The sequence below is a fragment of the Eublepharis macularius genome, chromosome 4 (assembly GCF_028583425.1).
Source record: "Eublepharis macularius isolate TG4126 chromosome 4, MPM_Emac_v1.0, whole genome shotgun sequence".
Classification (NCBI taxonomy): Eukaryota; Metazoa; Chordata; class Lepidosauria; order Squamata; family Eublepharidae; genus Eublepharis; species Eublepharis macularius.
Window position 1 is genome coordinate 119,873,914 of NC_072793.1, and position 61,872 is coordinate 119,935,785.

General features: G+C 42.5%; 2 protein-coding genes across 2 annotated transcripts in view; both read left to right on the forward strand.

The window, feature by feature from the left end:
* Positions 1-7,095, forward strand: part of CELSR3 (cadherin EGF LAG seven-pass G-type receptor 3) — an 89,833-nt gene extending 82,738 nt beyond the window's left edge. Inside the window, exons 32-36 of the mRNA XM_054978760.1 lie at positions 270-376; positions 738-911; positions 1,598-1,798; positions 4,077-5,199; positions 7,065-7,095. Of these exons, the coding sequence (XP_054834735.1) occupies positions 270-376; positions 738-911; positions 1,598-1,798; positions 4,077-5,199; positions 7,065-7,095 (1,636 nt within the window). The remainder of the gene's footprint in view (positions 1-269; positions 377-737; positions 912-1,597; positions 1,799-4,076; positions 5,200-7,064) is intronic.
* Positions 7,096-23,674: 16,579 nt separating this feature from the next.
* SLC26A6 (solute carrier family 26 member 6) lies at positions 23,675-53,277 on the forward strand. Its single transcript, XM_054978761.1, has 21 exons — positions 23,675-23,728; positions 26,926-27,094; positions 30,460-30,599; positions 32,353-32,463; positions 32,793-32,974; positions 34,260-34,424; positions 35,226-35,378; positions 37,380-37,462; positions 37,723-37,870; positions 38,069-38,182; positions 38,602-38,679; positions 38,994-39,089; positions 40,056-40,162; positions 41,108-41,177; positions 42,767-42,859; positions 43,941-44,033; positions 45,705-45,791; positions 47,129-47,344; positions 48,159-48,213; positions 48,696-48,821; positions 50,289-53,277. The coding sequence occupies exons 2-21, from the start codon at positions 26,958-26,960 to the stop codon at positions 50,303-50,305; spliced, it is 2,271 nt and encodes a 756-aa protein (XP_054834736.1). The 5' UTR covers positions 23,675-23,728; positions 26,926-26,957; the 3' UTR covers positions 50,306-53,277.
* The last annotated feature ends 8,595 nt before the right edge of the window (positions 53,278-61,872 follow it).

Genomic DNA, 61,872 nt, shown 5'->3' on the forward strand with positions numbered 1-61,872 from the left:
TGCTGTTCCAATACTGTACTGCTAAGTTATCTCTATGTGTGACTAATATGTATTACTGATGCTGATATGTTTAATACAAAGGTTATATGAATCACATATTTTATAAGGCGTGTCTTATTGAAGGAGACAACAGTCCATTCATCTGGTACTTAGATACATCAACAGAAAATGCCAGAGACTAAACCTGGGAACATGTGCTTCATCACTGATCCATTGTCTCTCTCTATCTCGGTATAATGGATGCACATTTCATATATCTGTTATTGCAGAGAGAACATGATGGCGCATCAAGGCTCAGCTCTGGATCATAACTTGCTCAATCATGCTGGCCCCACAGACCTTGATGTGGCTATATTTCACCGTGACGCAGGGCAAGGTAAGGTTAAAACCCAAGATGTAGATTCAGAAAACTAGTAGCCCTTCAGATTTTGATTAGTATCTTGCTACATGTTTATACATTACCAAGTGCTTGCCAATCCTGTAACACAAGCTTTTTGACTATTGAGCATGCTCAAATTTGCCCAGATAGGTATCTAGCATTGTACAGCAATGTCTTCCTAAATCAAACAACATAGCTGGACTTACTGAGGAAATGATGGGATCTGACAGAAGGCTAATTCATTGGAATCATCTGTGATGGGTGATTATACACTGGAAGCTATTAACCATCAAATCCCTGAATGTAAGAGTCTCTCCCTCAATCCTCATCTCTTTAGAACTTTGCTTCTCTTGCATAGATCAAGACTCTGACTCAGACAGCGACCTCTCTCTCGATGAAGAACGCAGCCTCTCAATTCCATCATCAGAGAGTGAGGAGAATGTGCATCTCCGGGGCAGGTTCCAGCGCCAGTTCAAAAGGGCAGCGCACAGCGAGAGGCTTCTCACCAACCCTTCCAACACCACACCCAAAGGTAAGTACCATTCGGACTGCTGTAAGGATATGGGCAAAACACTGGGAGTACCGAGATTGGGCCAAGCTAAGAAGGACAGGCAAGAACAAACAGTGGTCTCTACATCTTTAAAACGCCGTTGTGGTTACACCATAAAGCATGTTATAAAACAAAAGCATCCCAGGGACAAAATGGTATGCCGAAATGGTTTGCAAAGCTAAGAAGAGAGCGTTGTAAAAATCATGTTTGCTAAGCAGCTAATTTAAATAAACAGGATGGCTCCTTTTGATCAGGAATCCTCCATTTCATTGCAAAAAAGAAAAGAAAAATCACTGTGCATGCAAATTAATCAGTCAATAGCTGTTTTTAGCTTCTGCAGATATGCATGAACTTTTCCAATTTATGTAGGAATACTAGGATCCTGCAGACTGCCAGGTGGGTCAACTGATGACCAACATACTGCCTTCAAGACAAGTACAATCCAGGCAGTGAGCAGTTGTTATCAATTTAATAGTATGCTGTATGTGGTGTAGTAGCATATCAATGGAATCCAGCATTGCCAGTAATTTTATACCACCCATTAAAAAGGGTGAGAATCTGAAAACTGCTCCCAGACAGTTATCAAATGTCATGGCAAACCTTGCATTAATGAGTGAAATTATTTTGATTCATCCTGTATCTGGCATTGTCCAATGCTCTTCCCTTAGATGTAGATGGCAATGACCTGATGTCTTATTGGCCAGCACTGGGTGAATGTGAAGTTCACCCCTGTTCCCTCCAGAAATGGGGCTCAGAGCGGAAACTTGGATTTGATGTCAACAAAGATGCTGCCAACAATAACCAGCCAGACTTGGCCTTAACTAGTGGAGATGAGAACTCCCTCACTCAGACCCAACGACAGAGGAAAGGTGAGGAGATCAAAGCAGAGCCCATGGGTGAGGGGAGTATTGTGGAAGGACTATCAGACCCAGATTTGGGCGGGGGGAGTAACCTGGCCTCAAATCCCACTCAGCCATAAATTTCACTGGGTAACTTCCTCACAGTGGGGAGCTTTGGGGCCCTGGGACAATTCATGATTGCCCTCTCTATCATCCACACTTCGTGTGCATATGAAGCAAATATATTATTGTGCAATTGTGTCCTTATTTAATTATATAACAATTTCCCCCTTTCCTCCATTTTCTGTTGCACCCTTCCTCAATTTTCTTTCATGGTACCCACTTTTCGGTCAAGTAGAGCCTGACATTGTGTAAATGACAAAAAAAATTATAAAAACCAACAGATGCAGAGCCTCCTCTATAAAGTTTTACTGTATTATGCAGTGCAAAGGAGAAATTATACTTTCCAGTTCAGACTGATGTAACTAAACACTCTTCCAATACATTAAGTACACAAAATAGAACAGCTTTATCATTTTTTGGCAAGCTACTGTGCCCTCTTGCAGCCCAGGCTAACTCTTGTGCTAGAATCAGATGAGGGGCTATGGGCATGGATGGGACATAGGTGCGTGTTACCTGCTGCCAGGAGCTGCTGCAACCAGTCTACCGAGCCTAGCTGTGGCTGAGTCTCTCCAGCCAGGGCTGGAGCCACAGCACCCCAGCGGTGCGGAAGAGCTATAGAACAAATGCATTACTAGGTTGTTGCTGCTACTCTAGTAAATAATAAGCCTGGTAGCAAAAACCTCTACCTAGGGCAGGCAGCCAGAAGCCCTAGGGCCACATTTCACTCTAAGGATGCTCTGTAATTGCCTCATGTTGTTGTGAGGTTAAAAGTCTATATGGGTGTGTGTGTGTCTCAGATGCTCACATGATAAAATACAGCAAGCTGATGAGAACAGATCTGTGACTGCTAGTGTGTGCAAGAGAGTCAGTATGGTGTTCAAGCGACAGACTAGGAGCTAGGAGACACAGGTTTGAATCCCCACTCTGCCATAAAAGCTAAGTGGATGACATTGAGCCTCTCTCTGTCTAGCCTACCTCACAGGTTGTTTGTGAGGATAAAATGGAAGAGGAGAGAATGATGCTGTAAGCGGCTTTGGATCCCCATGGGGAGAAAAATCAGGTTACAAATATCTAGAAATAGTTTTCTATGAGCCTGCCTTACTCAGAGCCTGAATGTGCATCTGTCCAGCATACAAGAGCCTAGGAATTTGCAAAGGAAAGAAGTTATTTTCTAGCTGAAATCAAGCCCCTTTCTGTATATCCATTATGCGCTATGTACTCTGGGCAACATTAACTCTATCGATGTATTGTCGAAGGCTTTCACGGCTGGAGAACGATGGTTGTTGTGGGTTTTCCGGGCTGTATTGCCGTGGTCTTGGCATTGTAGTTCCGGACGTTTCGCCAGCAGCTGTGGCTGGCATCTTCAGAGGTGTAGCACCAAAAGACAGAGATCTCTCAGTGTCACAGTGTGGAAAAGATGTTGGCAGGTCATTTGTATCTACTCAGGAGGGGTGGGGTTGAGCTGAGTCAGCCCCACCCCTCCTGAGTCAGCCCCACCCCTCCTGAGTAGATACAAATGACCTGCCAACATCTTTTCCACACTGTGACACTGAGAGATCTCTGTCTTTTGGTGCTACACCTCTGAAGATGCCAGCCACAGCTGCTGGCGAAACATCAGGAACTACAATGCCAAGACCACGGCAATACAGCCCGGAAAACCCACAACAACCATTAACTCTATCGTTTGCAGTCTTCTTGTTGGGGAGGATGAAGACCCTTGAAAAAGGGCTCACTCACTTTAGTTCCAGAAGGTGCTTTAAAAGCCTATCTCAGTCCTGGAAAAGATGAAATGATAATCAAGGTTGCCTCTAAACATGTGCAGATTGCCTTCCACCCAGCCTTTCCTTATTTATCTGTGGATAGAGAAACAGTGTCAAAAGGTGTGGTTTCTAAGTGATTTGGAGCCTTGACATACCTCCTTTTAGAAATCAGTCTTTCCCTTCTGCATGCCTGTTTGACTGAGCTGTGCAACAGTGGTGAAATCAACATGGCAGTAGGTTGCTACTGCTATGCCCGGTGGCTTTGCAATTTGCATCAGTTTGCATACCTTTGAACCCATTTCGTCTCATGAGAATTACAACTAAATAGATATTATTAAACAATCCATTTATAAATAGCAAGTAATCCAATGGAAGAGTGGCCAGTTCTTCTCATTTCATGTTTTCCCTTCCTCAATGTTGTATAGGCATCCTGAAGAATCGCCTCCAGTACCCTCCAGCTTTGCAAGGTCTGCCATCCATGGGCAGAATGACCAGTGAGCTTTCCTGGTACAAAACATCCACTCTGGGCCACAGGGCTGTTCCTGCTGCATCTTATGGCAGGATTTATTCTGGTACAGGAAGCCTCTCTCAGCCAGCAAGCCGATATTCTTCACGGGAACAACTTGACATGCTGATGAGAAGGCAGATGTCCAGAGAACAACTGAGCCGGAATAATTCTGGGGAGTGCCTGGAAGCTGTACCAAGCAGGCATGGGTCTCGGGAGCAACTGGACACCATTCTGAACAGGCCTGGGTCAAGGGAGCATCTGGACACAATCCTCAGCCAACATGGGTCTAGAGAGCACCTTGCAAGCATACCCAGTAGGCATGGTTCTAGAGAAAACTTGGGTGACGTAGCTACTGGACATGATCAAAGAGTCCACGGAAACACTCTGCCTAGGAGGCAGGGATCGAGAGACCACCTAGATACCTTGCCCTGTAGATTTGGGTCACGAGAACAGCTAGACTGTGGTGGGACTGTACGAGAGATCTCTAGAGAATGGCTAAACACCATGCCGAATAGGCAAATATCAAGAGACCGAATGGAGACTTTGCCAAGTCGAGACACTTCTCGAGAACAGTTGGATTTGCTTTCTAGAAGGCAGCCTTCAAGGGACCAACTAGCATCAGCTAGACAAATATCAAGAGAACAGCTGGACTTCTTATCTAGAAGGTCTAATTCCAGAGAACATCTGGACACAGTGCCTAGCAGGCAGGCTTCTCGGGAAAATCTAGAACCCCTTTCTAGACAGCAACCTTCTAGAGAAAATATTGAACTCCTCTCCAGAAGGCTTCCTTCTAGAGAAAATCTTGAAGTAATCCCCAGCCGCCACCCCTCCACAGAGCAATTAGACATCCTTTCTTCTATTCTGGCCTCTTTTAACTCCTCTGCCTTGTCATCTGTGCAATCATCCAGTACGCCCTCAGGCCCACAGACCACACCCACACCTTCTGCAGCACAGACATCCTCTACTCCCTCCATGCTGTGCCCTTCACCTCCTCAATCTGCTACATCTCACAGTATTTCCGAGCTGTCACCAGACTCAGAGTAAGTGGCCCCCTTTCCACTGGAGACTTTTCTCCCCTTTGCTCAATTCAGGCTGTGACCTATCAAGTAAAGTGAGAGCCACTTTGGTGTAGTGGCTAAGAGTGGTGGGACTCTAATCTGGAGAACCAGGTTTGATTCCCCACTCCTCCACTTGAAGCCAGCTGGGTGACCTTTGGTCAGTCACAGCTTTTAGGAACTCTCTCAGCCCCACACACCTCACAGGGTGATTGTTGTGTGGATAATAACAACATACTTTGTAAACTGATCTGAGTGGGTATTAAGTTGTCCTGAAGGGCAGTATATAAATTATTATTATTATTATTATTATATTTTAATGTCAACCTTTTTGTTTAAAAAAAGAAGCTAATTGAGAAAGAATTCAGGGATGGTTGTAGTTTAAAAATATTTCAGAGAAGTGATTTCTCATAGATCATAGATTATTCCATATTTGCGTATGCTGTCAGTAATTGTTTTGGGTGCTCCACCATTCAGCATGATCTAAGACCCTAGTACTTTGCAAATATGTATAACTTTTCTACCTGTTCATGTCATGGCTCCCCACAAAGGACTTTGGGAATTATGGTCAGTGAGTTGCTGAAAATTCTTTGTTAGAAATTCTCCACCCCAGCTTTCATTTGCCAAGTTTTCCTAGGAAAGGAGAGTGATTGTTAAACTAGTTTAAGTCTGTGGTATGATTGTGCCCAAGACAATAGTTTAACTCAGCATCAAAATGATGGAAGTATCATCATTCCTTAATAACATGCTGTACAAAGGCAGTATGGATTAAAATGGCTGGCTCCACCTATGTACATTTTGCTGAGTGGAAGGAAAAAGTCGACAAGTGCTCATTCATAGAATCATAGAGTTGGAAAGGGCCATACAGACCATCTAGTCCAACCCCCTGCCCAGTGCAGGATCAGCCTAAAGCATTCTTCTGTTGAGTATGCAATCCTATAAAATAAACAAAGAACAGGGACATACTTAGAATCATAGAGTAGGAAGGTACCTACAGGGTCATCTAGTCCAACTACCTGCACAATGCAGGAAATGAACAACTACCCTGTCCCTCACCCCTACACCCCCAGTGACCCCTGCACCATGCCCAGAAGATGGCAAAACACCTCCAGGATCCCTGGCCAAACTGACCTGGAGAAAATTGCTTCCTGACCCCAAAGTGGTGATCAGCATTACCCTGGGCATGTGAGAAAGGGCCACAAGAACTAAGCACTGATACAACCCTTCCTGCCCTCCCCCTCATGGCCACATAGTTCCTGAAACATCACTTTATTGGGAGATACTTTGCTTTATAGATTTGTTATCAGTTCTACTTGGGAATGTCCAACAACTCTACCTTGTTGCAGACTAAGCCTGCTTTGGGTACTTTAATCATCTCGTAATACCTTTGTTTTTGCTTCCTCTACCAAGACATGTGTTGCTTTGGCAATTTGTATTTCATATGTGTAGTGTGTCAGAGTACAGAACTGGCCTCCTGAGAAAACATTTCTGAAAAGTTCCTAGTTACACATAATATTTCAAAAATCTCAACTCACTTACATTTTCATGGTTCTTGGAGCATGATCATATACATGTTTAGTAAGAAGTGACCATGAAATTCAATAGGACATGCCCAAACAAGTGTAGCTATGATGACTGCAGTCTCTCATTCAACTGCAGTTCATTCTGTACAGTTCCTCACTCTAACCTTTAAAAAAAATTACTATGATCAAAATGTCATGTAGACACATTTCCACAAACTGGCTAATATAGAACTGATCCTGCATGAGTTGTTTTTGTTTTTAAGATTCTGGGGAATGTAAAGGCTGAGAGGCAGTTTCTTTAACTATTATTTTTCTTTTTTCCTTGAGAAGAGTAACAAGAAGTGAAGGTCATTCCTGAGGGGCCAAGTGCTGAGAGATCAAAGGAAGAAGCAGGAAAGATTGCCAGACCAAACTCTTCCAGCAGAGGTTGTGGATCCTTCAGGCACCTTCAAGGAAAGAACTGAGGCTGATGTGGAGGCCCGAATCAACTGTGACCTCCCCCAGCACTCAGAGGTGAAGAACTTATGGGGTGAGGGCCAGGCAAAATGCACAGACCTGGCTATGGAAGAAAGGTGTCTTGGGTACCTCTGCACCACACTGGTCACCCTCCCTGCTCAAAGGGACACTCCAGGTGGGAGGGGGGAAGTAACCATAACATGAGCTAGCACCGTTTGTTACATGTCAGAAGCAGACCTATGGAAATCTTCCTTTCCAAAACATTTCTATACTCTGTGCAAAGGTGAAAGGGTGGGGTGGCTGCAGTGGGGAGGGGCAGGGAAGGGTTTTTATACATTTTTGTATCTTTGTAATCAGAGAGAAGAGAAATTTCTATGGTTATTTTTACGGTTCTTCTGTTCCTGTTGCTGTAATGCTGATCTCATTTGTCTTGATAGTGATAACGTCTGAACTGTGGCATGACGCTATGCAGGCTTCTCCCCAGCAGTGTTCCACAAAGGGCCTGGGGAGGGAGAACAGGGCGACAAATTCTTTGCAGTTTCTCTTCAGCCTACCCTCTGTGTGGTGTCCTGTTGGGTGCCTCTCCTATGTTCTCATGATGGCAGTAATGTGGCAGACAGCTTGTTGGGAGCTGGTGCAGGATCTACCCACCCATCCATCCACACATACACCCTCCACTAACTCAAGCCACCAGAACATGAAATCTCATTTGCTTTGCCAGGATCCCCATTTTATGCAAAACTGAAACCACATCTGCATTTTAAAGTTCTGAAAGGTTAGAATGTGATTGCAAATCCATCCTTTGATGGCCTTCAATCAATTCAGAAACCTGATACAAGCTAATTCAAAACTGCCTGTTTTCACATGTATACACCTACATCAGGTTAGTGGCTAGAAAACAAATGTTAGTGCCAGCTATTAATCTGGACTTGGCCTGAGCACATGCTTCAGCTCTGTGGATGTTTCCTTATATGAGCACACTTTATTGTTGCAATTTTGGGGGCCGTGTCTATTTACATCCGCTAACACACAGGCAAACACACTCTTGCCCTGACCTGGATAGCCCAGGTGAGCCTGATCTCATTAGGTCTCAGAAGCTCAGCAGAGTCAGCCTTGGTTAGTAATTGGATGGGAGACCTCTAACAAAGACCAAGGTTGCAGAGGCAGGCAATAGCATAGCACCGCCGATAGTCTCTTGCCATGAAAACTCCACCAGTGGTCGCCATAAGTCATCTATTACTTGAGGGCACCACAGAAACACTTATGTTCTGCAGTCAGCATGCTTAGAGGGAAGTTTCTGTTACATTAGGCTGAACTGAGCTTTCACACATGCTGAATAATGCACTTACAATGCTCTTTGCAACTGGATTTTACTGAGTAAAACAGGAAAATTGACTTGCAAACAATCGCAAAAATGCATTAAAAGAGGATTGAAAGTTACATTGAAAGAGGATTCAGTATGTATGAAAGCTCAGTCTAGCCTGATGTAACAAAAACCTCCCCAGAAACAGTATCTGTTCTAGTACATTTTTGCCAGGCCTTCCTCCAAGGAGCTCAGGGTGGCTGCATAATTCACCTTCCCCCACAACAACCCTGGGTTAGGCTGAGCCAGAACAACTGGCTGACATCATCCAATGAGATTCATGGCAGACTGGGAATTTGAACCTTGGGTCTCCAAGATCCTAGCCTGGCAATCTAACCATTGCACTACAGCAGGCACGTGGCAAGCACAGACTCAGCTGATAAAGCTTTCCCAGTGGATGCATCTATGTGCTGAATATCTTTGTGTTAAAGAAGACTCAAGAGCATTTTTCCTGAGGAGGTGGGTGGGGAAGGAGGCCACTTGCTCTAGTTAAAACTTAAAGGGCAATGAGAGAATTCTTAGTTTGCTTTTTTTGAATGCCTCCTTCAGAAATGTTTGAAAAGAAATTCCGGACTGAGAATACTGTTTCTTCCTCCCACTCCCTGGATTGTAATCCCATTTTTAAAAGGATCATCCAACTGCTTTTCTACCCTGCCTGCCCCCTCCATAGCATATAGCATTGTTTGACATGTTTTGTTCCACTGATGTAAGGTCAAACCATACGAGACAAAATACACTTGAATGACACTCGAATTACACTCACATACACTTGAATTACAAAATACACTCGAATTACCCGTGTAATTCAAGGGTATTTTGTCTGGTTTGGTGAGACCCGTAGTCTACATCAAGAGTCACTCAGGAAATGCTGCTGTCAATCTGGTGCTTATCCAATATGGGCATCCAAAACTTATTTCAGAGAGATGCCTGACTCCCTGCTAGCACCAGATCCCTAACCAGTATCCAGCGCTCCCCTGGGTCCTGACACTCAGCTTGGGAAGTTACTGCTAAGCAAAAACTAGCCTACCAGAAGCACTGACTGAGCAACAAACACTTGCAACTCTGCAAGATGTATGTGTACAGAACAATGGAATGTGAACTATACTCCATAGTCCAGTAAGCAAGGGGGCAGATTCTCCATTCACTCCTTTCACTGAACAGTTTGAGTGCATACGCCTACTGCCCACTGTCTGGGAGCAATTGAATGAAAGTTAGTTGTAGCTGAGTCCCTTTCAAAATCAATAGTACTTAAAAGCATTTAACTGTGCACTTTAGTCCCAATGATTTCAAATGGACCTAGCTGTGGTTAACTTTTGCTTGCTTTTTCACAGAGAGTAGTGTATCTGGTGCCCTATACTGAAAGCACTCATCTCTTGTCTGCCACAAACTAAGTATGTTCAATCACGCATGCACACACTCTCACACACATGCATAGAAATCTGTTCAGCGCCAAACCCGATGCATTGCTATGTACTTAGTTATACCCTATTAAAACCATCAGTAGTCCAAGTTTTTTAAAAAAGAGGAAAGATGATTTGCCATCGAAGCCACCTTAACTCTTCCTTGTCTTCAAGAAGTAGAAGAAATCAGTGTCATGACTGTACTGGCGCTTGTGCTAGTTAAAACTGAAGTCATAATATTATAAAAACATCAGCCATCTACAATTTAAAGTTTGGTTATCCAACTTCCTTTCCCCTACTGACTAAGTAGAAATTTCTGCTACATCAAGGGTGTGCTGCAGCCCAGTCCACTCTCAAGCAGATAAAGCTAACTCACACAACTATTTGTTTTTAACAATGTTTTCAGCAGTGCTGGTCTGTGGCCCTTAATCATACAGAATGGCTGCTTGATTTTGAAATCTTCTCCCCATACCTTTTCCCAACACTTCACTAGATTCAGATGTTCATACAGCCTTTCACAGCCCAGTATTACTTCAGAATTCTCATGAAGAATTGCTTGTTTGACAGGAAAATAAAAAAGAGTCCAGTAGCACCTCTAAGACTAACCAATTTTATTGTAGCATAAGCTTTTGAGAATCACATTCTCTTCATCAGATGCATGGAGGGCAGAAGGAAACTGGTCAAATATAGAGGAGGGGAGGGGAGGGGGAGGAGGAGAGGGGGGATGTAAACAACTCCTTTGATATGGAGATGCAGACAGCTCCTTTTATTATAACTCCCACACACACACACACTGCATTGAAATCTCTGGTCATATGAAAAGCTAATAGATCAAAGAGAAGGCAGTCTTTTCCAGGACATGTTAATTTTCTACCTATAAAGAGACTTTTTTGACATAGGGTTGCTTTCCAGCAAGTGATCCCCCATGTGCATTCTGATTCTATCCAACACAGCAGTTCTGACTGTCAAGAGAGTTCTGTTTACTTTAGAAATAATGGGGTGCCATGTGTTAGCTCTTCATGCACAGGCTCCCTCAGGTGTCTTGTCTCTTGCTCATGTACAGCAAGTATCAATGCTTCAATTACTGCCTTATTGCCACAAAACACTCGCTTAATTGTTAAACAAAAAAGACTTAATGTTTACACTGGGAAATGTTTTTCCTGTTGTTGTCAAAGGTGGGTGGCAGCTGGCTTGCAGCATCCTTTTCCACTGCTCACGCCAGAAGTCTTTCCCTTTGGTCCAACTGTGACTAAGAAAAAAGAAAAAAAATTAATGATTCTCTAATACATTCCACAGTGTGTAGCTCTGAGGAGAGAAGGGCTCAATTAAGCCTTCTGACCTTTCACACTTGAGGCCTGAGCAAAGGTGGGGGAGGGCCTTTGTTCAGAGCTGCCTTTTCCTGCACCTTTCATAAACAAAGTGTTGAGGAGTAAACCATTATGTGCCAAGCCCAGAAAGGGTGGCCATCTACCTCTGTTGCCTGATAGTGGCAAAAGATACAAGTTTTTCACAAGCAGAAGATGGGCAGCTGGGCCAAGAAAACAATCTGTTTACAAGAAATCAAGATAAGAGAGAACGAGGTTGAGAAGCAAGCACTGGCTATGGCATGATTTTGTGCAAAAAAAATATTTTTTTTAACATTTTCTTTTGTGATGTGGTGAATGCAAAATTCCTTTGTATGTTCATCATTCCTGAATGTTACTTATTGGGCTCCAACTGCTTTTTACACTATTTTTTTCAGTTTATATATATATATTACTATAGTCAAACCAGGATCCTGGATTTTTGTTTGTTTCATTAATTTCTTGAAAGATGATCTCTGACTTTCTTTGGCTACTGTTTATATTTTTCAACCTCTCTGTGATTCAATGGATGTCTGTGGTATTTATTAATCACCAAAAATGCTGGTTGGTTGATGGATTGCTGGGGGTGGGGGTTGAAGCTGGTTTATATTTGAATGACTTTTTTTTTCCTGAAAGGGCTTGATCAACAGATTGGCTTTTCTTGTGGGTTTAGTTTAAACTAGAAAATAGTGTGCTGTCAAAGGAAACCCCCTTTTTTAATAAAAACAAAAAAGTGCCAGTACTCATATAAAAGGAAGTTGCACCCATATCCACCAATTTACACTCAGAACCTGGGATACGCCCCCAAAAGTACCAGTACTCCGTACCAATGAGTACCATTGCAAAAAAAAAAAGCCTTGAAGGAAACACACACACACGTCAGAGGTTTAAGACTGAATATTGCTTATAATGGAGATTTCCAGAACCTCTCACTGTTAACAAAGGTATTTGCCAGCGTGTCAGAATGCTGATGTCCTCCCCAAAGAGTGTAGATCCTTCTAGTCTGGGGAGTCCATCTGAACAGCTTTTTAATAACCAGTTGTGAGAGGAGGCAAATGACTTGCCCAGAGGTACCACTCCTGTCTAACAGGTTTGTATCCCTTATTACTGCCTTTGTGGAGGAGGGAAGAATCCACAGATCTCCCAAATACTTAGCTAGGGATGTGTGCCAAAAAGAAGAAAGGTATCAAGCAACTGGCTGTAGCGTCAGTCTCTCTCATGCCTTCTTAGTGTTGGCTGTTTTGCTGCTACCAGCCAGCACTCTTAGCGCTGCCTTGAAGCTCAGAATGTTTCTTGAAAGGGGTGTCCTCCATCTCTTTCCTGGGAGAAGTAGTTAGTTTGCCAATCTAAAAAGCAGTTCTTTGATTGTATATGTGGTGGCCTAGGCTCTGGAGAGCTTCTTTCTTTCTTTCTTTCTTTCTTTCTTTCTTTCTTTCTTTCTTTCTTTCTTTCTTTCTTTCTTTCTTTCTTTCTTTCTTTCTTTCTTTCTTTCTTTCTTTCTTTTTTCCCTTCCCACCTGATTTGTTGGCAGAAGGTAAAGAGGCCTGTGGGCTTCCTCTGTGGCCATGTAAAATTGTTCCATGAAAGCGACAGATTTGGAAATAAAATATAAAACACACAGTTTTGCCTGCCTTGGTGTGTGTGTGTGTGTGTGTCTGCCTTCCCATCTCTCTGTTTTTGACTGACATGTTTTTGGTTTATAATACAGTAGAGAAACCTATATAATGAGTCACATTATATGACAAAAAGAAAGAAGAATGCTTCATAAAGACTATGAGGGAATGAAAAGATTAGCCCTCTCCACAGGAGGGCTTTATGCCCTCAAAGCAGACCTAGAATTCTAGTCAACAATAGAATATTTAGGGATTGGGGAGAACCACGTTCAGGCTTCTGTTCAGTCATGGAACTCAGTTGGTAGGTTTATATAGTTGTGAGAGAATGAATTCTTTCACCTGAAATCTTGAGATGCTACTAATACTGTAGTCTACCCTGAACCTTGAAATACAATAGCAAAGAAACCTAGAGTAGATCCTATTTCATAAATCTATCCTTTAAGAAGAACTTGAAATCTAACTAACCTCCTTGAAGCTCCAATATCCTCAGTATTCCATCCCACCAGTACCACAGATTTGATAGTCCCAGCAGATCATTTATATCAGTTGTGGGCTTTGTGTGGAGAAAGAACTAGATTTGTTGGCTACTATGGCTATGGGACTTGGCTTGTGTGTGTGTGTGTTTACTGTTGTGTAAGATCAAGAACTAATGGGAGGACAAAGGAGCAGGGGCTATGTGAACAACAGACTTATATGAATGGAAAGTGGAGACAATAAAGTGCTCTACAAGAGAGTGATATTTAGGACTGGCTTTCAAAACGAGGAGTGTGCCTTGAAAGAATAAGTCATCTGACTACACTTGTGTTGATGTGTATTATAATAGTAACAACGGCTGACATGGAAATTCACAGTCAGCTGATAAAATGATACAATAGTCTCTTCAACATTATAATTTTGGAATATAGCCTTAAGCATATTTTGGAAACATGGTGTATTTATTTATTTTATTTATTCAATTTATATACCGCCCATCCCCAGGGGCTCTGGGCGGTATGTGGAGGGGAGGAAGCTTTTGCCATCTATATTCAACCCTGTCAATGGAAGTTAAATGGCAAAGTATATAAAGAGGTTATTGATCCATATTATGAATCTTGAAATGTGAAATAGCGGCTTCTGCTTAGTTAATGATTATGAGAACTGCTGTGTATTTAAACATGAACCAAATAAATGGATTGCCAATATTTTTATTAGTAACAATATCTTAGTAGGTATAAAATAGCTTTTTGAAAATGATAGCTCAAATACAACCTCTCCCCGAACTTTGCCCAACATTGGAATAGCCAAGAGAACAACAAATGTTCTCCACTGGAATTTAGCATACTGGAATTTTATCTTTCTTTTGATAATCAGAAAGTGATGTTTACAGCAAGCCCCAGACTTCATTCCTCTTCAACTTTACTTGACCCTCTTAGCCTCTGAAGTTTCCTTTTTCCTTCAACATCTGCGCTGTCTCCAAAATGTTAACTTTATTAAAAACTTAAGGATGACTTGAGTTTCAACAGTGTGTAGACTAGTGCCTCTAGGTGTTCACAAGCAAAGCATGAAGGGAACAATTTTCTCCTGTTGTTTGTACTCCTGTGTCTGGCATTCTGAGGTATGAATTCTCTCTCCACATTCATTCATTCAAGAAGATATCATTGCTAATAGCTACTGGCAAACATAAGCACCAGAATCAAAAAGAGTCCAGCAGCACCTTTAAGACTAACCAATTTTATTGTAGCATAAGCTTTCGAGAATCACAGTTCTCTTCGTCAGATGCATGGAGGGCAGAAAGAAACTGGTCAAATATAGAGGAGGTTTCTTTCTGCCCTCCATGCATCTGACGAAGAGAACTGTGATTCTCGAAAGCTTATGCTACAATAAAGTTGGTTAGTCTTAAAGGTGCTGCTGGACTCTTTTTGATTTTGCTACTACAGACTAACACGGCTAACTCCTCTGGATCTATAAGCACCAGAGTAAGAGTAATTTTCAGGGGGGGGGCGTTACTAAGGAGGGTATAGAAAACTTCGTTACAGCAAATTGCTGGGTTAGAGTGAAGTTTCTAGGAGGCTGATAGGGCACTCATTTAATAAAAATAATAATATTTGATTTATATACCACCCTTCAGGACAACTTTATAAACAGCAGTTTATAAAGTGTGCTGTTATCTGCACGATGATCACCCTGTGAAGTGAGTGGAACTGAGAGAGCTCTGAGAAGCTGTGACTGACCCAAGGTCACCCAGCTGGCTTCAAGCGGAGGACTGGGGAATCAAACCCAGTTCTCCAGATGACAGTCCTGCCGGTCTTAACTAGACATGGGCATGAACAGCAGTATGAACAAAAAAACACACAAACAGCCCGTTCATCTTTTTCGCAAATGGGCCGTTCATGAGTCCCCATTCCAAACGAACAGGTGGTCATCACAAGCCTCGTTTGTTGCGTTTGGCAGCTGTTCGGGAAGCCAGACACTCAGGTACCTTCAATCAATTCCCCTGGCAATGACAAGGACTGAACTCTGTCTGAACTCCTTCTGGCTTTCCTTCTGGCTTTAACCCTTCAGCTTCCAGCAGACAGTCCAGTCTTTGCCACTCAGAAGAGAAATAGTCAGAAAAGGGGGGGGGGACTCATGGATCATACCTTTCCTGGGCTGCAATCTCTCTGAAACTTGGGGGGTCTTCAGAGGACAGTGAGGAATATGTCCCCTTCAAATTTGGTGGGTATTGGACATTGGGAAGGTCAGTTTTGTAACCCCTCAAAGGAGCTTCCAACAGGCAGTACAGTTTTTGCAACTGTGAAGAGAAAATGACAGCAAAGGGTGCGGCGCTGGCTCTCCTGGTGTGAGAGGGACGGAGAGATTCTCTCCGTCCCTCTCACACCAGGAGAGCCAGCGCCGCACCCTTTGCTGTCATTTTCTCTTCACAGTTGCAAAAACTGGCAACGGGAAGGAGCAGAACCACGGTGCTGGCTCTGCCAGCTGTCAGAGGGATGAGGAGATTCTCCTTGTCTCTCTGACACCCGGCAGAAGCGGCCCCACAGTGGCACCAGCTCTGCCTGCTGTCAGAGGGACCAGGGGAGTCTCTCGCTCTGCCCGCTGTCAGAGGGACGAGATGAGCCTCCTCGTCCCTCTGACAGCGAGCAGAAGTGGCCCGTGGCACCGGCTCTGCCCACAGCAGCAGCCCAGCAGCACTGGGGTGGGGCAGGGACTGGGGGCTGGGGTTGTGGGGTGTTTAAAGGGCCCTGGCCCTTGCACGTGGCAGGAAAGGGCCCTTTAAACTATCAGCTGGCAGGTGGCAAGGGGGAATCCCCCCCCTGCCACCTGCTAGTTTAAAGGGATCTTTAAAGGGCCACAAACACCGAACATGTTCATTAAGGGGACATGTTTGGTTCTGTTCATTGTTCATTGTTCTCGGGAGGCAACGGACAACGAACAGGGTGTTCAGAATTTTTTTCCCGTTTGTGCCCATGTCTACTCTTAACCACTACACCAAACCCCTACACCAAATTGCATTTACCTGTTATGTATACTACATTGGTTTTATTTGACGTGATATGATACAGTATGTCTGCACAGAGTTTGCCTCACAGGCCCTGCTCAGATACAATGGGGAATGGGATTACAACATCAGTTCCTACTCCAAATTCCACTAATAGATTGTGCCTTGTGCACACAGTTCACATGTGTTCAAGCTCTGCAAGGTCCTAGATTGTATGAAGAGAGCCTATTAATATCTAACTTGTATATAAGGCACAATCTACCCATGGAGGCTGGGAGCAGCCCAGCCACCAGGATCCCACTTCTCTCCCCACCTTTTCAGTGCCCCCTATTTTCAGTCATCTGAATAGGACTACTGATATAACTAAATGAAGCTTGAAAATGAGTTGAAGCCAGTTTAAAACACAAATAGATGTGTAAAAACTGTCTACAGAAGTAGAGCAAAGAAAGTAGGATATAGAAGAAGAGGATGAGGCAAGGTTTAAAGGGCATCAAGTTCATTTCTATGATAGCTTATTTTATAGTTTAATGAGCAGGGTTGTGTTTCTCTTGCTTAAGTGGCAACTCAGCCTTGTTATGACATATAAGCTGAACGTCTAATAAGGAAAAATACACAAAGCTGCTATGTTTACATAATTTATTTTGTAATTTAGTTTGTCTCTTGAACCATAGCATGCTCCACTGTGGCCTTTTTCTTCCCTTGTTAGAACTTTCTAAGTAATGTGATCACCTGATTTATTGACCATTGTTTTAACTCAGTGGAAAACAAGTTAATGCCTACAGAAACTTGCAGCCCTGCTTTAAATATTCTACTAACGCTTGGTAAAAAGATGCTAGGGAAGATGCAGCTAGGCTCATTCAGATGGGCTAAGCAGACTCCTAACCAGGCAAGCAGAAGTATTAAAAAGGAGCTGATCTAAAGCAATCCCTAAGTTTCTAATAAAAAGGGCTGCTCATCACTTCATGGATCTCCCACATGGCAAGGAAAGCCTCTTAAGTCCTTGTGCCCATTACTATCGTGGTGCCTTATGACCAACTTGGAGATATACGACAGATCTCCAGTAGACCAAATTTTAAGAATCATTTGAATAGCAAATTTCCAGTCCAAGAGATTGGTTTTCCGCTTTGGTCATTCGTAAAATTTTGGAATGCTGACAGATAGGCTGTCATATGTATAGGTCAGTGCATTCACTGAACTTTTAGGGATGGATCCTATTGCATGAACACACATATTCCTTGTGTTCAAGGTTTAGGTTAAAGTTTCCACCTAGGAATCCTAGAACCTCATTTAAAAAGGCTGAGTATATCTTTGTCTTACACTCCTGTTAGTACAAAACAAACTACATGGCTAATATGTTCCCCATGTACATAATATTAAGCCCAAGCTCTGCTCATAACCTGAGTTCGATCCTGGTGGAAGCCGGGTTCAGTGTAGCCAGCTCAAGGTTGACTCAGCCTTCCATCCTTCCAAAGTTGGTAAAATAAGTACCCAGTTTCCTGGGGGTAAAGTGTAGATGACTGGGGAAGGCAATGGAAAACCACCCCGTAACAAAAGTCTGCCAAGAAAACGTCGTGATGCGACATCCCCCCATGGGTCAGTAATGACTCGGTGCTTGCACAGGGGACTGCCTTTACCTTTTTTAGTCTCACAGCACAAGTATTTACCTTCAGTCCATGAAAAATTTCAGTTGCTCATTTCCACACATTAAGTCTCTATTAAAGAGAAAGGACATTTTTCTCTTGTTGGCAATCCTACTTCCAAACTCAAATTCCAGTTTCTTTACACCATGTAAACCTGACACAAGCTGGTAGCTGAGCGGTATTACCTTCTTGATGGGACTTGTACAAAGCTATTTTTCCCACTAAGGAAATACCTAAGTAATGAAGAAGCATTAACATTCTTTTGTCAAAGACCCTGAGCATTCACACCCCCAAATCAAGAGCAAACTTAAGCAAACCTATCATAATAGACACATTTAGGTTGTAGCAACATATTATCAAGCTACTACTGTACAATAGCAGTTTTTTGCATGCATTCTCGTCAGTTGATGACAGCAATATCAACTGACTACTTGAGCATGTGAATGAACTTTCAAATGTTAAACATTACAGACACAACTTGAATACAACCCACATCACATCACATTTTGATGGAGTCATTTCATATATACAGTTGTCTTATGCTACTTAATTAGTAATCATATGAAATTATGTGTGTATGACTTCAGCCCCTCAACCCTCCTTCATTTTGTGATGAAATCCAAAATCTGGAAGAAAAGAATACAATTTGTGCAAACAAAGTAAAGCACACAGATTTAGCACAATTATGTAAATATTCTTGAATTGCTAAATAGATTTATCAGTTGGGGTGTTTAATTGGGGAATTATGGGGGGGGTATTTCCTTTTTCGATCAGCTTGCAATGCTGTAAAGTATGAAGCAGAAAAAACTACTAAGCAACAGTCAGTGGCGTTCTTGGGCCATCATCCCACATATTACTAAAGGATTTGCCTTTGGATAAACTGTATCCAGCTTTCCCCACTTCCACATTACTCTCCTTTAGCCTGTTCAGGAACACCATTTTATAAAGTGCATTCTGTGATTACTCACAAGTTTCATGGTATCATGTTTTGGCTGCAAAGCTTTGTCTTGGCCATGGAAGCCAAGTTTTATTGTTGTCATTCATAATCTATAAATGGAAAAGGAATAACCTCCTCAGGCTTTGATTCAGCACCATCAAAGTCATTCATGTGGCACAAAAACAAAACCCCTCCCTAGTGCAACATCTAATCTTCTACTTCTCAGTCTCATGAAGTGCACAAAGGGTTTAATCAACCTCCATAACCTCTCATTCTGAAATGAGATAAGGGAGATCACTGGGTTTCACAAAGTTTGCATCTGATAAAAGCATGGCCCACAGTCCCACAGGGAATGGTACACCTTGTTCATCATTGCGTTGTAAACACACACACTTGCCAATGCGTATGGTCACTGGAACACATTTGCCTGGGCCCTTCAATTTTTGCCTTTGTGAGTATCCTCAAGTGCAAAAACTTGTCTTGTGTTGTGCCACAGGGTTCTATTCTCTCACCCATGCTCTTTAAAATACATACGAAGCCACTGAATTAGATTGTCTGGAGCATTAGGGCCAGATGCCATCAATATGCAGATGACACGGAGCTCTATACTTCATTATCCAAGCCTCCATCAGTATCCATCTTGGTTCTGAACTGCAGCATTGAGGCTGTGGTCAGGGGGCCAAGACAGAACTAGCTGAAGCTGAATCCTGATAAGACAGAGGTAATGCTGACCGGGAAGCCTGACATTCTAGAGCCATGTCTCCTAACCTGTGGGGATTCAAAAGTGGGTCACAAAGCCTCAGAAAGTGGATCGCAGGCCAGCCATCCCTAATGGCAGCTCCTGTCCTTTGCACTCTTCTCTTTCTCTTCTTCCTTGCCAGTTTCTCTCATTCTCTCCTCACCCTTCCCCTTTCTGACAATAATGAGAGGGAAAAGCTGTCTGTCAACTAGTAACTTTACTATAGTAGCTGGAAGAGGGGGGGTGGGGCTGGAGAGTAGGTGGAAGTTGCTCAGTGCATGGAAAAGTGAGGAGAGAAAAAGGTGTGTGCACACGTAGGGTTTTTCTTGATACTGCTCCTTCAGCAGCCTACCCTCTTGCCCAGCCCCCTGCAGTGCCTCACTGCCCCATACCTGCTGTGAGTGATATATTGTGTTGAACCACTTGCCATCCACCTCTTTGCCAATATCTGTTATCTTTCCACATCTCCTCAACTGGGTGCCCCACTCAGCTCATTCTCAGTCTCTCAGTCTTCACTCAAGTTGGCTTTCTTAAAGCAGGTCAAGAACTTGGTGGTCCTTGTAGAAAAGATATTGGCATGGAGGCCAGGAGCACCTTTTATCATCTGGTTTGCCAACTCTCTCATTACCTAGACACAGCTGATCTGGCCATGCTTCGGTAACCTCTCAGCTGGATTACTGCAATGAGATGTATGTGGGGTGCTGAAGACAACCCAGAAACTACAACTGGTCCTTTTCTCAGGGGCTAGCCGATGGGAACATATGTTGCCCAAAACATATAAATTGCCTGTCAGTCTGTTTCCAAGTTCAATTCAAGGTGCTGGTCAATGGTCAACCTTTAAAACCCTTCCCTACCTGGGAACCACCATCTCCTTCAGTATGTCCCACTGTGCCAACTATGGTCCACAGGCAGCCATTTCTTGACTTTTTCACCACGTAGGTTGGCCCATCTGGCATTGACCAGAGCCTGGGCCTTTTCCATCATGGCCCCTGCCCTGTGGATAGGCCCCCTGAGGAGGTGAGGGAGATCTCCCCTCTTTGGAGATCTTAAGGAGATGCTGTAAGGCTTACTTCTTTGCTAGGGCTTTTGAAGGGATGTGAATGACAGGTATCTTTTAAGGGAAAGAGGGAAGGAGAGACTTGGGGCTTGTTATTTGAGTTTAATTGGAAATGTTTTTTTACTATTATCATGAGCCACCTTGAACCACAGAAAAAGGCAGGATATAAATGTTTAAACATACAAACCAATCAATCAATGGGAAGTCTGATGACTTCATGCCCTGTCTGGAAAATGCCACATGATTCCTCATCCAAAAAAGACTATGCAGATGCGTGACTCTGACAGGCAGGATGCAAATAATCTAGCAGGGCCCACTGCTGCTGACCCTCACATCTCCTCTGATGCCTGCACTCATGCCCTTCCTCTGCCTCCTCGTTAGAGTGTTATCACCTGTGCTCTAAGCTGCTTGTGCTGCCTACCATGTGAGTGGTGCACGTAGCACTCACGGTGGTCAGGGCAGTGGCACTCCCAGCTGTACCCTCTGTCCAGCACCTCGGGAAAAGGCAAACAGGCAGTGTGGGCAGCTGTGACTGCAGACAGTGGGAGAGTTTTTGAGTGGGAAGGAGAATGATACACAAACAAGTGAGGGCACGTGGGTGGGCGGGCAAGGAGAGGGGCGTGGTCCACTAAGAAGAGGGAGGTAAAATGCAAAGAGAGGAAGTGGAAGATGAGTCTGGAGGGATTAAGAAGGAGAAGGAATTAGAATCCCAGCCAGCTGCTGTGAGACCTTGTAGCCGAGCCTCTGCCTCCCACCCCTTTCTTTCAGGGAACTTTCTTAAGCTTGAGCAGGGCCAAAAGGACGAAGCTTTGGCTCTTAGCCTGGAGCTAGGAGGAACTGACAACTCTGCCTCACTTTCTTCTCCTGTTTGTTTGTTTACTTTGTATTGTAAGTGATTTGGGGTTCCCACCAGAGGGGAAAGTGGCATATAAATTCTTAAAATAAGCCGAACTGAGGTGTGCTGGGGGGAAGACAGCATGGTATAGCCTGATCTCATCAGATCTGAGAAGCTAAGTAGGGTCAGTACTTGCAGGGGGGATCATCCAAGAAGACTCTGCAGAGGAAGGCAACGGCAAACTACTTTTTCTTCTCATTTGCCTTGAAAGCCCCTTGCGGGGATTGCCATAAGTTGGTTGTGACTTGACGACATATATAAACGTACATAAGGTGTTCTGGTCATTTTTTATTTGATTGTGTATTCACACACATAACAGAGGGAGCAGTAAAAAACAGTGAGATTCCCTTCAAAAAAATCTTCATTACCTTTATTTCCATTTACTTCATTCCTGTTGCTATAATTTAATTATTGCTTTGATGTATGTGTATTTTACTGTATTGTATATGTATAGTAACTTGGTTTAATTGTTTGAATGATGTGTTTTTGTTTGGTTTTAATGGTTTTAAAGAGGTTTTTTAATGTATTTTTTTAATCTGTTAGCTGCTTTGGTAGCCCTGATGGGGGCAGAAAGTCGAGGTACAAATTTTGTAAATAAACGAATTTCTAATGAGTCTGGAGCACTTCTATTTGCTTAACATCTTCCACTGTGAAGACCATTTATTTAATTTCTCCACCCTTCCTATTTTCCTCTAACCATGTTTTCAGCTCTTTTCCTGGTTACAGTTCAATGACCTCACACGGGGGGGGGGGGGCTTCCTAATTCTGATGTTTATTCCCAAGTGTTCTGACAACACAACTCACAGCAAATCTGGACACCATTCAGGAATGCTACAGGTCACCTCCTCTCAGCTCTAAAACTAACTGTTCTAAGACACAATCATTTACCATATCGAAACATTTTGTTTCTTTGTCATGACCTGAGCACACATTTTCCCAAGCAAAGTAATACTCAAGTCACACACATGTTTCATTATATGTTTTCTTTTGGCTGCAAATACTTCAATCTTCACTGGAGGATCTGTGTGGAAAGTAATAATAATAATAATAATAATAATAATAATAATAACACTGTGCTTATAGACCGCCCATCTATACAGATTAGTGCCTACTCAGGGTGGTAAACAAAGTCCATGTTATTATTCTCCCCACAATACAGCTGGGGAACTGGGGCTGTGAAGAATGGCTTACTCAAGGCCACCTGCAGAGCTCATGGCAGTAGTGAGAGTGAAACCAACAGAGTGCTGATTTGTAACTCAACCACTTAACCACTAAACTACAACAGCTCTCCAGTAGAAAGGGAGTAACTTTTTTCCCATCCAAAGGTTTTCCCACTAAAAGTTGCCCCCAACCCAATTACTGTTTTTTCCCCTGAGGAGGAAAAGAGTTGGCTAGCCTGCTGTGTTACATCAACATAAAAACTGCTATGTGGGTCCCTAGATAATTTTCCTCACAGTGTGGGGGAAGCTGCTAGAGATACGTAAGGATCATTTTTGCGGAATAGCTACTGGAGGGGGGAGGATTTAGAAGTTCCTCTCCTCCAGCTGAATTTGTTATTGCATATTGCAGTCTTTGCAGCTTCATTTCATAAAAAGAAAATATTTGGGGAACATTTCATACAATTCTAGCTGGTCCTGACTTTGTGGAGGAGTTTGTTCCTCTTTCATATTTCTTGTTTATTGAGCACTGTGCCCTCTTCCACACACAGAGCAACACCATTTATTCCGCACTTGTCCCCTTATTACAATGTACATAGTTTTCCTTGTTCTTTCTATAGACCTGAAATCCAAGGATAACAATGTCCAACTGATTCTCACAGTTCTGCCATGTTTCGGGCATGCCCTCTGTTTTTGTATTAAGCAGTAAGACACCCTACTAATTTGAATAACCAACCTGTTCCCAGAGATTGCCCCTTGGCAACTCAGTGACTTGGCTGCAAAGGAGGCTAGGAGGGAGTGGCGTCTCAAAGATCACACAGTCAGGTATTAATAGTGAGCAAAGGGGAGCACACACTGTTATACAGCTTTCCAGCAGCTCACATTGCCAGTGCAGCAGCTGTGCATTATACATCAGGTAAGGGCTTCCTTTCTAGTATTCCCCTTAGAAGATAAAATCTCCCTGAAAAAAAATGCTTCTGTTTGCATACAATGATAATGAAGAAAGACATGAGGCAGAATTTGCTACCATCCTTGTGTTCACCTAAGATGTTTTAAACTGTGCAATTAAAATGTAAAGTGTGAATGGGACAAAACCATGTCTGTCATACTGGTATACTCTTACTAGAGGCTTAGGATTCGCAGCAGCTGCCTGTTGAGTGTGCATCTGGTAGCAAGTCCAGGTATATTGCTGTGTAGAGAGGAAATGAGGAAGAATCCTTTATGTTTCTGTCTTAAAGGGTGACCAAAATATTTATGTACAAAATGTAAATGTATTGTCTCCTATGTTATGAGGAAAGAAAAATTAATATCACCACCAGTAAATTATTAATTGACTTGAATGGTCAAAATTATATCTGTGTTTTTCAAGGGAATTAGTACCAAGAGTAAACTTACAGACAAATTTAGCAAACATATTGCTCATTCTTATCATCATTTCTAGGCCGTTATGACACAAGACACAAATGAAAAATGCCTCTGCAGCCTTGAAAATTTAAAACAAACCTTTTTTAAAGGTTAGGTGTACTGAGAGTCATGTAAGGATTTAAAAGGTCTTGAAATTACAGAGATTTTCAGTCATATCTGTAATTTCAGTGTTGGCCTTCCTATGTACATTTTTTTAAAAAAATTGCAGGGGGAGATTGCCCTGGGGTAAGGCACATGTTTCTGCAAACCTTGAGCGATTCCCTGATTGGCAGAAAAATATTAAAAGGTTATATATAAATCCCAAAGTAACGTATGTCATCTGTATATGCGCATATGGCACCCCCTGCCCCAAATAAGGGGTCAAAAGGGGTGGAAAAATGCATAGAGCTGGGGAGAAAGAAGGAGGAATGTGCACAACAGGGAGGGGAGAAATAGAACCATTGGGATGTGAAACATGCAACAGGGAGGCCTGGGAAGTGGCGAAGAAAGTCCATAGTGGGGGGGGGGTGAGGGATTGAAGCTTTGCGGAGAGGGCAGAGCAGGGCCAATTCAGTCTTGAAAGTATATGAGAATTTCCATGGGTTTTTAAATGCCAATTTGCGGGTTAAAGGATCTCAGGTAACAAATGCCAGGAAAGATTTTTCTCTGCCTGAGATCCTGGAGAGCCACTGCCTGTCTCTAGACAATACTGAGCTTGATGGACCAATGATATCAGGCAGGTTCATAAGTTCACATGGTACAAACAATAAAACAATGTGAGGAAGACATATTTATTCATTGAGTTTACAAAATAAAGACTTCTAAGTCAGAGTCCAGAGTCAGCTCACTGGGGGTCATGACAGAAGAAGACCTCCCAGCATCCTGGTGTTTTACTTGCTGGTGCCTCAGGTGCCGTAGGAAGGAAATTGAGGGAGGAATGGCGCATGTGTCAGCATTACACCAGTGTTGCACCAGTGTGCTGGGTCACTTCTGATAAAAACTGGAAGGGACATAGTGGACACCACAGAATTTATAAAATCTCTATAGTAAAACCATAGAGGGTTTTTTTGGTGAATTTTAGACCATCTTATGATGTCACTTCTGTTTTTTACTGGAAGTGACATCAGTGTGAGGCCAAAGCAGCAGCCTCTCCCCCCCCCCCACCTCCTGCATTTCCCCCTGTGGTTGCTGGCTGTGGCCTGGCAACCCTACAGAGATCAGTAGTCCTGGTGAAAATGGTACTTTGAGAGGGCTAACAGGGCTTTTTTTCAGCTGGAATGCAGTGGAACAGAGTTCCAGCACCTCTTGCCCCAGACGCAAAATTCTGAGGGACTGTTTGGCGCTGCATGGAGTTCTGGCATGAGTGGCTGCTCGCAGAGGGAAGGCTGGATTGTTGTGAGGAACGGGTCTCCCCAATAGATATGAAGGACTTGCCTCGGCTGCCCTGGGGGGAGGGTATAGAGGCGGGGCTGGAGAAATTTTGCGTCCCTCAGAATTTTGCGCCTGGGGCAAGAGTTCACAACTATTGTGATAAGTATGATCCTACTGGGTAGTTCCTATGTCGTTTAATACCACCACCACCACCACAAGGTAGGGGGTTCTGTCTCACAGTTGATGTGAGTCCATAGCACATGAAAATAATATTATTTCAAAGAATCCCGTGTGTTTCTCCCTCATTTCCCTCTTGAGAGTTCCACCACCTCCTTTCCCAGAAAAAAAGCCCTGTGGTATACTATAGATCCTAGCTGAAATCCCTCCCTAGATTTCCCCCTCCACAGGCATTACTCTCAAATCTCCAGGAATTTCCCAGGCCAGAGGCAACCCTAGTGTTAACAGATGAGCATACAAGAGATGTGGTAGCTGGTCAAGGTCATACATTTACATGTGCGAAGTGACACTTAGCTGAGTAGTTAATGTGGAGAGAAGACTTTTCTAAGAGTTAATTGCCTTTTGTCAGGCCTCTCTATTCCTGAACTCCCAAAGCCTTTGGGGACACAGATGTGCATCTGTGCAGAGAAACAGACACGAGCGTAACTCTTTCGAACACTTCCTATGAAATGTTTACTTGCCTTTTAAAACATGGGTGTGCATACTCTGCCTCAAGCAAGGAACACTGAAATTATCCATTAGTGGATGTGAAAGAGGGTTGTGGGGGAGAGGGAATAATTACTGCTGCTCCTGTATGCACAGTCTGCACATCTCTAAAGTGATTCTGCCGACCTATGTCTTCAGAAAGCCGGGGGCTTTTCAAAAACTTCCTGTCGTCTACAGTGCAGAGTTTATTTTAGTGCACTTCAGGTTATTATGCCCATACCTTTGTCTCCTCCCTGATGCCAAGTCTGCCCTTAGATAGCATTTGATTGTCAAGGAAGTGACCATCCATCATCTCATCCACAGTCTTAAGGGGAAAGAATAATCTAAGCCCATGCAAGATGGGAGTGGATAGGACATTACATTGTACTGCTCACCTTTCTCTTATATGTAGCCCACAATTGAACTCCCAGGCTGACCCAGAATGCATTTCCCCCCAAGATACCCAAAACAGCCACATGATTGGGGGGGGGGGGCGCTAACTAGGTTTTAATTATTAAAATGCTCGTTTTCTTAGAGTTTTTCAACATGCATGGTAGAATTCTAGAACTCCTGTTTCAAAAGTCTTAAAAGGGCAGCTACTGTTCATGGTCCTTCTCATATCCTTTCCTCTTCTAGTCCTCCTGACCCCAGACTGAAAAACAGGCGGGATGGAGATGGAGAAAAATGAACCACAATTGTCCCCTCAGGATGAGCCTGGTGTGCTGAATGAGGCTGAATTAGAGAAGCTTGGCCTGAGAAACTTGGCCCCATCGCCCTCCCTCTGTACCAAGATTCAGAAGATAAGGTCTGGAGTGTCTACAATTCAATATAAGCTAATTTGAGGAGGCTGGAAAATCCTTTGAAGGTCCAGTCATCTTAGTAATTGTGAGCAGTAAAAAAAAAAGAGGTTTTTAAAAGGAATGGTGATCTGATGGAGGGGATTTGTCTGATGGCCTTAGGGTTGGACAGCCTGGAACATTGGTAAAATAGTTCCACTCCCACTTCCCTAAAGCTTCTGAGAGTTTGTTTGCATGCTTAGTTACATTTCTACCCACTCTTCAGTCAAAAATGACTTTCAAAGAGGTTCAGAGTTAGCAAAATAATAAAAGAATAAAAATTAAATACAAAGTGTTCCTTGGGCAGTGGATTCTCTCATGAGCTCAACTGAGACATGGTGGAAGAATCCACGGGTAGATCCTGCCCTTTGTCTGATGACCCCAGTTTAAGGTTGCCAGCCTCTAGGTGGTGGCTGGAGATCTCTCGGAATTATAACTGATCTCCAGGTGACAAAGAAAATGGCTGCTTTGGAGGGTACACTCTATGGCATTATACCACACTGAAGCTTCTCCCCTCCCCAAATCCTCCCCTTTCCAGGCTCCATCCCCAAAATCTCCAGGAATTTCCCAACCTGGATCTGGCAACTCTGCCCCCATTGATAGCAATTGGAAATGGAAAAGATGGAGGCTCTCAGCAGAAACAGCAGAGGGCTGTCTGGCTGCTGCCTCTTGACAGTGTGAGTCACCACAATGGGGTTCTAGTGCTTATGGTGGTTCCCACTTATCTCCCCATTAAGATGACAGTGGCCATTTCCACACACGTTGAATAATGCACTTTCAATGCACTTTCGCAATCCTTTGGAAGTGGATTTTTTGTTCCACACATGGAAAATCAGTTTCAAATGTTCACTAAAGAGTATTGAAAGTGGATTATCCAACGTGTGTGGAAGCAGCCCCTGACATATCTGAGGGATCCTCTGCATTTCCTGTCACAGAGATTGTTCAAAATGCATAAAACACTGTCGCCATCAACAAGTATCACAGTCTACAGGTTTTGCTGCTGAATGTTACACCAGCGCTCAGAAAGGGATGGGACTTAGGCTAAGGGGGGGCTTCAGTACTGACCAAGCCCTGCTTCTGCTCAGATGCACCACGTGCACCCCTTGCATGTGCAGTTTCTGATCCCCACCCTGACATCAGCGCAGCATCTACATAGGACCTATGTATCATTCTCCAGATGATGTATCTCCAAGTTAGACCGGCATGGGGTTTAAGGCCATCATAAGCAGTTTACAGATGGCCTTAGGATTTCACAGTTAACTATAGTTTCAGGCATGTTAGTCTGCAGTAGAAGAACAAAATTGAGTCCAGTGACACCTTAAATGACCAACAAGATTTTCAGGGTATATATAAGCTTTTGAGTGTCAAAGTGGCCTTTAAGGTGCCACTGGACTTGAATTTTACTGTTAACTGTTATGGAACATTTGCTCCCTGCATGTAGATTTTTTTATCTCTTTCCTGCAAGCAGGACCAGCAATTTGTGCATGCTTATTCCTTAACCCAAGCCACTGGCAAAACACCCCTGCTTCCCATTTGCCTTGAAAGCCCCTTGCTGGAGTCATCATAGAATTATAGAGTTGGAAGGGATCTCCAGGGTCATCAATTCCAACCCCCTGCACAATGCAGGGAATTCACAGCTACCTAATTAGATGGGAGACCTCCAACAAAGACCAGGGTTGCAAAGGCAGGCAATGGCAAACCACCTCTGTTAGTCTCTTGCCATGAAAACCCCACCAGGGGTCGCCATAAGTAATAATAATAATAACAACAACAACAACAACAACAACATTTGATTTATATACTGCCCTTCAGGATGACTTAACACCCACTCAGAGCAGTTTACAAAGTATGTTATTATTATTCCCACAACAAACACCCTGTGAGGTGGGTGGGGCTGAGAGAACTCCTAGAAGCTGTGACACACCTAAGGTCACCCAGCTGGCTTCAAGTGGAGGAGTGGGGAATCAAACTTGGTTCTCCAGATTAGAGTCCCACACTTTTAACCACTACACCAAACTAGCTCTCAAGTCAAGTCCTCAAGTCAGCTCTGACCCCTGCTCCATGCCCAGAAGATGGCAAAACACCTCCAGGGGCCCTAATCAAACTGGCCTGGAGAAAATTGCTTCCTGAGCCCAAAGTCAATTGCAGCTTGATGGGCATCTACACTTACACACGTTCCTTAACTCACTCTGAGGAAACTTGAAGCAGCATGCCAAATTCTACAGGTGGATGAAAAATTGCCAGGCTTAAAATGGATTAGACTGAGTTAGTCTTTTATATTTGCATATTGCTGAAACTATGTTACTTTTATGCATTGTTTTTACTGTTCCCCATTGATCTGTAGCCTAAAAAGGGCTGAAAGGGGATTCAGACAGACAAAGTGAGCTTCTGCAAGCAGAGACATAAAGTGAACTACCACAAACAGCGACATACCAACCCTGAAAATTGGCAGCACTACACACACCTTTGTGCTTATAACTCTGGCAGATTTTGTTCTCTGAGTACTCCTGGCTGTTTCTGCCAAGAGCTAACTGGAAAGCCAAGATCATCTTCACCCAAACCCTGATTAGCTCCTAGCCAAATCCTTGAATGCAGAGGGGCAGAAAGACCAAGACCATTGTGGTTAATTAGTGGTCAGAGGGGCAGCTCCTTTTCCATTACTGCATAACGCAAGTACTGTAATGCTCTTGCAAGTGTGGAATTTGTTCTTTCTGCATCTTAACAAAAAAGCCAGGAGAAGACTGTCAATGAGAGTTATTCCTATCTACCTATTAATCACATTTCATCCTACTTCTCCTTGGAATTCAAGGGACGCACACAAGGGAGGTCTTTTCTCCTCATTTTCTCCTCATAACAACACTGTGTTGTTATGGCCAAGGAGCTGTCAAGGCCAAGCAGTGAGAATCATGGCAACCTGGATGTCTCTTAAGGTTGGCAACCTCCAGGTGAGGGCTGGAGTTCACCTAGAATTACAACTGATCTCCAGACTCCAGAGATTAGTTCCCTTGGTGAAAATGGCTACTTTGGGAGGAGGTTGGACTCTATGGCATCACATCACTGGTAAACTCCTTCCCTTTCCCAAACTCTACTGTCCCCAGGTTCCATCCCCATATCTCCATGAATTTTATGGAGCTGGCAACTCTATCTTGCAGATCCTTGTCCAGGATGCTAAGCACTACTCTATGTCTATGAGAAGGTTTTCACAGAATCCCAAGTGGTATTTCTAACATGAGAGCCAGTTGGCAGGTCTTCTATGGTCTCACATCTTCAGAACTCAGTGCAATTAGAAAACATACCTTCCTCCTATGCATGCATTTCCTCATCTCTCTTCCAGGTGCTCAACTTCAGCTGCAAAATCCTTCCTGTTTCAACTGCTCCCCATCCTGATCTGGTTACCAAGATACCCAGTCAAGGAATGGCTACTGAGGGACATAATCTCAGGATTCAGTGTGGGAATCATGCATCTTCCCCAAGGTAAACTATCTGGAAGTCTCAAGGATAATGTCGGCCCCTTTTGAGAATTTCCAGCTTACCTTTTTTAAAAAATAAGATTTTGGTGCATGTTAGTCAATGGCATTGGGAAATGTAATCATGGTGTCCTGGATGAACAAAATTAGGGTACTAGGCAGAATTGCTACCATTTCTGTATGCAGGGCCAACTAGAAAGGCTCAGATTAGGTGTCTCAAAAGATGTGGATGAGAGAAAGTGATGCCAGGAGGAGGGTGCTGGGGAAGTTTCTAGGACAAGCTGAACTTGTACAAAAGAGATGGGCTTCACTTGAACCAACATGGAACCATGTTGCTGGCACTTAATGTCAAAAAGATGGCAAAGTGGCTTTTAAAGTAATCCCTGAATGAAATCCAACGGGAGCTGGAGAACCTCTAGTTCAGGACAACTCAGTCCAAACTGACAATAATGTATACGCTCAGGATAATATATATAGGAGCACAACAGAACTTGGAAGTAAGAGTAGCATGAGTAGGATATAGGCTTTTGCCTACAGAATATTTGCAGATATTCATGATGTCATTTGTACTTAATCAGAATTTTTAGCTTGTGATCAGTTGTGATTTGTAAAGTATAGTACATAGACCATGAAGAAGCAAAGGCATTTGGTGCTCTGGATGAACTTATTATGTGATAAACACGTTGGTCATTCTTGATAAAATAGTTAAGCGAGAAATGCTTGTTCTGTTGCTAGACAATAGATCACCAGGCCATATAATTATTGATCTATTGGTTTATTGGCAGTTCAGCACTGGAGAAGCTATTTTTGTATTGGGTAGTGCAGTGTACTGTTAAATATATTTCACTGTTACTATTAAAGTGTACTTTTATTTTGGTTTCTCTATTTACATAACACTGAATTTACTTACTCAACCTTTTTTGGTAGTCTAATGAATTTCTTTGGGTTGGGTTTTGTTACTCCCCCCCCCCAAAAAAACCTTTGGCCACTGTGTGAGGCAGGGTGATGGCCTTGATGGACCACTGGTCTGATCCAGCAGGGCTCTTCTTACATTCTTAAGATATTTTTAAAAATGTATTTAGATCCTGGCTGTCTGGCAATCTTTGAATCCAGTAGCACCTTAAAGACTAACAAGATTTCTAGGGTATGAGCTTTCAAGAGTCAAAGCTCCCTTTGTCAGATGCCTCTGGCAATGATTCACTCCTCCTTCCCCATGTACTCATAGACCCCCTCATTACAAGAGTTCTGGTAAAGAGCACGAGAAGCTTCCTCTGAGCCATTAATGATTGATCTGAATTGCAACCTGTGGCATTCCTGTCCCTGGCATTAGGCATCCTGAGGTTGCTCTTCTGTGTCCTTGGCAGCAGCATCTGGTTTTCAAGAGTCCCTACACATTGTGTAGAACTGTGATGAACAATTGAGAGGTCCCATCTTTTAATGTTGTTTTTATGGTCTGCTTCTATGGGCAGTGGGCTTTTCATGGATGACATTTTAGGTTGCTTACAGCACAATCCTAAATGGACTAACGCCCTTCTGAATCCATTTAAGTCAATGGGCTAAGAAGGGTGTAATCCCACATAGGGATAGCATTGTTTATGTTCTCCTGGCTTCTCTTAATTTTGATGATTTCATGGTTGTTGCTTCTATGCATTCACTGTATTTTTACTTTGTGAGCTGCCACAAACAAGTATCTGAAAAGGTAGCATATAGATTTGGTAAACAGATAAATGAATGTTAACATCTACTTTTATTTTGCCTAGGTTTGGCCTATGCGCTTCTAGCAGGACTGCCTCCTGTCACTGGCTTGTATTCAGCCTTCTATCCTGTCCTGCTGTATTTCTTCTTTGGGACGTCTAGACACATCTCTGTGGGTGAGCAGGAGATGGGGAAAGAAGGGGCCCAGAAGGATTGTGATGTGTAGTCTTGTACTATGTCGGAGGTTCATGGCACTACAGACCACACTCTCACATTCATTTTGAGACATAATTTTCCTGGGATCTTCTGTCTGGCCATAAAAATGGTTGACAGTTTGACCCTTTATCATAAAACACAATCTTTTCAGCCCAAGTCTGTGATCCTGGTGGGTATGGATAAGCAAAGCCACCTGCACACTATGACAAATAAAACTGCTTCTCATGGAGATACCAAGTCAGCCACGTACTTGGTCTCTCGAATCCAAGCCTCTATCTCCTTCCTACAGGCCCATTTGCAGTCATTTCTGTGATGATTGGGAGTGTGACAGATTCACTGGAACCCAGCAGCAAGTATTTGGAACTGGAAATGACCAATGGTACAAATAAAACAATCATCAATGTTGCCCAAAGGGATGCTGCCAGGGTGGAGCTGGTGGCTGCACTCACCTTGTTGGTGGGCATATTTCAGGTGAGGAGTACAAAGACTACCAGGGTGCAAAATGTTTTCCAGAACAGAATCAGCCTCCAAAGGCTGCTGGTGGAATATTCTTGAACCTCCTGTTTCAAAGACAGTGCCATTTCCATCACAACAGAACTGAATAAATGACAGGGACTGTGGAAAAAACCTTTTAACTTCTGTCCTTTAATCTAATAAGGCTCAGTCAGAATGGCCCCACCAATGATCACACTGGGCTTCAGTGAATATTCTGGGGCTCAGTTTACTTACTTATTTACTTACTTCATTTATCACCCACCTTTCTCCTCAATGGGCCCCCAAAGCAGCTTATATTGTTTTCCTCTCTTCCATTTTATCCTCACAGCCCTATGAGGTAGGTTAAGCTGAGAGTGTGTGACTGGCCCAAGATCACCGAGCAATTATTATCTGAAAAACATAAGTGAGGTGTATTGCAGACTGTAAGGGTTGAATTCATGTCAGCCATAAAAAAACTGATGCCTGCAACTTATCAGTGAAGAACTGACTCAATCCTTGGAAAGATGACAAGGATCATCAATTCATATGTAACTTTTCCACAAGTATGAATTCACAGAATCTCTTAAAAATCCAACAAAGACCAGAGTTTGTATGTCAGAATATATGAAGCAGTCTAATCCTGAATTCTATCATTAGTTCCTCTAGCCCGATACTATCTGCTCCAACTGGCAGCAGCTCTCTGAAATCTCAAGATAAGGTCATTCTTCGCTACCTGAGCCTTTTAAGTGGGCATAAAAGTGATTGAACCTGGGTCTTTATATATGTGATTCTCTGTCCTGGATCCCACCCATACAGGCTTTTAAAGTCTGCTTTGGCTTTTGTGGGCAAATGTAGTTTTTAAGGTTCTAAAGCATAAAGCACAACAGCAACAAAATCCAGATCAAAACAAATTTTGGGAAATCTACATTAAGGCTTCATTAACTGAAGGAGAACAAAGTTTTAATCTTAAGTTTTTTAAAACCTTTTTTTTAAATCAGAAGCCAAAATGGATTAAAGAGTCCATGTGAAAGGGACCTTGGCCTCTAGCAAGACCTATCATCCCTCAGGGCAAGATGAACTTGCATTATATTTAGAGATCCCCCATATGCCAGAGATCTGATGGGGATGGGGGGTCCTCGAAGGGAATCGTTTGAATGAATCTTTGATCTCATTCTGTTGTTCACCCTGCTGGCCTTTCCCTCCTCTGTTTATTTAGATTACATTTTTCTTTTTGATAAAACATTATTAAAATGAGTTATGTGTCGTGTTGGTCTTTTTAAAGGTTGCCCTTGGCCTGCTGCAGTTTGGCTTTGTGGCCATCTATCTTTCTGAACCCTTGGTGCGAGGCTACACCACTGCAGCTTCTATCCAGGTGCTGATCTCCCAATTGAAGTATATCTTTGGGGTTGAAGTGGACGAGTATGCAGGCCCATTGTCACTGATCTATGTAAGTACTGTTAGACTTGTAGTAGGTTGGGTGAAATGTAGGGAAGAGGTGGTATGTGAGTTTGTAGCCCTTTCAGTGGTCATCTTTCTCCCTCTTTAAACATTGGCAGAGAGGTGTTTTTAGATATGGACAAGCCTTTTTATATGGGGGGCCTGACCTCTATAGGAGGCCCACTCATATGTGTATTCAGTTGAAGGACAGAACACAGCCTACACTCATACAAGTCCATCTGTACACAATCAGAGTCCTGAAAAACCAAGGATCCCAATTATGTGGGTGGGGAGAGCCGTGTGTGTGTGTACTATTCTATGCACATAGACTCTGTTTTGCTATTTGAAGTGCAAAAGTCATTGGCAGAGATTATGCGTATAATCAAATTTCTCTCCCAGGTCTGATGTTCATGTTTGTGTATTCAAGCTCATAAGACAATTCATGGAGCTCACACAGAGAATGTAGGAATGCTCAAACCAAATTTGCTTGTCACTTTCTGTTAATATTTTGAAATCGGAGAGGGAATAGCAGATTTTCAGCAGAACATCTGAGATATTAATGGCAAAAAATTATACCAAAGTAGCATTTCAGTTTTGTACAGCTTTTATTTCCTAAGAGCCCTGCTGAGCTGAGAATCATGTAGATAGACAAGAAAAGGTATTGACAATATATTAAAAGTACAGTTGTATGTCTATCCCGATCCAGAGGATCCTCCCAGAAACAGGGAAAACAGCCTTCCCAGGAGGAGGATTAACCGTGATACATTCTATCATGCACAGATAATTTCCTTGCCTTGTTCTTTCTCTACAGACCTTTATGGAACTCTGCAAACGATTGCCAGAGACCAACACGGGCACCTTGGTCACTTCATTAATTGCCATGGTTTGCATTCTGCTGGTCAAGATCCTCAATGACAAACTTGCCAAGAAACTTCCATTGCCTATCCCTGTTGAGCTTCTCACGGTAATGTAGACAGCATGCAGCCAGCCTGAGCTTTTATGTTAAACAGGGAATTCTTCCTTGCAGTTGCCTGTGAATGGTTCTTATGGAATTTTATCCCTCTGCAGTGGGGGATGGAGGGAGCATTACTTTAAAACAAGTACATGGGAATCAAAAGCAGTGCATTGACCTCTAAACCACAAAGCTGTGTGATGAATGATCAATCTCTATAATGGTCATAGGTCCAGAGGAGTTAGCCATGTTAGTCTGTAGTCACAAAATAGTAAAGAGTCCAGTAGCACCCTTAAAGGTGCTATTGGACTCTTTACTATTTTGCAATCTCTCTAATGATCACTCATTACAAGTGCCAGTCGCCTGACTGAAGAAAGGTCAGAAGTTTATTTATTCCAGGACTTGAATCCTAGCCGAGAATCATTCAATGCTATCTTTTAAGAACTTTACTTGAAATCAATTTATTTTTGAATTGGTTCAGTAAACAAGAATCACAATTACACAGTGAATACTAGTATATGCAAATAGAATTAGAAGTAAAAAGGCATACACATCATCCTTATCCTATCCTCTTAAACATTAAAATAAAATGCAAATTCTAAACTTCTTACCAAAACCTTTGTAAAAAAAAGATAAGATAGTCTCACTGCAATCCTCATGTGGGAGTTGTAAGGATTTAAAGTGAGGCTACCTTATACAGATACAATTACATGAGCATCATATGTCTTTATCGAACAAACCATCTAATTCAATTCCTTTAAAGACTTGATGTAAGAAGCTGCTGAGCACAGACCAGCAAAAGTTTCCGGGGCATAAATTTTCATGAGTCAAAGCTCTGTTTTCTCTATATACATGAAATACCTGATAAAGCAAGCTTAGACTCACAAACACTCTCAAAAATGTTGTTGATATTCAAGGTGCTACTGGACTTCAGTTTTGTTATACTACTACAAACTAACACAGCTACTCACCTGAAACCCACTACAGTTTGGTTATTGTCCTTCTGTACCTGTTGATATCAAAGATCAGAAACAGACCAGCAGACGGTTCTTCACGGAACAGCCATTCTCCTTGTGAGTCTCTACAGGGGCGTCTTACACGAGGATGCTCAAGTGAAGGGAGACGCAATGTTAGCTGGGAAATATAGGACTTTAAAAGACAGAGCCAAAGGCTCTGTCTCACCTCTCTACGAAGAGCCGAAGATTGCTCCTTGGAGGGTTTGTGAAGGCTATGTTAATTTTACCTCTTACTGGGGGAGGCAAAACAAACCCTCCAAGGAGCAATCTCTGGCTCTTTGTAGAGAGGTGAAAGTGAAGAAGCTTTTGGCTCTATCTTTTAAACTCTTACATTTCCTGGTTAACATTGCATCTTCCTTCACTTGAGGGTTTTCGGGTAAGAGGGCAGAAATACATATTACAAGTTACGCAAGGAGGAGCAACCTTTATTGGGCAATGGCATGGGATGGGGGGAGTGGAAGATCCTTCTTCCTTTGTGGCCTGTCCTGCTTTCTGCTTCTTATAGGCAGCTCTCAAATTCCCCGTTTCCTGTTCAGTCCTCTTTCTTCCTCCTTGTTATTAGGACCTCACATCTATGAATGCTTTTGCTGTCTAGGGGAGTGTTTCAGGCCCTGATATTAATGGCCTGATGTTCCCTTCCTAAACCAGTTGCCCAAAAGATCTATTTTCCCCCCTTCCATAGCCAAGCTACTTGCTTCCCTTCATTTTCACCCCTGGAAGCAGATCCCTACCACCTTTGCCTTGTTCCTTCACCAGACCCTGCTCTTGTGCCCTTGATGCAGTGGGGGTTCCCTTTGAGCACACACATAGAGCCTGACTTTTTAGACAGTAAGGTTTAGGGTCCGATAATGATTGCCTGTGACTTTCATTTCCCAGGCACACCAGTCTTGTACTTCTGAAGACCCTCTGATTGTGTTCTTTTTCAATGGCATTGAAAACTGAGGGGATTACTACATAACAGAGAGATCTCTCATGTCACCCTCTTACCTCTTTTCAGATTATCATCTCCACAGGGATCTCCTATGGTGCCAAACTGTATGCAAATTATGGGATTAGCGTTGTGGGTGATATCCCCAGTGGGTGAGTACCTGTTACTGTTTCTTACTCGCCCTCCCCTTTTGTAGAAGTGCTTTGAGAAAACCAGTTTGTTTCCAGATTGGTGGGGGGCTCTTTCAAACTTGCCTCAGCCCAAGGGAACAAAACCAAACCCGTTTTCCTGCTTCTCCAGTCCCTATAGAAGCAAAGATTACTCTGGGCACTGGGCTTCTCCCTTTTAGCCTTGTCCTGTGTTTCTGAAGCAGAAATCCCTTGTTGCAACTGGGCTTTTTCTTTAATTGCAGGATGAGACCCCCTGAAGCGCCCAATGTAAATTATTTTGGGAAGGTTGTGGGCAATGCTTTTGCCATTGCTATGGTTAGTTACGTCATTTGTATCTCACTCGGCAAGATCTTTGCCCTCAAGCATGGCTATACTGTGGACAGCAACCAGGTAAAGAGTCCTTCCTTCTGTTGTTCTTTCACTAAGTCCATAGAATAGAGGGGGGAAGCTGTAGACCATGGTAAGTGGCTCTTTGGTTCTGAGCATCTTTATTTGGACTTGTTCGTCTCTGGGAGAAACAGGCCTTGGAACTTGGACAAACAGACCTATACAAATCCTCATTCCTTCTCAATGGGAAATCTCTTGCAGGAACTGATAGCCTTGGGGCTCAGTAACTTTGTGGGTGGCTTCTTCCAATGCTATGCTATCAGCTGCTCTATGTCTCGCTCCCTAGTGCAGGAGAGCACAGGAGGCAACAGCCAGGTAAGTCTCAGGTAGGCATTTTTTTCTGGTAAAAGCATATGTCATAGAATAGAAGGGGGTGAGGGTAAGGGAATGTGTCAGAGTGTCTGCTTGACTATTATGTGCTAATCGAACTGGTAAGCATCAGAGTGTTATTGCAGAGAGTTCCCTTGGGAGGTAGTTAAAAGGCACAGTGAAGGACATTCAGTCACTGCAGCAGGATTTGAGTCCAGTGGCACTTCAAAGAAGGGAGCTCTGACTCTCGAAAGCTTGTGCCCTGAAAATCTTGTTGGTTTCTAAGATGCCACTGGACCCAGATCCTGCTGTTCTACTGCAGACCATCACGGCTACCTACCTGAAACTATCAGTCACTGCAATTTCATGTCCTCCTTGTACGCCTTCCTCCTTGTACTTAGTAATCTCTGTTTTGTTGTCCTCAGGTGGCTGCGGTGGTCTCTTGCCTCATCATCCTAGTGACCATCTTGAAGATTGGGGAGCTTTTCTATGAACTTCCCAAAGTATGTTCAACATTCTGTCTTTGTCTCTTTGTTGGAGGGATTAGTGAGAGTACACTCTGGGCCCATTATATGAACCAGCACAATCCTATGTAGCTTCTGAAAGACAAGAACAGCCCACATCTCGGGTTTGTTATGTAGGGAAAGGTAGTATATAAATAAGTTAAATAAATATCTCTTTTGGTGTTTCCCTTCCTCAGATACACTTCCTTTAAAGTTAAGCAGTGATTCTTATTTCATTGGCTGTGAAAGGATTGCTATGTTATTTGGAATTGCCCAGGCTCTAAATCTTTATATCTTTGATGTAATTTTTCCAGGCTATTCTAGCTTCCATCATTCTTGTTAACTTGAAGGGCATGTTCAAACAGTTCAAAGATATTCCTGCACTTTGGAGATCCAACTTTACAGACTTGGTAAGAAAAAGAGGATGGCAATAGGGAATGAGGGGAGCTAAATTCTTTGCTGTTCCTATTCTTGCACTAGCAGCTGAGATACACGATCAACAGAATTGCATCATTTTGCAGGACTCTGAAATACAAACCAGACATCTAGACATCTGGAAAAAGATTCCAATCAATTCAAATTATTTGTTAACTCAATAAAACTGACAGGTATGATTGATTACTGCCCACCCCCCAGGGAAGAAACATATTAGAGAACACTAGAACAGCAAGGAAATGACCATAGAACCAACATGATTTTTGTATAGGTACGGGAATTTGTTGTTGTTGAGGGAAGCATTCAAATATATCAGATCTCTGCTGTTTTGGTTGGTAAATAATTTGGATTTACTGGAATATTTTCCAGATATCTGGTTTGTTATTCCAGAGTCTGATTTGCCCACTGCCCAAGGAAACACCAGTACCAGCATTGTTGCCATAACCTAAAGGCTTTGTGCTTGCTTTTGTCTTCAAAGTCCAGTGGGGAAGGCCCTGTTCCTAAGCCACAGTCTGTGAAAAAGCCTTCAAATCCTCCTGTGTGTGTCCTGCATCCAGAGTCCCCATACAGCAGATATGAATTATAGTGGGAGCAGCACAGCCCTGTACAGAAACCAGGCAGCTAGGGCCTCTGCATCTGCATCGTGCAGATCAGACCCTCTTTTGCTCCTTGGATGGTTACTTAAGTTTGGCGGGGAGTGGGAGGATCCAAACTGTACTATGCAGGCCACAGTTCAGGCCTCTGATATGCACGGAGGGCCCAAGCGCATACACACGCAGGCCTCTGGCAGCCCTGGTGTAACCGGTAGCTAATCTAGCTCAAGATATACCTGGACTGTGATTCGGGGTTTTTTCTTCAAATCTGGTGCTGACTTCTGGATTTTTCTGGCATTTTATTGTAACCATGCTTATCATCTTCTCTGTCTATTTTCTTTTCCTCAGCTGATCTGGCTTGTAACCTTTGTAGCCACCCTTTTGCTAAACCTTGACATGGGGCTGGGGGTCGCTGTGGCCTTTTCACTTCTCACTGTCATCTTCCGGACCCAGATGTGAGTATTCCTTTAGCTGCAGAGGGAAGAAAATGCTTTGATCATTGCTGTCAGCTGAGCAAGCCTATGTGAACAAATGGGCAGGCAGAGAATGCTCCATAGCTAGGAAAGAATGGGAACATCTAGGTGCTATTGAGTCCAAAGTTCTGCTGCAAACATTGAGAAATTAACTGCCTCTTCAAGCATCAAAGCTCTATATCCAATTCTTAGAACTGGTGTAAGTGTGGGAGAGCAACACAGCTAGATGAAGGAGCCTGCACAGAATGTCCTGCACTGGATGATCATGCAGTGCAGCAATGGTGTGATTGGGTTTCCATATAATCCCATTCCAAGAAAACACCCCTTGCATCTTTTTTTTTTAGTGTCCACCCATTTACTAGCTTTACTAGTCACATAAAACAGAACAACTAAGATATGTTAGGAAGGACTTCAGGTTGTGCTCTCCCCACAATTGGGAATACACCTTCATGTGCCTTTATTACTCTCAAGAAAACTAACCTTCATTAATTCTTATCTCAAAGGATAAATTACTTACACGAGTTACTGTCTCATGCGGGGATGCTTGATCCTCTGTCACCTTAGAAAGCATACCTCTATGGGACATTTTGATGCATGGAAAGCATGCCATTGTTTCCTGGTCATAAGGCTTGGTTCACATGGAAGTTCTGATCTATCCCATCATTATTATCAAGTAAGCCCATCAACACAGAACATCGTCATCAGTATGAATAGATCATGATATTGCATTATGTCAGTATGTGTGTTTTTAAGTCTGTGTTACTTATTCCTAAGCTGTGATCTGAATGTAACATCACACCAACACAAATGGTATATTGTTGGTAGGCTTCTTACAGTTTGAAATAAAGGAGAGTAACCATTTTGCTTGCTAATAAGGCTGAGGGAACCTTTGCTAATAACCCTTTGTCTTTTTCTGTCTTTCCTAAGGGCCCACTATTCCATCCTGGGGCAAGTGTCAAAGACAGGCATTTACAAAGACCTGGCTGAGTATGACAAGGTAAAGGTGTGATATGAAAATGACTGAGGGAGATAACTGTGGAGAAAATGGTATATAAAATGGTGCTTTTAAATTGACTCCGGCAAAAGAAAAGTACTTTCCTCTTGTGGGGCCAAGCCAGGAGAGAGTCCTTAACGGTGGCAGCATCAACAACAAAAGATTTTAAATCTTCCTCTGATAGTCACTGTCTATCCTCCTTATGGGCAGCATATTCCTTCAAAACTATTAGAAATCCAGATACTCAGCCACCCCCAAATTATGCCATGAATCAAAAGCTTTCCTATCAATTATAACAGTTGCTACTTCTTTATTGTTAAATTTCTGTCTGTCCCACCATCTCTCCAAGAAGCTGAGGATGATACCTGGGACCTCTTATCATTGTTAATCCATAAAGATCTTATGGCTAGACTGCCAGAGGCCTGGATAAAAAACAAATCCATTTTGATATTAAGGGGTGGGGGCTGGAAACTGGCAAGAATTTCCCTAAACACTCTAAAAAGGAAGTAACCCACCGGTCGGAACACTGTATGGAATACACTAATAGTAGACCTTCTGTCTCAAGCCTGACTGTGCCCCCCCCAAAAAAAACCCCTCTCCTCAGCTTGATCCAGTCAAGCTCCTAGGCAGAACTTCCAGCCCTGTCACAGCTTGATTAAATCTCAGTGACATTTCAAATTCATTTAATAACTTAGTTACCAGTTTCATTTTATAGCCCAGTCACTAATTCCATCATCCATCATCCAAGCTCACCTCATGGGAAAACTTTAGCAGACATTTTTAAACTCATGAATAAGATTTCAAGTATCTAAGTATAATCCCATTCCAGTGAATCCATCACCTCCCAATTAAAATAATTACCCTCTAGACCTCCTACCTTTGTAACCGATTTTTGGACCCAAGCCTACTTCCCCAACCTTATGGTTGTTTTACTTCTTGGACCTCAAATCACTGAATTTTCCCTTCCTTTGAACCCTGGGACTTTACCTTTGGACCTGCTTTTCATCACCCACCCCTGTATGTTCTTTTCGGGAATAGACTTGTATGCTTTCTTTCTCCCCTTTATTCCCCCCAAACACTGGCCCCAAGCTTGCCTTACTGCTAGCTGGTCCCCTTTTCTCTGGATTTCCCCCCAACAGACAATAGCTCATAGGTAAGTAGACTTATTCAAAGGTGTTATTGTATACAATGGTTTTACTGTCTAATTTTGCTATTCTTGCCATTCTATTTTCCATTCAGTATCTTGTTTGGGAAATTAAGATTTTTCTCATTTAAGACCTATTTTCTCCCTTATTCTTTTGGAGTGCTGCCCCAAATTAAGACCCTGATATACACAGGCAGAAAACTCCAAAGTTTATTGTCCAGGTGACAAGTGTTGGGTCTTGCATGTGTAAATGATGCTTTGCATGTTATAACCCCTGCATGGGTACCTATTTGTATAACAAGGATGGGATTCTACCAGAATATGAAGAGAGAGTGTGTGGTTTGCCCATGCTCGCTCAAATGAACTTCATAAGTGAATCGGGATCTATCCCCAGATCTCCCAGTTTAAGACAACACCACACTAACTCCTCTTTATATTTTGCTTCCAGGCTGAGGAAATCCCAGGTGTGACAATTTTTCGCTCCTCTGCCACAGTTTATTTTGCTAACGCTGAACTGTATATAGGAGCACTAAAGAAGAAGGTGAGAAAGTCAAGAAGCCTCTTAAGAAACCTTCATTTGTTGTGTCATCACTTCTAAAATGTATTTAGGCTTTATTCCTTTTGGAAGAAATAGATAAATAGTCATTTAACTGACTGATGATCTCCCAACAGTGCAGTTTTCTTGCTATATGAACATAGGGCTAAATTATGATGCTGCAGATAGACAGATGTATTTTATTGCAGAAAGCAGCAATGGGGGGATATGGAAGGGGTTGTTAACTCTCCTTCTACTCCATGTATTGTTGTCCTAATTGGAAATGATCCTTCCCATAGGATGCCTTGGACTCTTGTAAGGAAAAGAAGCAGTACTCATATTGTGTAGTTGTCTCTTTTTAGCCCTCTTCCCCCCCTCCCCCACCAGAGGCTAAAAGCAACTGAGAGAAGAGTTGAATGTAACCCCACCCCACCCCCTTCAGAGCTGGGTCCCAGCTGAGATTCCCCCCTACGAGCCACAGCTGCTTTTTGCATCTAAAATATGGTCTTAGGTGTACTTTTGAGTTATTTTTTATTTTAAAAGGTAAGGGCTGGGATACAAACCTACTGCTTCACAGAGAGGGTCTTGCACCAAGATATCTTGAGCCTAATGGGGTTAGCAAGGCCATCCTTTTCATAGTCTTTGAACTATGTTTCTTCAAGCAGCACTGAACAGTCTTACTTTCAACAATCAGTATTATGCTTGTCTTTCCGCCCCTATGAGGCTTAAAATAATCAGGGCTGGTGGGTATTTTTGATCAGGTCATTTTTAATCAGGGAAACAATGCAGGAGCAAAGAGTTAAACCCTTCCTTTCCTCAGCCCAGTGGCCTTTATTTGTATTGACTTCAACTAAGGTTGCTTTTTCTTGCCAAATTACATGCCTGAGGATCTTTCTAGATCTAGTTTCTGGTCCTCAATGTCATATGCTGTTTGGCCAAAGGTCAAAGCCAAAAGGGTGCCTGTAGATCCATCTCTTGGTATCATTAATATCATGCTCAAGGAGTGCATAGAAAGCACATCGGGAACATTGTTACAGTTTTTGAAAGCCAAGAGCTTCTGTAACATAAGCAGCTGTCTGTTTTGTAGTGTGGTATTGATGTGGATAACCTCATTAAAAGGAAGAAGAAAGCCCTGAAGAAAGAGAAAAAGAAAGCCAAGAAAGAAGCCAAGAAGAATAAGGTAGATCCTATCTAGCATCTAGTGATGTTTTTATTCATCCTTTGTATCATTCGTTTTCTTATTTAAGTCCTGTGCAGATTCCTCGGCCTGTGACCTACATTTCATTCTTTATAATTGCAGGAATTTTATACCACTTTTCAGCAAAGTTTCGGAGTGGTAAACAAATTCTTTAAAGTCATGGGAGTTCTAAAAATTCTAGAAACACCTGGAACAAAGTCACAAATCAAAATTAAAGAATCAAACAATGAAAAAATAGGGCACAACACAATCAGAGATATTTAGCTATCTCCTCATGATATGTGAATCAACCACCCACCAAAAGCCAACTAACACAAGCAGTTGGGTCACAGGACTAGTATTATATGTTGTGTCTGACAAGTCCCACTAAGTTAGGACTCTGGCGGCTGCATTTTGCAGCATTTTCAAACCATCCTCAGGAGCAGCCCTATGTACAGTGAGGCACAATAGTCTAATCAATATGTGTATTGTGCGAGAATTGAACCCCGCCTTGTCCCAGTTTTTCCCCACTGACATGCTTTCTACTTGGCTGCCCATCCCCATCTCATAGAATATATTGATGGGGTTGAGTGATATGGGCTGCTGCCTGAATTGTATGTTGCCTGAATTTTATGTTGTTAATGTGATTTTATTGTTGAATATATTTATATGATGTGATCTGCTCTGAGCTCACTTGAGTGGAGAGCGGATTATAAATCTAACAAACGAACAAACAAATAAAAGGATATACAATTCATTTCCATGTGGGGCTCCTATTCTGTACAAGGCCTAACAATGTGAATGCTAAATCATTGATAAATAATATGTACATCAACATCCTAGAACAATTTCTGTAGCATATGAAAGTACCTCAGAAAAGACTCTTTAGAGCCCTGTGCAGCTCAGCATTGGGCAATTTAGTAGGCTGACATAAAATATGAATAACTTGCTGCTGGCCACAGATTCCAGGGAAAGTTTGGTTCAAACTATAATGACAATATAGTAAATATTTTGAAGAAAGAAATTCTCCTGCTCTGAGACAAAGAGATCTGAGAGAAAGTAAATTTTCCTATACATAGCACCACTGAGTACCTCCTATGCTGTTTGCAAATACATGTGAACGTTGTTGATATAGGAAGTGGCATCCATTCTGCTCCAGGAGAGAAAAACAAAAAGGTCTTTTGATATCATGTGTGAAACCACCGTTTTAAACAGCCATGTATATCCAACAAAATGTGAACATAATTCCTCTCCATCTTAGCTTCTATAAATGGAAGGATTATTAGACAGGCAGTAGCACTGCACATGCCATGATATTTGTGCAATCATGAGTGCTAGCCATTTACTGCAATTTCATATGGTTGTTAAAATGCATAATTAACAGGTGTGCAAACACAGATCACAGTTGCAGTCCTTGTACTACGTCTTGCATAAGTCAATATAGCCATTTGGATATATTGAATGTTTCTTTGTACAACAGTGTACCACAAATTTTTTAAAATGCTTCCACTAATGTAAGGGCAATTACTTGTGGTAATGGACCACTGGATACTAGCCATGGGTAGCAAGACAATCTGTATTTCTTTCTCCTGTTACTGTATCTTTTAAAATATCACGTGAAAGAACAAGCATGGGTTCCTTTTAACTTGTGTTATGCTCTTGTTTTGATAACAGAAAATAGCTCCTGAGGCCAAAAATGGATGTGACTCTGGGAACAACAATCTTGGCTTTGATGGTATGGACATGGAGGCAAAGTCACAGGTATTTATCAAACTGTACAGTAAAAACAGAAGCTGTAGTCAATTGTCAGGGCATCCAACAAGATAACCTATCAGAGTAAAATACTCAAATATTACTGGGGATGGTTATTATATTTTTACCACCAGTGGGTACCATATAATTTTTTGTCTCGGGCATTGAACCACTTTTGGCTGTTTCTGAGGAAAAACACCTCATACTTTCCCTGTCATTAATTACTGCATCTGTTTATCACAGCCATGACAAAACTGAAGATGGGAATAGGGTGAACGGTTGATCAGGCTCCCTATTCTTAATTTCTCTGTGTTTTGTTTGATTTTCTGCATTTTTCACAGAGAAGAGATACCGATGCTTTCATTGCAGGGACAGTTTGTGCAGCTGTTTACCAGACACATACATTGCTCCTCAAGAAGAAAAATACAATGTCTGGAGGCAGCCCCTCCAGACATCCCAGACTCAGCACCCCTACCACCCAACCAAGGCCATTCTCCTGAACTCACCAGCAGGCTCCAATGAAGGGCCAACCTGCAGAAGCCAGCAACCAACTACCCCACCTGCGGCACCTGCCACCAGTCAGGCGACACATCGACAACCTCCTCATGAGGCAGCCAAGCTGCCTGGTCATGAGGCTACCTCATGGCCACGTCATGGGCTCTCCTAGAAGCCAGTGTTAGAGCCAGGCTCTTTTATGGCTGTGGAGGCCATGCAGGGCAGCTGGGTTGGCCAGAGCAGAGCCTTCCCAGCTCCCAGGTGCACTTTGAAGGTCTGCCAATGCCAGAAGTAGCTGGAGGTGGAAACAGGCCAAGCCAGGGGTGGGGCTACCCCCAGGTGGTTCTCCAACTGCTGGCCCTTGGATTGGCCCACATATTGAGAATGGACATAGAATAGTGGGGTTGGGGGAGAGGGAAAAAAGGAGGTGACTAAACAGGCCAGGGAGGGAAGAGAGGAGCTGCGCAGAAGTCCAGAGAGAGGGAGAATGGAACACAGACTTCCAGGAAGCAGTGGTGGCTTGGGGGGGGGGGTAACCCCACCCCAATCCTCTTGATCTGAGGCCTGGGAATCCCCCTGGGGAAGGGTTGATAGGACAGTGGACAACTGCAAGGAGGATGCTGCAACACATGAGAGCTTACAAACAAATTACTGTACTCCAGATTGAGGTGTGAAAGCCTCTCATATTGTACATTGATAGAAGAGATGAAGACCAACATTATCTCCACAAGAAATAGACCTATGCTCCAGCCCTCTGTCCATCTCCTGGGATATCCTGGGAGCAGAGAGGAAAGCCCTTTTATCAGTTAACTGTCACATCTTGGACAACATCTTTTTTTCCTTTCTTACAGGAGCCCAGTGACGACTGGAAAGGCAGTGACATAACACTGCCTGAGCCTAATGGAAGTGTGAAGGATTTGGAGTCCCAAGTCAACATCCAGCCACAACCCTGTTACAAGCCCACCTTGGAATCCCTGGGGCTGGAAAAGCCTCCTCTTCACACACTCATCCTTGATTTCACTCCTGTCAACTTTGTAGACACTGTCTGTATAAAGACCTTAAAAAATGTAAGGGGCAAGAAGAAAGAACCACTCATGACAAAATTGCTCCAAAAGGAAATCAAAAATAAAAGTTGTCAGTTTGTTACAGGGTAGAACTTTGTAGAGGAAAAGCTTTCAGATGCCCAGAGCTCACTGTTGTGTCAGTGCTATTACTGATATGTCTGATATGTCTCCAAGAAGGGTGTCTGCCCCTTTGTGACAGTGACCTCATAGGAATGGCTGACCAACTTATCTGTGTCCTCTCACTGGCTCCATCTGTCTGCTAAGTTCCACTCTTTAACCTCATCTGTAATGGAAATTACTGGCACTTTCATACTTCATTGAGCCAAGATGGTCAGATAGAAACATGGCATCTTTCCTCAGCTTTTCTTAGGCAGAAAATGGAAAGACAGTATGATACAATGGTGGGACTAGAACTGGGGAGACCAAGGTTCACATCCCTGCTCAGCTATGCAGCTCACAGGAAAACCTTGGGCCAGTCACTCTCTCTCTCCACCTAACCTACCTCAGAGGGTTGTTATGAGAATAAAATGGAAGAGAATCATGATGAACGCTGCCTTGAGCTCCATGAAGGAAGAGCTGAATGAAAGTACAAAGATAGATGGACAGACAGACAGATAGGTAGATAGATATGCACTGGACATCACCTACTCAGGTAATTTCTGGTTTCAAAGAACAGATGGATCATAGAATCTGTGGGGATAATGTGAGTGTTATAGGAAAACTGTCTTCATTCTTTTTTTCTTTGACTGGATGGGCAAGAAAATTCTCTTAAGTTTCTGCAGAGTTTCTTGAACCAGCTGTTTGTTATCTTTGGCAGATATTTAGAGATTTCCGGGAGATTGAAGTGGACGTGTTTCTTGTGGGTTGCCATGGTAAGGAGGCCTGGAAAGTCACATTTAGACAAGCTGCAATAAACAAGCCATTACCTGAGAATGTCCGTTACCTCAATAATATCTCACTGCCTTTTGGGTCAGAGCCTGGTCCTTCTTGCCGGTTTCTTTTCAAATTGATCTTCTTTTTTGTCACCCTTAGTAGCATTATCTGTTATGTTATCAAGCTTTTAAAATTTACTGTTGATAACACATAGAGTCAGTGAGTAATGCCACATAGGCTCATATTTATGGTTGCCAACCTCCAGGTGGGGCCTGGAGATCTCCCAGCATTACAATCTATCTCCAGACAAAATCCTTTGTCTGATCCAGCAAGAAAATTCCTTAGGTCAGAGGAAATGTATTTCATAGATGGATTTTGGCCCTTCTTAGTTTCCCTAGCCAGGGGTGGAGGCTCAGAATCAGCATGTCAGCCGGCATGTGAAAACATTTTGGTCAGTGGTTGTGATCTGTTCTTTCCACAGCTCCAGTCATGACACAGCTGGAAAGAGGCAACTTCTTCAATGAAATCATCACTAAGCATCACCTTTTTGCATCAGTGCATGATGCTGTTACCTATGTCACTAGGAACCGGGGAGAAAACTGCCACAGTAAGCAGTCTGCTTTTTTTTTTCATTTACTGAAAATTATACTCCTGAATAATCTTTTGATTTCATACATATTTGTCTGAGTTTCTTATTGTCGTTTCCAAGCCAGACATTCATTTTCAAACCTCACTATTCAAGTATTGTTCCTCTATAACAGGTTCAGTGAGTCTCTTTATTGCATCACAAGTGTAATTTACAGTGCAATCCTAAACAGAGTTATACTCTTCTAAATCCATTGAATTCAGTGAGTTTAGAAAGCTATAAACGATCTGTTTAGGATTGCATTGTTAGCCTTCCCTGCACTGTAGGCCCAGTACACTCTCCATATTCCAGCCCCCAAAAGGCGTCCCCTACTTTATGTGCTAAGAAGGTTCCCCCCATCAATGCCAAGCCACTGCATGCTCTCCAGAACATATATTAGGATCAGATGCCTTTGTTTAAACTACTCTGCAGCTGGAATACTAGTATAATGGCTGAGATGCAAATCAGTAAAGTACCCAAATTCAAATGTGACCTCTGCTGTGAATTTACTAGGTTGCCTTAAGGAAGCGACTCATTCTCAGCCTTTAACCGTTCCCCATTTCCTCACTTACAGAATTCTTGCAAGGACTGCTATACCAGTAACTATACAACTATTTATTTATGTATTAAATATGCATCCAGTCCTTCTACAAGGTACTCATGGTAACTTGTAACATAAAAAACAGAATAATATATGAAAATAATAAATATAAACAATATGTAATTTATTTAATATATTTTTACCCATCCCTACTTCCAAGAAGCATGGGGCAGCATGCATGGTTCTTTGGTCCTTCATTTTATCCTAACAACAATCCTGTGTGGTAGGTTAGGCTGAGAGTCTGTGACTAACCCTAGATTTCTCACGAGCTTCACAGCAGAGTGGGGATTTGAATCTGGATCTCCCAGATCGTAGACCCCTACACTGGCACAATAAAAATTATAATAACAAAACCAAATATATCAGCAGAAAAAAGCAACAATGATCAGAAAATACCACCACCCCAGAATTTTAATAACAATAACACTAATAGTAATATCCAATTTTTGTCTATAAGATCCAACTGCACTATTAAAAGTGATAAAACTACAGAAAAAAGCCTGACAGAGAATCAACCTACTGGTATTTTTATCCAGTCAAAATTTGTAGGTTTCATTTTTCTCCCAAGCAGCAAACAATGATGTGATACACACAGGGACGACACTGTGAACAGAGGAGACCCTTATTCATCCAGTTTAAGACATGTACTTTGGGTGAATCTTGGCAATTCCTCTGATGGACATAAGGAAGATTATTACTGAACACGTTCTGGCAGACTGGCAGACTATATCCAAACTATCAAGAGATATGTGCACTTTAGATGGTGAACAGGAAACCAACGGGATGTTCAATTGATTTGAAGTATGTTCAGAAGCAACCAAAACTATTGGGTTTTTTTTTCTTCATAGGACTTGTTCAACACTAAAATGTAACCAGTGAATCAACCTCTCTGTGTCTCTCACAGAAGAGCAGGAGCCTGGCATGTTTTTAGGTGACTGACTGAATGGCTGTTTTTGCTGGTAAAAGTGAATAACATGGGATTCTTTATCACTGTGAATCTGCTGAAGAAAGAAGCCATCTAATCAAGTGCCTGAGAAACTGGGGAGGTTGGAGGTTTGGCCTGTAGAAGCTTGATCAAACTTTGGAAGAATTGTGAATCTGGACTTTTGAGTGATAACTTCTAGTCCTCTGAACCAACTACAGGCACCACAATTCCTGCCAAGGGGGGAAAAAAACCCTTTCAGATACTGGATATGTTTCACTTGTTGCTGGGGATGTGTTTTTGCAGTCAATAAAAAAACTTTACTATACAAAAATTGCTGTACATGGCAGAAATGGATAAAATGATGAGAAAGTTGAGAGAACAGAATCCAGAAGAATTTCTTAATGACTGGGGTAAACTAAAACAGTATTTGGAAAAGAAGTGGGACGTAAAGGGACAATTATGGTTGTTAGATAACTATTAATTTTGCAGAAAGGAGGAGATACTGATCTTTACAAGAGAAGAGAGGAGATAAGTTAGAAACATAATGTAACTGATAGTTTGATGTTAAGTTTTGTTTAATCTAATATATATTATCTATTTTACTAGTGTGTTAAGATAGTTAAGAATAGAAAAGGGGATATAAGTAGTAGATTTAGATAGCGGGTTGGAAAACTGTTGGAAGTCTTAGATTAAGGGGGGAGGGGAAAGGGTGGGAGAATATGGAAGTGAGGGTCTTAATTGAAAATCTGTAATATTAATTTTTACTCACCCAATAAAATTGTTTTATAAAATAAAAAGACTTTACTGGGGCAACTTGCCTACGTGCATGAAAATCTCTGTTGCACAGTAAAGGCAGAAAATCAACTTGGATTTCTCTGCGAACATCTATTCATATTTTTTCCTTCTCTCTTGGATTGGTATTTAAAATCATATCCTAGAATGTAAGGTGTTGACTTGAGTTGTATTTTCATGCCTGTTTTCATTGACAGAAATGTTTTTGTTTCATGCTGCAATGAATGGGAAGTTGTTTGCCTGAGGAAAATACACACATACCTGGGAACTCTTTCATTAAAGGCTTGAGTTGTATTCAGGGAGGAAGGCAGTCACGTATATGGTAATAGACGGGGGGTGGGGGGTTTGTTTCCTACATTTGGAGTTTCCCAAAAGTTGTTGGGTCACCTCACATCCAAGTAGTTAGGGAACTAAGCCCCCTTGGTCACTTCTCAGCTCAGAGAAAGAGGCAAGGGTGATCCCGAGGGTGAAGCCAATGTTATATGACAAATGCCACTTACTGAAGCACTGTATAGGAAGTGAGAATAGGAGCTGTTATCTAGCTGTTGTGAAAACCAAAATGCTTATAGTATGTACTGAAGTAATTAATGTTTGGAATTTTGATCCTCAAAAGGTTTCTTGAGCAAGCACCTGACAAAATGAATTGTATGTGTACTTAGAATGCTTGAATTATTGAAATCATACATCTGAATTCCTTGCTGTGGCAGGGCTGAGCAGCTCCTGTGTGGCCTGGAGCACCGAAGCCTGTAACATGCTAGGCAAAGGTCTAGGTTCCATACATCCTATTCCACTAAGAATGCACTGGACTCAAAAATCAGTTCAGTGACCAGCATTAATCAAAGCTTTATGCTGTTGAGGCATGGAAGTGGTTGACAGCGCCCTTCCTACCACATGTCCCACAAATTCCTCTCGCTACTCTATCAGCCACTCCTAAGAGCATCTTGCCATTGCTTTTAAAGTTTGTCTCAACAGCAGCCTGGCCCAGTTGCCTTGCAGCCCCATCCTCTCTCAGTTGCTGCTGATCTCTGCCAGCGCTGCTCGTGCCTGGGATCATCAGCTAAAAGCTCCTCCAACTGATGTGTGCTCTGCCCTCCTACAGCCAGCTTCTCAATGCTTTATGCTGTTGACACCCTTTCCTTTCCACCAACATTTCTAGGCTCCCTGAAGGCTGCAGGCCTCCTGACCTTAAGTGGGTATAAGTCCCCATCACACTAGTTACTGCGCACAAAGTATTAATTTAGCAAGATGATTAACAACTGAAATAAGAACACACAAAACGTCCGATGAATTTTTGATTCATCTGAGTGCAGTTCTACTTTTTCTAAACACTGTCATATTCCACTATTTTTCCGAGTGGATGAGGAAAAATTAGGCAAGCTGCAAATAAGAAGAGATTTTATACAGGCAGAAAAAACCAAGACATGAGATAGCACTTCATATTATTTATTGTCAATACAATTCATGTTTCGGTCATGTAAAGAAATGCCATAAACCCCAGAATTTCCAGTCAAAGCTCACTGTAATTGCATTTATACTACAGGGTTGTGGTAAGGAAGCATCTTTCAGGGAAAAGACTAGTAGAGTGAGTCATTCCCCAGCCTCAGAGCAATCAACCCAAGGACATGTGAATGGCTCTGGCCTAGGGATAGCAGAGATAACAGCTCACACCTCACCTTGAGAGTAACCCGAGAATACAGAATCTAAATGATCAAAGTGTAGAGCGTATCTTCTCTCTTTGAAGATGAAGAGAAGGATCATCTACAAGGGGGTGAGCAAGGAGAGGTTATATATTTCCTGACTACATGGAAGAAGCAGTTACTTGCTCTTATTTTGTCTCAAGGTATGAAGGACTAAGTTTTTACCTTGGGAACTCAATCTTGAGTACATGAGGAACAATGGGAGAAGTCCTAACTCTGACAACGAAGGTAATGGAACTTTTCCAAGGCCTTGTACATCCAAGGAGAAGTATCTGTTCTTATTTAAAAATGTATTTGGAACAAGTCTAAAACAGGATTAGAAGGATTGAATTTATTCATTTTTCTTTTCATCGTTGCTTGGTTCTGCTGCATACAGAAGTTTTGTTTGTGCCTTGTTCTTTTATTAAACTTTTATAATTTGAATACTGGAAGTCTCATTTCTGTACCCATATAATGCCTCAGTCACGTTTACTAAAGGAGAAGTGGAGGGGGCAGGTTAAGCTTTCCATCCCCAAGTGTGTGAAAGAGTGCTGGAGTCCCAGTCCTCCCAGTGAGAGATGCTTGTATGATTGGGTGAGGTGATGGAAATACTGAGAGTTAAACCAGGAGAAAAGGGGTAAAGGGCATCAACAGGCAGTGACTTGGAATGGTCATGGAGCTTTTGAACTCCCCATGGACAGAAATGGGGCCTCAAGAAGACTTTCTCAACAGGTCATGTAGAGATTCCTGAAGTCCTAATTCCACAGAAGAGGAATTTGCTGATTACAAATAAGTATAGACAACTGTTGATATGTTGGCCTTGATGCATACAATACTCCCCATGCATCAGATGAAGAGAACTGTGGTTCTCGAAAGAGGGACAGGGTAAAAGCCGGAACGAGACGGAACAGGCCGGAACGGGCACTAAAGAAATGCCAGTGCCACAAAAAAGAGGGGGATGTGTTAGAGACACTCCAGAACAACATTTTAGAAATGAAAACTCTGGACTGGCACCCTTTAATTAACCGGTTCCATGCCAAAAAGCTCCCGGAACAGCACAAAACAGCCCGGAACGGGCACTAAAGAAAGGAGCCAGGGCATCCATTGTAGATGTCAGCACTCAAAAGGCAAGGATTGGTGGGGGGGGGGTTACCTCCCCCTGTCACATATGTGGAAGAGAACAGCTTCTCACATATGTGAAGGACAAAGTCTTTACATTCAGTAGACAAATGGCAGCTTTCTCCCTCCCTCCTCAACGGTATCTGAAGACAGCCCTGATCAGGTGAGCAAAGCTGCTGCGGTAGAACATAGAGGAAGAGGTTGTCCTACCGATATGCCAGGCCAAGGCCATGTCACAGTCAAGACCTTGAACTGAGTTTGATAACTGATGGTGGAGGCGGGGCGGGGGGCGTCGGTGGGAACGGCGCAGCCGCGACCCCCGGGGGCCCCCGGGGGCCGCCGGAGGCAGGGCGGGGGGCGTCGGCGGGAGCGGCACAGCCGCGACCCCCAGGGGCCCCCGGGGGCCCCCAGAGGCAGGGCGGGGGGCGTCGGCGGGAGCGGCGCAGCCACGACCCCCGGGGGCCGCCGGAGGCAGGGCGGGGGGCGTCGGCGGGAGCGGCGCAGCCGCGACCCCCAGGGGCCCCCGGGGGCCGCCGGAGGCAGGGCGGGGGGCGGCGGCGGGGGCGGGGGGCGGCGCAGCCACGACCCCCGGGGGCCCGGCTGTCTTTGTCTTTGTCTGGGGATGGGGATGGGGATGGGGGGATGGGGATGGGGATGGGGATGGGGATGGGGGATTTTATTTTTGGCAACCTCTTCTACATGCAAAACTTTTTTGGTACAAAGTTGTAATGCTATAAAATGGTAAAAATTTCATAAAATTGTAATTTTACTAACAATCCAACTCAAATAAGTTTATAGATAATTCAAACAGTATTGCTTCTATAATCATATTAGGCATAAATATTAAACATAACTTTTAAACATTAAGTAAAAAGTATTAAATACTCGGTAGAGATGGGTTGAAGGTTTTATCTTAAATCTTGAGCATTTTGAAACCTTCAAGTGAGAACTGAAAACACGTTTCTCTGTTTTAGAGAAACTGCTTTTCAGTACAAAATAAACGGGATGTATGTTTTTGTTGCACTCTCTCAACCAGGAGACAGACTCCTCCTAAGAGTTTAATGGCTTCTTTCATTAACAAACGCTAGTCGTTTTCATTACGTGAGGTATCAAAATATAAATGTTTATTTAAATAAAACATAGAAAAATAGAACAGATGAACACAACAAGAATTAAGTTTCCTAACATTTCTTAATGAAATCTAACTCAGTCAGATTAACGATGAAATGCATTCAAGTTACCGTAGCACATATTACAAGGGTAAGTTTCCTGCCTAGATCTTCATGAGATTTCTTTTGGCCAAAACCCTGATCTGCTATTTGGATTACCATTTTTATATATTATCTTATGCAGAAATCTAAGATCTTTTCATATGATAACAAAGATAAATATCAAACCAATCATAATTTAATTCTTTTTTACTATTTCCAATCATGTGACATTCTACCTAGCCAAAAGTACCACTATGCCCAGCTGCAAGATAAGAGATATGGATAGTAAAAATGACAAGAAAAGTTACATGACCAGATCATCCTTGGTCTCTGCTAACAATTACAGAACATGTATCTGATACTGTTCACTATTTTTAATTGGCTGTCAAAGATAAAGCACCAGCTATACACCATACTAGAAAAAGAACTACAGTGATGTTCATACAGCGTTATTTAGAATGCATATGTTTCACGAAGTATGTGTTCTAAACCATAATCAGCAGTCTACTGGTTTGAATCCCACTACTGACATGAGCTCAGTAGGTGGCCTTGGGTCAGCCACTCCTCTCAGCCCCAGCTCCATTGTGGGGATAAGAATAACACTAACTTGTTCACTGCTCTGGGTGAGGCACTAATATGTGTAGAAGAGCGGTATATAAGCACAGTTATTATTATTATTTATATTTCCATGACACCATCCCTTGACCTGTGAAATTAAGTATTTTGATAAATATGAAAGTGATACAAAATATAAATGCATTGCATAATGTGTGAGTGTACATATACAAACTTTAAAAATTGTATTGGATAATACCGCAAAGCATGATTACTGAGAAAGCTGCTTTCACTGCTTTCAGTGTGGAGAGCTGCTTGTAGATCAAAACAACCTGACGAGCTGTCTTCATGCAGAGTACACTTGATTCTCTTGGCTTTCAATTCTGCTTTCATTCAGCATGGGTAAATCAATGTGTCAGCAGTAAACATTTGTATCACTCCTCTCTGAATGACCTTTTAAATTTTACTGCCTATCGTGTCAAAGCAATTAAAATTAACAATACAGTTACTAAGCTGCTAAGATCAATTAATGGCTCTTAGGCTTTATCTATTGATCTAGTGACATCTTCAAAACCCACTGGTAACAGACTATACATACTTCTCTTCTATCCACAACATATACACAAGGATTGATTACATATTCTTATCTTCTAAATTACATATTTAAATGGCATATTCTTATCTCCTAAATTAATTAGTCAAACTCTTACATCAAGGATTGGTGACAAGTTGTGGACAGACTATGCTTGGACAGAATGTACACTGAGAATAAATGACATCAAACAAATTGGAAACTAAATAAATCACTTTTATTTAACAAATAAATTTCTTCTGAAGTCTCTTTAGAAATTAAACAATAGAAACAAACTATGTGGCATTCCTCAAATCCACATGTAGGATGCTATGGAAGTGGTACTTAGAGGGAAATTAATCTCCGTTGCCTCCTGTCATGAAGAGCAAAAAGAAAACATTAGAAATGAAATGATATCTAGAATAAGAAAACTAAAAGATGAACACAAAAAAGGCCACCCAATCTATAAACTTGCTTGCATGAAAATTAGAGGAAAAAACCTCCTCACATTCTATACAAGCTATTAAAGGCACCCGGGAAAAACTCAAACTAATTCTGTAAAATTAGCCGGTGTATTTGCTGAATACTACCAAACCATTTGTACCTCAGACAATCCTGACACTAATCATATTTTAAATTATTTATCATCACAGGAAATTTGGAAAAAAACCTCACAAGCACATAAACAATATCTGGACCAACCAGTCACAACAGAAGATGTTACAGTCACTATCAAATCCTTGAAAAAAATAACAAAGCTTCAGACAGGGATGGATTCCCTGCCAAATTTTTACAAAAAAATACATTCACCTACTTTCAACTCCACTAACTGCCACATGCAACTCTGTTATGTTAGGAGGTAGCATCCCTCTATCTTGGTCAGAGGCTGAAATAGTAGTTACTCCAAAAAAGGACAACCATATTACAAATACTAAATCTTCTCAACCAATACCCTTACTGAATCAAGACCAAAAGATCTTTACAAGCATATTTGCCAAAACATTGTCTAAATTTAAATAACCAACTACATTCACCTTGACCAGACAATACACGTAACACTTTAACTATAATTCATTTCTGTGAACCATACAAAACCCCTGCATTACTTCTGGCCTTTGATATAGAGAAGGCATTTGATTAAGTGGAAATACCATATCTAAAACTTTTACTTCAAAAAATGGGTTTTGGCGACCAATTCTAAAATGCCATTAATGCTCTTTATCTTTCTCCAAAAGCTACAGTTAGGACTAACAATGTACATTCAATAGATATCCATATAGCAAGGGGAACTAGACAAGGCTGTCCCCTTTCCCCATTTCTGTTTGCCATAACTATAGACAGGGCCAATGCTACCATTAGACCAACTAGGCAGCCGCCTTGGGCACAGACCTCAAGAGGGGCATAGTTTTAAACAGATTACTTTCTTGAAAAAAATGCAACTGAGAAAACCTATTGAGCACCCCCTAAATGGTCCTGTCCACAGACATCAAGCAGCTCAAAAGCTCACCGTAACTTTTTTATTTATTTATTTATTTATTTGATGTATACCCTGCCCTCCTCACAGATGGGCTAAGGGTGGCTAACAACATTTAAAAATACATTAAAATCACAGAAACATAAAATCAATCATATTTTTTTAAAAAATAATTAAAATAGTCCAGGAGCAGGCTATTTAAACAAATACTGGGAGTCCGTATACAGGCATGGCAGATGGCTGAGGGCAGCTCCGGAAGAAATGGTGGTCTTAGATGGAAGAAGAAGGACACTCGCTGGCACTCATCCAAAGGCCCAGCAGAACATCTCCATTTTACAAGCCCTGCAAAACTGTAACAGGTCCCACAGGGCCCAGATCTCCAGCGGGAGAGCATTCCACCAGGCCAGGGCCAGGGCAGAAAAAGCCCTCGCCCTGGTTGAGGCCAGATGGATGTCCTTTGGGCCAGGGACCACCAGGAGTTGCTTGTCTGCAGAGCGCAACACCCTGCAGGGGACGTAATGGAAGAGGCGGTCCCGCAGGTATGGAGGTCCCAGTCCATGAAGGGCTTTAAATACCAAGGTTAACACCTTGAACCAGATCTGGAACTCCACTGGAAGCCAGTGCAGCTGGCACAGCACATGATGAATGTGCGCTTGGATGGGCGTTCCGGTAAGGATGCGTGCCGCTGCATTCTGGATCAGCTGTAACTTCCGGGTCAGACCCAAGGGCAGTCCAGGATAGAGTGAGTTGCAGTAGTCTAGCCTGGAGGTGACCGTTGCATGGATTACTGTGGCCAGGTCCTGTGGTGAAAGATAGGGCACCAGTTGCCTGCCCTGTCGAAGATGAAAAAAGGCAGACCTGGCAACAGTCATGACCTGGGCCTCCATTGAAAGTGTAGCATCCAAGGTCACACCCAGACTCCTCACCATCAGGGAAGGTTTCAATTGTACCCCATCAACAGCTGGGAGCCGGTTCCCAGCTTGATTGCCCCATGATCCAGACACAGAACCTCTGTCTTCAGGGGATTCAATTTCAGGCGACTCTGATGTAACCATACCGTCACAGCCTCAAGACCCTTGACCAAGGAATCCAAAACAAGATCGGACTGGCCATCTGTAATGATTCCAAGTAAATGTGTGCATGTATCTTTAAATGCTTGATGAGATAGGTGAAGAGTGGGGGGTGAAGGAGATGGATGAGTGAGTGATATGTGTCAGGCTATGGCATTCCAGACTTGATAGTCTGTTTCACTCCCTTCTGCAAGAAGACGAGGTCTTTTGATTTCAAAAGGTTTATTGTGAAAGACAGCATTGAAGCCCAGATGTGCATATTCCAGGATTAGAGATCCTGGCCGAGCAAAGCGTTGCTAGGAATGAATCATAGAGCAAAGGTTGTTACATTTCACACTCCCGGAGCCCAGCCTCCCCCCCGAGTTCATACAGCAAAACTTCCCAGAGGTGCGCTGAGCTGGTCAAGGTCGAAACAGCAGATAAGACAGGATCCTTTCCCATGAAATCGGCTCCTTGCAGGTGTTGCCTGGAGGGAAAGAAGTCTAAACACTACACGATTAAATATGGCGTTACTTAGGTTAAAACAGTTTCTGACAATATGATTGGTTGAGGACTGAGAGGGTGGGTGGAGTGAATGCAGTTTGAGACTGAGAGTAGAGATTTTCAAATGGCTGTCAGGACGTCTAAACCCGCAAGGTCTGCTCCTTCTGTTATTCCAAGACAAATTTCAATCTAATTGGCAAAAGGCGACTCTGAAATCCCTGGGAAAATTGGGTCTTTCCGCTTAAAGTTTGCTAGTCATGGGGTTAGACCGAGCAAAATCACTCATTAAGCAGAGAGTGACAGATATTGAAAGACAAACAGATTTACTTAGAGCACCAGGTTTTATTTCTTCAGATACTACTAAATATATTGCCGCTCTTGCAGCCTATTTTTACTTTCTTGAATCCAGTAACTCCAGAAGGGCATTTACTTTAGCTAGGAGTTCAACTCCACCCTCTGCCATTCTGGAAGGAAAGTTTAAAGCTGTCCCTTACTCTCTTAGGCTTTGCTCCTATCCCCTAAGAGAAACTGACTCAATGGAGCACATCTTCTTTAACTGCCCAAGTCACAGTAAAATTAGAGCGGAAACCATCAGTCCATTAGTAGAAAGATTCCCTGGAAGTTCAAATAAAATCAAACTTGATTATCTTTTGTCTGATTGGAATCACCAGACAACACATCAAGTAGCAAGATTCTGTGGCCAGGTCTACAAGCAACGTAAATCGCATAAGGCAGACTGAATGTATTTTAACCTTTTAAACAACTAATTTATGATGATCTTATTTTTTTACTCTTATATTTATTCATCATTCTTCCCCTGTATCCAATCTCGACTGTTTTTAAATTGATTTGCAAATGGTTTTATATGTACTGGTCGCAGACTATAATAATAAACGTGACTTGACTACCTCTACACTAAGAATAGCAGAAATACCTGAACTTACTTCATGGGATCCTAGCTACCACCAGAAGAAGCTGAGAAATGGAGAAAAGTGGAGGGTGTGGTGTCGGTGTTGAAGAGAACGATAGCACATTGAAAGAGCTCCGTCTCTCCCATGCCTGAAATTTAAAATTTATGTTGGAAGGGTAAAGTAAAAATATTTACCCTTCCAACATAAAGATACACTAAGAGATCCAAAAGGCAGATTCATATTTATTAAAGGCACTATAGAAAACCAAACTTACACATTTGGCTCAATTTATGCCCGAAACCAAGATAGCCTAATGAAATTCTAAAACAAAGTTCATTAGAATACACATGTATCACTTAGTATAATGTGCTCTAAACCATATTTTCATGACAAACCCACAGAAACAGCAGCAACATAATCTAAGAGTATAATGGAGTATAATAAGAGTATAATAAGAGTATAATGGAGAGCAACAAATAGAAACAGAAGGATTAAAAGTATCCTGCTCACTAGGTTGGAGGCAAGTTCTGACGACAACAGGGCCAACAACAAAGATTCTCAGGTCAAACTCCATGGTCAAGTTACAGATTCCAAAATCAAAGACTGTGACCCACCAAGGCTCAGGCAGCCAGAACCGAAGAGCTCACCAACAGCCAAGTCCAGAATATCACAATTGTGACTAGCTAATTCCATGCTAGCTGCGGCCTTATAAAGGGAGGTTCTCCTACAGGTGAGGCTGGGTTCATTAAGCTTCTTTCTCCAAGCTGGCTCATCTCTGCTACTCAGGAGGAGTAGATCAGATCCTGTACTGGCTCTCCTGACATTTCCTCAGCAGGGGGAAGGCCGTGGGCTGCCAGGCATGCGCTCCTGTGCTTGGTCCATGCCTTTCAGGAGAGTTTTTGCTCGTAGCTGCTTCAATTATATTGGCTCACAGTTTTCTGGTATGTTCTTTCTTACAGCGGGCAACCAGTGATTTATACTTCTTTTTTAAAAATGAAAGAGAACGATATGCATCTTGTCTGGTCTTTTCATCAGCTCTCAGTGCTAGCTTATAGGCATAGATTAAAGCATTTTTAGCACAAATACAGCTTTGATCAAAGCAAGGTTTAGATGACAAATTGGTCTTGACCAGTTTTCCCTCTCGAGCACCTACCAAAAGTGGCCTTAAGGATTGGACGAGGTCATCATAACTCTTTAAAGGATTTTCAGATTTTGAGGAAACCTTAGAAGCTTGGCTATATAGTTGTAGGTTCTAGTGCAAAGGTATTTTTCCCTGCACTTGTTCCTCTTCAGCAAGTATGCTATGCGCATTGCTACAGCAGAATTTCCCTACTTTCCTCCCTTTTATTGCAGCCATGAAGCTGACTTTCTGCCCATTTCTTTCCAGACACAGCAGAATAGCTGTGAAGATTTTAGTGTTTTCCACTCTGCCTCTTCTCTTGGTGTTGCTGGGATACAGTTTGCTCTAAGAAGTGGGTTTTTTTCTTAGCTCTGGAGGCAGTTTCCCACCTTTTCCCTTTTGTTTTCCTTCTCACTTCTTGCTTGGCTTCCTCAAGTTGCTGAAAAGTTTCTTTTTCTAGCATTGGAAGCTATTTCCCCACCTTTTTCCTGGCTGGCACAACAGAGTGTCTTCTACTCCCACCCC

Bases quoted from the DNA above. Each gene is read 5' to 3' on its own strand.
- SLC26A6 (XM_054978761.1), top strand. From the start codon at position 26,958: ATGGAGATGGAGAAAAATGAACCACAATTGTCCCCTCAGGATGAGCCT. The intron at 32,464-32,792 runs GTGAGCAGGAGA...TCCTTCCTACAG, and splicing joins GTCTAGACACATCTCTGTGG to GCCCATTTGCAGTCATTTCT. The intron at 34,425-35,225 runs GTAAGTACTGTT...CTTTCTCTACAG, and splicing joins GCCCATTGTCACTGATCTAT to ACCTTTATGGAACTCTGCAA.